This window comes from Mastomys coucha, unplaced genomic scaffold (assembly GCF_008632895.1).
Source record: "Mastomys coucha isolate ucsf_1 unplaced genomic scaffold, UCSF_Mcou_1 pScaffold8, whole genome shotgun sequence".
Taxonomy (NCBI): Eukaryota; Metazoa; Chordata; class Mammalia; order Rodentia; family Muridae; genus Mastomys; species Mastomys coucha.
Window position 1 is genome coordinate 31,583,264 of NW_022196914.1, and position 72,089 is coordinate 31,655,352.

At 42.4% G+C, this 72,089-nt stretch overlaps 3 long non-coding RNA genes across 3 annotated transcripts in view; 1 reads left to right on the forward strand and 2 right to left on the reverse strand.

Annotated features, from left to right (window-relative positions):
* LOC116083633 overlaps nucleotides 1-6,949 on the reverse strand; it is an 8,493-nt gene extending 1,544 nt beyond the window's left edge. The window contains exons 1-2 of the long non-coding RNA XR_004115820.1: nucleotides 6,872-6,949; nucleotides 798-933 (exon numbers count right to left, since the gene is read on the reverse strand). This is a non-coding gene — a long non-coding RNA (uncharacterized LOC116083633). The remainder of the gene's footprint in view (nucleotides 1-797; nucleotides 934-6,871) is intronic.
* A 111-nt stretch (nucleotides 6,950-7,060) lies between these two features.
* LOC116083537 lies at nucleotides 7,061-11,955 on the forward strand. The gene is made up of 2 exons (XR_004115765.1): nucleotides 7,061-7,188; nucleotides 11,720-11,955. It is a non-coding gene; the product is annotated as an uncharacterized LOC116083537 (long non-coding RNA).
* A 29,785-nt stretch (nucleotides 11,956-41,740) lies between these two features.
* LOC116083478 lies at nucleotides 41,741-48,686 on the reverse strand. The gene is made up of 3 exons (XR_004115738.1): nucleotides 48,585-48,686; nucleotides 42,227-42,399; nucleotides 41,741-41,998 (listed from the first exon to the last, which is right to left on the reverse strand). It is a non-coding gene; the product is annotated as an uncharacterized LOC116083478 (long non-coding RNA).
* Between the last annotated feature and the right edge of the window lie 23,403 nt (nucleotides 48,687-72,089).

A 72,089-nucleotide genomic window follows, 5' to 3' on the forward strand; every position in this document is an offset into this window, starting at 1 on the left:
TATTAGCAGCGGCTTGGTTTTAGGAGAAAGGATGCTTCAAATGTCTTTATCTGGGCTGGGAAGATGGTCATGGTCAATAGAGTCTGCTGCTCTTAGGGAAGATCTGAAACTTCAGTTCAGTTTGCAAGACTCACAGGCTCACACAGCCACCTGTAACTTAAACTTAGGAAATCTAACCCCTTCTTTTGGCCTCTGTGAGTAACAATGTTTACATGTGCATTCTGATACACGTGGTAAAAAATAAATTCCTTTATCTAGTTGTTTACCCCAAGAATTAAAGTTATAAAAAATATCAGTTATCACAAATATTAACATTTTAACAGAAAATGAGGCTAAAGTCATCTTTTAGGAAGAAAAAATAGGAAAAAATGTTTTTCTGGAAAAAAATGCCATTTTTATCTATAATAGTTTCTACTTTTAAAACTCCAAGAATAAGGAAAATGTGGCCTCTGTAATATGGAATCACAGTTTCATGGGTTTGGCACAATTAATAGTAATTGATTACACTGCTACTTGGGAAGTGTACCTCTTTGGATATTTGATATTTAATATAAGGTAAGTGTGTATGTGAATTAAGAGTTACATATCAGTGAGGACACAGGCAGGAAATAGTTTCCTCATCTGTTTACATAGTGACTCCAAAGGACATGGGGCACAGGAAGGGTAAGAGAGCAAGTCAGAAGTGGCAAGAGCTGGAGGTTTGCAATTTCTGCAGCCTTATTGGTTTGAGGAGACAGTAATCCTGGCAGAGGGCCTTCTTCCCAGCATAGCAGGGGTCAGGAGGATGCCCTGCCTACCTGTGACCAGTACCTTAGCACTGGCTCATGCGTGAGAGGACAGGAGCATGGCAATCTCCCTCTTCACACCAGCTACACTTCGCATTGTGTGACTTCAATCCAGGATGCATGGTAGATGTTTGTCTGTTGGGTAGTCCTGGAGAGGAGCAGAAACGGACAAAAGGCCACTCACTGGAGGCCAAGGAGGCCATCAGTGAAAAGCCAGTACCCAGGCTTGTACATTTGCTCTTTTGCGCTAGGCTCCATATTTCTTTCTAAACATGGCTACCCTAATGCGTCTGGACTAGAGGGTAAGCCTATAGTTGTTCTATATTTCGTTCCTCCTTCACTGCCCGTTACTGCTGTTGATACAACCTAAACTAAAGAATGACAGAGGCTCCTAGCATTTTATTTTGTTGTTCAAACTTGCAGGTGTTCCAGTTAAACTTCTAGATTGTCATCAAATAGTTGAAGACACTCTATCTGGAGCATGACAAGGCATCACATATGGTGCAGTGTATGATGTCCGGATGAGCTGCCAGCTGATTCAGTGATCTATACAAATGTTAACAACTACATCATTTGAAGCACTGTGTCTGTCAGGTCTATCTCTTCTCTATCCCTACAGAGAACTTACAGACTGAAACTTATAGATGCTGAACTAAGCAGGAGCTAAGAGTCATAGTTTAAGGACTACCCCTCTGTGCAGGGACCCCAGCTGACTGGTAGAAATAGATTGGTGTAATAGTTACCCTTAAGTTTTTCCATGTACAAGACCTACTGTGCTATATTATAGGAAAGAACATCCCCAGAAAAGTGCATTTGGACTGTGTTGTCATCCCAACCACATCCCGGCTCCCTGGCTTACAGTCATCAGATAATTGATCTGTTTGCCAAGATACAGCAGTTGGAAAAGTATGGCAAGAATCATCTTGGTTCACTCTCCTGTTTTGATTGGCACGGGGTCATGGTTTACTCTGACATTTCCTAACTCTGGCCACTGTTGTGTTTCTTCATTAAATTTTCTTTAGTCATTGTTTGAACAATCATTTACTGGTTGTTCTAATAATGATGAATGCTTTATAAGAGTTAACTTTCTCTGATTATGAAGTAATATTCTGCATGGGAGTGAAAGTCAGGGTGGAAGGCAAAAATGGGAAATTCTTGAGTTTTAAATATTTTAAGCTTTATATTTTATGTGTTTGAGTGTTTGCCCGCCTGATGTATGTACACCATGTATGGATGGACCCTGTTGCCTGGAAAGGTCAGAAGAGGTGGTAAGATCACTTGGAACTGGAGTTATGGGTGGTTGTGTGCCAACATATAGGTACTAGAGACAAACTCAGGTCCTCTGCAAGAGCAAAAGTTGCTCTAGATAAATGAGCCACCCCTACAATACCAAACTCTTGATGTTTAATGGAACTTAAATATTGAGATTTGATGAGATTGCCTAAGAAAAAGCTTCATGGGTAGAAGAGAGGTTTGAAGGAAAGAAATCTGAAGACCCTCTGCTTTGAGAGATGAGAAACTGTGGTTCAAGAAGCCTCTGGAGGATGGAAAGGGATTCTGGGTGTCTAGCCTTCTAGTCTGGTGCAGTGACAGTTAATAAAAACAAAAGAGGTCATGAATTTGAAAGAGAGCTATGAGGGGTTTGGGTTTGGAGGGAGAAAGGAGAAGGGATTATTTTTTAATTACCAAGTTATTTTTTGATACCAAAATTTTTTAAAAGTTAGAGCTGGCCGGGCAGTGGTGGCACATGCCTTTAATCCCAGCACTTGAGAGGCAGAGGCAGGCGGATTTCTGAGTTTGAGGCCAGCCTGGTCTACAGAGTGAGTTCCAGGACAGCCAAGGCTACACAGAGAAACCCTGTCTTGAAAAAACAAAAACAAACAAACAAAAAGTTAGAACTGACTATTATGTGTTTGCATGAAAGGTTCACTCACATTTTATTAAATAAGTCCAGGAGGGCATCACTGCACTGTTCCATAAGTCACCTCTGTACTCATTCGTGGAAATACATGTGACACACACACTCAGGCATGTATGTATAGAAATAAGATGGTAAGAACACATTCATGCATCTCTCCACCTGCAGTCCTGTATGTGTGGTAGCACATGATTCTAAGCTAGGGTTGCCAAAGCTGCCCACCCAGTTTGCTTTGATAAATTTAACATTTCAATTATATGAAAGCTCACTGGCTATTTCACCACTGAATATATTGACAAGGTCTTTCATCCTATATTCTCATTGAAATTCCAGGAACCAACTGTTCAACCATAATTATATCAAATGGGAAGGAAAAAAAAATGAGTAAGTGGGCAACTCGCCGGCTGAGGACTGAACATGAGCCCCGTGTTTCTGAGCTCTGCATAGCAGATTGTCCACTAGTTAGATGCTTATGGCTGCTTATTTTTAGTGGCCAAGGATCTGGATATACTTAGTCAGTACCTCAAGCTCCAAGGTCTCTGAAAAGGATATGCCCAATGTTTCTTAGAGGCAGATCTGCCCCAGACTAACTCATGTGGCTCTGGGTGGCTCCTAATCCTCACTGGCTGCTGCCAAGACATCAGGTCCTTGCACCTGGGCCTCTGCAGGGGACAGCTCCCAACCTGGCATCTGGCTTCCACTAGCTAGAGAGTGAGAAAATATTCAAGATGGGAGCCAGCATTTTGTATCCCAGAGGTGTCTTCCCATCACTTTTGTCCACAGTTCGTTATGCAAATTGTATTAGATTCTTTAGAAGGTAGGCATTAAATCCAGGCAATTCATACTCTTCTGGGGGAAGGGCCACAGGAGTCTGCATAGTACAAAGGGGAAAACTAGGGCCTCTCTGAGAGGCTTCCTCCTACAGGTAAACTGAGGAACTGCATTTCTTATACAAAAATCCGTGGTTATCTGACTTGGGATTTGATTGGGTTTCTGATGTTCCATAACTGCTTCTGGCTACAAACTTAGAGGCTCTGCCTGCGCACATCTGGAACCTGGCATGCAATGGGGAAACAGTTACAATGGATTCCCCACTGTGGTGATCTTTCCCTACATCTCGGCTCCACACAACACATTTCAACTGAGCAGCAGCCCCCTAGCAGGGAACAGTAACTTGGCAGTGCAGGTTATTTTAATGAACACTTTAAACTAAGTCTCCACCATCTGTTCTGCTTCCTAATTACAAACCTACACTCATTTGCAGTCGCATCATTAAAAGAGAGATGCTGGCAAAGTGTGCTAAGCACTTGTCTAGCAGGTCCTCCTGCTTCTCATCTTGTGATACCCTGAAGTCCAAGGCACCTCGATTTGGGTGAAGACACAAATACACACACACAGACACACAGACACACAGACACACAGATACACACACACACACACACACACACACACACACACACACACACACACACACTGGCTGTACAGCATTTATCTATGAGGTTTCAGTCTTTCTTCTTGTCTTGTTCTTTATCTCTTTGACTCTCTCCCTGTAAAAAGGAATTCTCTTTAAGAAGGATTTTACATTTCGAATTCCTCAAGTGTCTTTGGTAACTTTAGCTTGCTTTTGGGATAAAGGAAGGATTTCAGTAGAAAAAACCCTTTAGTAGGAATTAAGTTGATTTGCTTAACGTAAATTTATATATCTTCCCTGTGAGTGAAGTGAGATGTTTTGGAAAATTTAACCCTTCTTATGCTGGATTGCTTCTTAGGTGAACTTTAAGCCAAATTAACAGATCTCAAGGAAGATGTAGCTTCCACAGTAATCTGCCCAGATTAACAAGATTGTAGCCAGCTCTGCCTCTGTGAGGAGTTAACAATAGAGAAGGCACAGAGGTTCATCAGGTGAGAGGACACCGGGAATTGCAGATTATCATTGCAGGGCTTCAACAGAAGGCCACCCGAAGGCCAGCAGCTTTCAGAGCTCTGTGAACAGCGGCCCATGTTACCAGAACATAGTAAAGAATTACACAGCCCACATCTGTCCACCAGGGTACCCAGAGAGCAACCCACATGATTGCATGCTTCTTTTAAGTCAGCAGAGAGATCCATGACATCTACTTAGTAGCTCTAGGCTGTTCCTTTAGATCTGTTTGTCCCCCAAATCTGTAGGGGAACAAACAACCCTGAAAATTGATTCTGTATGGTTAGAATTATACCTACATCCATACCACGGACAAACAATATGACAAGAAGCTTGCAAGGAGCCACGAGAGAGAAAACAAGCCTCGGGGTTGTTAGAATCCCAAAGCTCTAGAAAACAAAACAAGCAAAACAAGCAAACAATGAAACAAAAACTAAAATCAGGGTCTTTTCTTTTGCTCTCAGTTTAGTATTCAAGATCCTTTCTTAACGTCCCACTTACACTTTTACACTGGCCTAAGGATGAGCAGTGCCCCTGCTAGGCAAGGTCACCTCACTGGCAGTTTCTCACAACACCTCAAAATTCTTTTTAGAGGGGATCATGTGTTTAGGTACTTTTAGTTCTATAATAAACAGTTAAGAAACAGTTTCACAAAACCTGCTTCTGATGGGCAACTATATCCTCCTCTGTCATTCATGGGCTTGTAAAATACCGAGTTTCAAGGATAACTGGAACATGGGGGTTTTATAGCTGTGAGCCCAAGAAGGACCGATATCACAGCAAGGATGTGAACTCAGGGCAGGACGCTCTTGCCTCAGTGTGAAGCTGTGAGATGCTCAACTCCCTGCATAGTGACTGTTCTACATTGTGGGTGGCGGGAGAGTCTTCTCCTAGGCACTCCATTTCTCACCACAGAAACTCGGTCTTCATACCCGTCTCTTATGAGAATGGTGCTCTTGACCATGGCTGGAGAAGAACTTGTGATTAGGGAAGAGATTCAGAACAGAGAGGAGCAGGACAACTCATTCCAAGGTGGAGATGACAAGGGTAAGCAGCTGGGCAAGTGTAGGAAATAAGACACGTTTTGGTGTTGCTGTCACCAGTGATGGCAAACTGTGATGCTAATGAGTTCCTCAAGAGTGACTTCTCTTTTGAGCGAAGTGCATCCTTCAGACATGGCTGCTTTTTTTTCTCCCTAAGTGACTCTTTGATCAACTAATTTCACCTTGAAAGCTTCATGAAGCTTAGGGTCCCCAGAAAGTGTTCCAAGCCTAGATGTAAAGCATTGAAGTGGAACCCAAAAGGCCTACAACTACTCATGCAGCATCCCCTAGCCCGCACCTCCACAAGCGGGCTGCCCACAGACCTATTTTTACTATGTACTCCCAAGATGCCATCTTAATGCCCAGATGTAGAGGGTGAGCTCCACATCTGAGCTAGGAGCATCACTGAGCCGGTAGAGTGTTCTTATTACCTATACTCTGATCTCTGGCACCTTCATAAAAAATCCTGAAGCTGAAGAAATGACTTAACATGGTCATAAGTGCTTGCTGCCCTTCCAAAGGAGCCTGAATTTGATTCCTAGCACCTCTGTGGTGACTCATAACCATCTGTAAGTCCAGTTCTCAGGGGTCCTGATGTCTTCTCTGGCCTCCAAGAACACCAGGCACACACATGGTTCATTACATCTAGGCAAAACACTCATATACATAAAATAAAAATAAATAGGAAAGAAATCCTGTTGAATTAATTACCTCCATAGTTGTAAGATATACAGAACTTATAATCCACAGAGTTGAGAGAAAAGATTTAGGTGCTAATGAAAAAATCTGTGAGTCTTCTCACATTTAAATGGCAAAATAAAATAGCCCTCACTTCCCTAGTGTATGCAACTGTCCTGTTCTTAGTAGTAAACATTTAGTCATCAATGCATGTGAGGCCCACACAGGAAACTCCACTAGTGGTCAACAGCGTGCACCGTGCGGCTGTAATACAATTTGGCTTTCCCTTCTTCTTAGTGTAGAAAATACACACAAATATTGACAAACTCACTTGTGCAAGCCATCATAACAGATTTTTAAAAGTTGGGCCAGCAATACAGGGCCAGAAATACAAGATTGGGGTGTGTTCAGAGAGGTTTTTGGAATTTGATTTCTTTAACAGGGAATTGCAAATCATTATTTCTAAGTAAAGGAGATAAGATGGATGGGAAGAAGGTTTCGAAAACATTGTCACTGTCAGTTTTACCTAGACAATGGATGGTCTGTCCTTGGTGCTCATTCCTGTTTCTGTGGACAGCCTGAGGAGTGGCTGGGAGATACTGACTAGGGAGTCAGCCTTCACATCAAGCAGCATGATGCAAGATGAGATCATTTTTATGACGTCACAAGGGAAGAGGTAAAGACGTGGCAGGTGATGTGATGAGTATCATCAGGGGTTAGAGTGGGGTGTCTCTCAGTCTCCAGAACAATAATGAGTCACTGCAGATGACTACTGAATGAAGCTTCTTGCCAGCATTGCCACTCGGAGATGGTTGGAGTGAATGCAGGGATTGCGCAGCACTGGTATTTATTTATCTTTTGTTGTGAAATATTAAAACAGGGATTTAGGAATGGAGGTCAGAGGCAACAGGACCTTGGCAGAGGTGCTGCTGCCACAGCGGGGGGTGGGGGGGGTTGGAGACGGGCAAGTGTCTGACAGAGAGAAGCAGCCTGTCTCCTCTCTGTTTACATTTTTCTTAACAGGATACTGGTGGAGCTAGCTCATTCCACACTCCCTTTTCATCCTTTGAAAACGAGGATAGAGAGGCTTTGTAAAGCCCTATTAGCTAAGCAAATGAGCAGCCCATGTGGAAAGGCAATTATAATTTTACTTTTTGCCACAGAACTCACACAGGATACTTCTCATGGCCACATGCAAAGGTCGAATATATTTTTATAGGTAAGGAAGGACGCAATATGTCAAAACAGTTCTTGGTAAGAAAGGTAAATTATTAATCTTAAGGTTGCTGTTAACGTTAAGCAACACCAGGCTTCAGCAGTGACCTTGAGAGTAGGAGGAGGGAGTAAGATTATCTTAACAGGAGTTCCCTCATTTCGCAGCTTCTGTGGGCATTTACAGTACTATTCAATATGGACTTTTAATCTTAAATGCCTAAGAAGTCACCTTGTCTTTAGCATACCCACAACAATTTAAGGAACTATTAAACAACACTCTTATGGAGCTTGTGTGAAGCTGTTGTGTGAAGCTGAGTAGTTAAAAGTATCTGTAATTTTAATTATGGGCAACCCATTCTGCTATTTAGCATGAAGCTGAAAGACATTTTTACTCTTATTAACTGCTCCAGGTGTTTTATTGCATTCATTTCTGGCTACAATGTTAAAACTGCTAGCTGGGCTTATCCCGCTATTAGCTCAGCCATGACAAATCCCCGAGATGTCACTGCTAATTGCATGCTCGAGGCCACACACAATGGGGGAATGTGATCATTTCTTCTTAGCTATCTATTTAGAGATTGTTCCTGTTGGTTGAGTAAAAATCATTTCTAAAACTGTCAGCTTATCGGATTAAACTTCTGCATTTTCATAGATGTGGTCCAGAGGCCTCCTCGGAGTCTGCTCTTGTCTCTGTGTTGAGCTAACCGCTGGCACTTACCCTGCAGAGGAACTATTGATAGAATGTTCACTTTGAGAGGAATCCATCAGTATTTGTGAGAGTTTCCCAGGGCCTTCTCACCTGAGTGAGAAGTCTTGACCACTGTATGGAATTGTGGGGAAGAGAAAGCATCCCTTTCGTGCTTGGTACAATCATAGCTCCTAGAACACTTGAAAACGTTCAGGTGGCTGCCTGTCCAGAGCCTTTTGCACCCTCTGTAGATCTGTAGGTTTGTGTTATGAAAGATTTCCACAGGCACAAATACTTTTGAATCACAGACAAATTACCCAGATCCTGCCAAATATTTGTGCCAAAATTATGGTAATTATATGTCCCCCAAGTATTAATTCCTGCCAACATTTGAGATGATCTTCATAATCCTTGAATATTCTAAGATGAAAACAGAGACAAGAAGAAAATAATGAGCTGGGGCTCAATTGGTAAAAAAATAATTTTTGACTGTTGAAAAAAGGCTCAAGGTATCCCATAAAACCATGAAAAGTGAACTTTCTATCTTTATAGTGGAGTCAAAGATGATAAAAATGAAGAAATCAATAATGTCTGTCCATCAACAATGCATGTGCCTGTCTACTGACCACCACTCTGTGGGACACAGCATTCTGTAGCGTGTGTGTGTGTGTGTGTGTGTGTGTGTGTGTGTGTGTGTGTGAGCTAGATGAACCTAGAGCTCATCATACCAGCTAGAATGGCTGAGAGGGGGGAGTCTATCAGTAATTGGAAAAGTTTGGCTGGGCATTCTCTCCCAGCTACAAAACCTTTATCCGTTTGTCTACTCTGCACCCCTTAGTGCTTGGGTTACATGTGTATAGCTCAATACCTGGTTTGTATGTGGATACTGGGGATCTAAGCTAGGGTTTTTATGCTTGTGTGGAGAACCTTGCCTGCAGAGACATCTTCCCAATCCTTACATGGCACACTTTGTATTCCTGTGGCCACCTTGGATGGGACTTCATTCCTGGGAAATAACTTGAAATCTTCCTCAGTAATTCTTGCTAAGAAAATTAGGCTAAAGCAAAAAAAAAAAAAAAAAATCTTTCTCTTAGACAGAAAGTGATACCTAATTTGTCTTAATTCCCTTGAAGGTAAAATAATTATAAAAGCAAAATGGTCAAGTTAAAGTGAATTTCAGGTCAACCGGGCCACAAAGCCCTGAGAAACTGGACAAGGCCTTTATTCTGTCCGAAACTTCTCCTTCATGGAGGCCAAAGCAGCAATAGTAGGTATCCTGACATTGGAGAGGGTCTCTTATCTCCATGAATCTATGGGTATGCTGAGAGGCAAATGGATTTTCTGAAAAAGAACACTGCAAAAAGAATTCTTATATAGCCTATAGAATATACACTGTCTATATTCTTATTATATATCCATTTATGCATAATTTCAAATTAAAACTTAATGGATATTTGAGTAGACAGGTGGATGGCTAGCTAGCTAGATGGATAGATATCACATAGCTATCATGCACAGTGCAAACAGAGCACAGTACCTAATTTAAGGAACACAAGGATGGAAGGATAAAACTAATCCAGTCCACCATCTGGCCAATAATGTTCAGAAACAGGAAACAAGTTCAATGCCTTTATGGCAAGGCCTATGTTTGATATTAGAGACTCTAAGTTAAAAGAAAGGAATATTATTATACATTTTTACAGCTGCCTTACCACATATCTTTGGGTAGACCTACCTTCTTTTATAAAAAGAAAACATTTTTCATACATTTTTATAGTAAAGAAAATCTTTTGTCAATTTATAGCTCTGTCCAATTATGTATTAATTATTTCAGAATTATAAAATCTGAGTCTCAAAGAAGAATTATGTCTGTTTACCCAACTATAGCCAAGGCTTATACAAACCAACTGATAAATTTGGCATTCTGCCAAATCACTCTCTTTTGGTCCAAGTATTTAATTTTTTTCTAATTACTGGTATTGCAATGTTACACGCAACAGGACACATTTTACTGAGATTGTCACAGTGCCACAGGCAGCACACAAGGGTGGCAGGACAGCTCGCTTATCATAGGTAGTGCTAACGAGAAGGGCTCACTCATGGTTCTCCAAGGCCAGACAGCGACTATCACAGAGTACTCTACAGTGGGAGAAAAGCCACTGTGAGTGTGTGCAGCTCTGATCCTTTGTCGTCACCATTGCTGTAATTTAGCATGTCTTCATGTTCTCATACTGACAGCAGTCACATCCCGTCGGCTCATGCTGTGTGTTATAAATGTGACCCAAGACTGCAAACATAAGATGGCACATCTAAAAATTCCTGTAAGTCCCAGAATCTGCTAGAACAGAAGACTGACTGGAGTTTCAGCAACCCTAGTGATGATGGGAATGATCCCCCCGCCTCACTTGTTTACTGGTTTGTGGGTCCATTCTGTGTTATTTATGGAATCTTGAGATTCATTGGATTTCTAAGATCCTGGTCTTTGATGACTTCTGAATCATAATTTGACATAACTTCTTTCTTTTAGATGAGGCACAGGAGATGAACATTCTAGAAAAACTGTAGTTTGGGTTTGAACTTAGGTCTTCTCCAGAGCAAGTTGTACACATTACAATTTCTTCTTGTAGCAGCACAGCAGTGGCTTCAAACTCTAGCTGTAGGCAACCCGGTGCCACGGGGGAGACCACGAAGCTCGCCTATGCTGTTGTTCTGTTGGAGCGGATTTTCTTTTCTTGCTCTCTTCTTGGCTTTCCCAAAGTTTGCTTGTTTCTCATTTGACCTTTGGCCTCATTTTCCAGTTCCCCTCCATCCATGAATATGTATTTCCCCAACAGTCACTTTAGAAGTTAAGGGTCAGTGCATCCTGTGAGACTGTTTTACTATGGACAGACTCAGTTTACAATAGAGATGTGGCATAAGGTCCTGCATGATATCTGTGTATTGTCTAGCGATTGGTCCAGGCCGGAGAGCTGAGTATGGATCCAGGATATTATTGGTCTCTCTAGTTCCTGGACAGACACAGCTTGTACATACCCTAGCCTTCAGCAATTCCAGTGAGTCCATGAGTTCTGACATCTTTGGGGGAAATCCTTTTAGCTAAACTTATGAGGGGTTGTTATGCTACTTATAGTAAGGATCCTACTGGATTTGTTTTCCAAGCAGTATTTTAATTACATATATGGGGAAAAGTAGGATGCTGTGTCATGACCAAGGGGCTTGGTCCTAGCCTGGTGAGCACATCAGCAAAGGCTTCTTGGAAGACCTTTGTGGGTATTTTGTTGAGAATCATTGCATCTATGCTTATTAGGAAATTTCTATGGTTTTATTGTTGTTAAGTCCTTATCTGGTTTTGGAACAAGGGTAATACTGGTTTCATAGAAGTGGTTTGACAGAGCAGTGTACTAGTTACCTTTCTGATGCTATTAAACATTACAAATACCTTAAGTAATGAAAAGTTTATTTGGACTTCAGATTTCAGAGTGAAGACAGCCACCACACTGGGCATGCATGGCAGCAGGAATCGGAAAGATCACATCCTCAATAGCAGACATGCAGCTGAGCATGTGAGCTGGAACTACAGTGAGGTTAAACACTCACAAAGGCCTTCTCTCATAAAAGCTTCCCCAAACAGCACCAGCAACAGAGGGTCACATGTTCAAATACCAGAGCCAAGGGGTGTCACTTTCTATTAAAACCACCATGAGCCATTTGTTTCTTTCTCCCTATTTTATGAAATAGTTTGAAGAGTATTGGTGCTAGGTCCTCCTAAAAATACACTAAGATTCAACAATGAGTCTGTCCCATTAGGACTTTTCTTTCTGAAGATGTTTTAGTTACAGCTTCAGGTTTGTTGCTTGTATATGCATATTTAGGTGAAAGGTCTACTTAAAGACGAGAATAAGGTAGCATTAAAGATAGTCATAATCATTGAATCACCCTGTTTGTCTTACGAAAGTGAGAGCACCAATGTTTGGTTCATCAATACTTAGAAGTTTCGTATTATCATGATGAATTGTTCCCTTTATTAAAACACTGGCCTTCTTTGTTTCTGATGATGATATTTTGACAATATTTTGTCTCAAGTCTACTTGACCAGAAATGAAAACAGCTTTTATAGCATGTCTGTTTGCACACTAGATTGAGTTCTATATATTCAGTTTTTGAATGTCTTGGCAAGAGAGGTATGTTTCTTAGACAAAGACAGTTGGATCTTATTTTTAATAAGTTTTATTCATAAGTTATCAGAATTAATAGTGTGAAAAATAACTACATTACTGAAAACACTTAAAGATTCAATACATTTCCTATTAAAATTTCCATGACATTCTTCACAGGACTAGGAAAAAAAATTTACGATTTTATACAAACATAAAATATCCAGAATAATCAATTCAGAAAGAAACAATGACAGATATCACTGTATCTGAACTCAAAACTATGCTGTAGATCCTTAGTGACAGCGAGAGAGTGGGTGCTGACACAGATCAAGATGTAGATGAATGTAGTCTAATACAGAGCCACCAAATAAGGCTGCACAGCTATAGCCACAGAAGTTGTGGCAATGGTGTCAATATATATTGAAAAAAGGAAAATATGGATGTGAATATGTAAATACAGAATAATGAGATTATACCCAGAGCTCTCATGTACCACAAAAATCAATTTGAAACAGATCAATACCTTAATATGAAGTGTGAAAGGCTAAAAGTTCCTGAGGAAAGCATAGGGCAGTATCATAAATACAGACTGAGAGGACCCCAACAGCACAGTGTTCTGATGTCTGCAGGGCTAGAGGCCATGGCATAAGCAGATGCTGCCAAGCAGGAGCAGAGGTGAGCCAGGGAAAAGCATTTCCTGGGCTGCAACAAGAAGGTGCTGCCTGCTCTCAGGGAGCATTCTCTCTAGAACTGCCCTCACAGGCACATCCAGAAGTGCATCCCTAGGTTGGTCCCAGATCCCATCAAGTTGCTAGTCATGGTTGACCATCACACACAGGTTGAGTATACTGGCTGGCTTTTTCCTGTTAGCAAGTCATTAATCTGTAGCACCTGGCATTCAACACATGTTTATCTTGTCTAATTTCCAAATAGGAACACATTTCAGAGCTGGGAAAGTGAAGCTCTGCCTAGGGAAGTTTCTAGAGTTTCAATATCAGCATATTGCTCAGAGAAGAAACTTGGTTTAGCTTGATAACCAAGGAGAAGTTTAAGATCTTGATTTTCTCCTCTTCCACTCTTTTCTCTCTTTTTCCTTTTTCCATTTTTAATTACAATAAAGCAGACTGTCAGGGATTGTTTATGAACAAGATTCAGAATGGAGTCTTGCCCAATATGTTCTACCAGGAGATTTCTATGGAAATGCTCTATCCTGGTTAATGGTCCCCAGTAACTAGGTTGTCTCTCAAAAGAAGACAGTGAAGTGATTACAAGAAAATAAACATGTTCCCAAATCCTTGGGTACAAATGGCAGAGATTTGTTCAAGCATTGTCCCTTTGAGAGGCTGGCGTCTGTTCTTATATACAATCCCCAGAAAGAAAGACATGAAACATCTCAGCTCTCTGGTAGCACTTAAATCTGATGGCACAGAACGGATCGCCTCCTAAAGAGGTTCCCATGGTAGAAATTAATTAAGGTGTAGGGAGTTGGAACACAGAACACCCGTCTCTGGAGAAACAATACTAACATAAGCAAGTGTTGCAGAGTAAGTCTGCAATTACTAGCAGGAGGGGTGCAGTCGGGGAAGCTACTGTCTCTCCTTGGCTTTGAGAAAGTTCCACTAGCAACCTTCTGGAAAGGTAGGGTATGAGGTGTGTTACTTTAAAGACATTGAAGAGATTCTGGATGCATTTTTTTTTTCATTACCAGATTGATTTTTTTTCTTAGTTGCAAAAAAGAGAAGGCAGATGTGTCAGTGTGGAGTCTGGTAGATAACAGAGATACACTGTGAGATTACAAGGGAGACAGGGTCATGACAAGCCCTGGTACTGCTGCAAGGCTCCTTACTAATTGTTCACTGGTTCAAATTACCAAGAGAACCTCAGAATGGGAAGATGTGGCTCAGGTCTTTGTAGTGGCTTACTCTTGAGAACTGGCTTAAGAATTCTGGACTCCAAGCACTCCAAGATTTTTAGAGAGCACTATTGTTTTTCCCTGAGTATTTCAAGTATGTCATCCTCTGTTTCTGACAAAAGTGTCAATAACATTATATTAGTTTTAAAAATGACCCCTAATTAGCAGTAATTCTGGAGAAGCCAACTAAAGACATGTCTATTTGACTATTTTCCTCCTAGGGTCAGGTGGAGAAGATTCCTTGAACTCAGAATGAACAGGGCCTTCTGTTTTTAGAATGAGTTTAGAAATGACTTTTCTATACAGGCTTTGCCTGTATAAAAAAAATAAAAATAAAACACTGATCACTTGAGTTAGGCTGAAAGTGATAGTTCTGCTCTTCTTTCCACAAACTCAGGATGAGCCTCCATGCCATGATGTTTAAAAAGAAGGAGGATAAAGTTGCCTTAGTAGGTTAAATCCTCATGACCCAGGTTAGATTCCCAGAACCCACAAAAAGGCAGAAGTGAGAATCGATTCCATGAAGTTGTTTTCTAAGTTCCATGCATGTACCATTCATACCCACACATATCCTACACACAGACATCATGCATTCTCATACATATGATGATAATGGTGGTGGTGGTGATGGTGATGATTTTGAAATAAGGAGGACGTGTATCTTGATGACGTCAGTGGTACTGCATGAGATGAGGTTAAGAAGAGATGTGACAATGTTGCAAAGCACCTGGAAGGAAACACAGGACAGGATAATATTCCTGACCCTGCTACAGTTAGGATTTAAGTACCCAGCACACACTGTCAGTTTTCTAATTGGATGCATATCTCATCTCACAAAACTCTTCCATATGTCACTGATCCATTTTCTATGGAAGCACTCCTTCTGTCCCTTCTTCCCATCACATGCCCCCACATTTCAGACATTTATTAAATACCTTCTTTTTTGAGCTCTGTGATACGTTACAGTGAGGTTTTCCCCTCTAACTTCCACAGAGAAGCTCAGACCATAAGTAGACTGAAGAAAAAGAAAAGATTCAGAGTAAGGGCAATACTCTAATAGTCTAATGACAACCAAGAAGGGTCAAGGGACACTGTACTCCTGGATGATGCTGAAGCCACTGATGTAGAAAGAGTTAATCTGTACTGGAAAAAGAGTGCACCAATATGTTTTAGAAAAATAAAATTTAATAACTTTCCTCAAGTCCTCATGACACACTAGGTAGAGTCCTTAGGTATTTGTGACCAGAATAAAATGATTTGTTTGTTTGTTTGTATGAAAGTAAAATACTAATCTTACAATATGATTTTTATTGCTAAATTCATATTTCCTTACGGAACACAATGAATTAAAAGAGGCTCACATGTGTTTCCCTAGAACCTGTGGATATGTTACAATGTTTTAAGATGGTGTCTTGGGTATCCCAGGTTGGCCTCAGATTCTGCTGTGAGTAACACTAAACTTCTGGTACTCCTGCCTGTACCTCTCCAGTTCTGGGATTACAAAGGAGTTCCAGCATGCCTGGTCTATGTGATGCTGGGAATCAAACCCAAACCAATGATTTCATGCATGCTAGTCAAGCATTCTTCCAACTGAAGCACACCCCAGTCAGAAATGAGATCCCTTAAAATCTTCTGAGAGAATGAAACCCAATCCCATAAGCCCTAAGAAACAGAAGTCAGAGCACCATGATGGAGATGTGGCTGACTCAGTGAGATTTTCAGAAAGTTGACCATCAGTTGAAGAATGGGTCTGACTCCCCTCAATACCCCTCAACAGACACATGGTATACCCCTGCACCCACCAGAAACTAAATTCTGCTGACTATAATCCTCCAATGATGGAACAACCAGTCTCAAGAAAGGACCAAGAGTAGAGTAGATTTCCCTTTGGAGCATCCAGAGGGGGAGCAAGGAGCCTGGCAGCCCTAGATTTTAGCACAATGAGACTCACATCGGTTTGACCCTTAGAAGTGAGCTAAGTGAGCTTTGAGCTGTTCTAGTCCACTGCATCTGTGGTAATTCTACTACCATTATGATAACCAAGTGTGATTTTCTGTATGGTGAACTATAGAGGCTCAGAAATACAATCTGTTTGTCAAATAAAATGGTCTTTCTGATGCAAATACTGAGAACTATGTGTCTGTTTTCTCCTCAGTGAGGAATGCCACATTCAGATTTGTGAAGAACTCCCAGATCCAAATGGATCGGCTTCATCATAGAATGTGCCCAACAAATAAAGGTATATGAATGAGCTTCCACCTGCAAAAATTTTAAACTCAGCTCCATACACTATTTACCTACAGAAGTCAAAACAGAGCTGAGTACTCCTAGCTTCCCCAGGAGCTTTTCGTGCAGCCACCTTCTTTCTATCCTCTAGGAAAGAGATCAATTCGCTGATGAATATTCATTTTAGCTCAGTGATTTTTCTGCTCTGGTCATAGACTAATTAGAGTAAGTGTGATGGTGGTTCACGTATGCATAGGAATAAGTCAAATAGAAGAAGAAAAATGTCCACCTGTCTTTAGGAAGGACCCTCTTTGCCCCCCAGCAGGTGAGTGGGGTCTCCTGGAGCCAGGTGGGCCTGGATGGTGTGGATGCTGAGTCATGCCTAAAGCTATTGTTTAATGAATCGGGAGACTTTCTAAACTCAGAGTTTGTGTTATGGACCAGCAAAGCTTCATTTCCTTCTTTGTATTTAGCGGTAAGTTCTTTGGGCATGTGTCTTGGGTGCAGCCTTCCCAGTGCTGACCCAGAAGTCTTGCTATTTTTGGTGCTTGTGAGAGAGTGGAAGAGAGTCTTCTCATGGAAGGACACAGACTCAAAGGCAGAGCAGAGAGTTGACTTCAAGTTGTGTCCAGCCTTACCAGATCACCTAGTGGAAAACACGAAGTTATGTTTTCAGAACAATAAAAGTTCTACATTTGATTTTAAAAATTTGATTGAAGAAACTGAGTTGAAGAAAACAAGCTTTGGCTTTGATAAAAGGGTGGAATTTACCTTATTCTTACTTACTAAGAGACCTGGAACCTAGTTAATTTCGTTCAATTAGTTCTTTGAGAATGTCATACAATGTGCTTTGATCATATATTAACCTTTCTCCCAACTCATATTGAATCCATCCCCATAACCTCTAGCCCTCTGACTTTGGGCCATTATTTAAAAAGGAATCCATTCACACCATCCACTCCTTCCAAGGCTCATTGTAAACAGGGGTCAGAAAGATTTTAAAAGCCAGATGTGGTGGAAGACTACAAGGAAACTGTCTTCCAACTACAGCAAGGCAGCTGCACACGTGAACAAATGCACAGCAGGACAACTGCACGTCAGCACACAGTGGGACAGCTACATGTGTGAGCACACGGTGGGACAGCTGCACACGTGAACACACGGCGGAACAGCTGCACATGTGGTGAATGTTCAGATCTAACAGCATGCATAAGACCTGTGCCATCTCAAACTAGTCTAAATCCCAGCACAACATGAAGCCACATTCCTTTTATTTTTTTAAATAACAACTTTATTGATTCTTTGTGAATTGCACATGATGCTCCCCAAATCCTACTCATGTCCTGGTCCCTCTATATCTGCCCTCTGCCTTTGCATGCTCTTCTGCTAAAGAAAACAAGCCAAAACCAAAACCAAAGTCAATGAAGCACAAGTGTCCACAAGCATTAAGTCAGGTTGTCTGTCTATTACTGAACTGGTTAAGCACCAAGCTCCTTGATTCACCTGGATGTAGCTCAGTGGTGGTGGCATGAAGTTTTCCCAGATCTGAGGCTGTGCACGTAATGTGAGGGCCCTTGTCCAGGTGAGTGCTCTCCTACACAAACCAGAGTCTGAGATGGAGCCCAAGATGCAATCAGTATGAAATACATGTCATGGCTAAAACCCTATTGCTCTACACTTAAGCATTTTGTTGTTGGTGGTGTTGTTTTGTATAACAGTGAAGATGTGTGCGTGTGTGTGTGTGTGTGTGTGTGTGTGTGTGTGTAAGGAGAGCATCCTCACTGAAGGCTCCCATTCTCTCCCTGCTCATACATCCACTTTTGAGCTCTCCTTCTCTGGCAGGTGTGAATGTGGGGCTTTATTGACTGGGTGTGTTAGAGTAACTGAGAAGGTAATTGTGGATAATACTCATCATAGAGGTATGGCTGACACACAGATGGTCTTTTCAAGCCAAAGCTGCTCATTTTTTCTTAATAATTAATTAATTATTAATTATTCCTATTCCTGGCCTGTGCTCCTACAGCCACCTGCATCTTCCTCAGTGAGTGAGGTAAGGAGGAATATAAACTTCTTTTCTAACCCAGGCATTCTGTTTTCAGTAATTGAATTCCTAGAGCATCACTTTCCCACTCTTCCTCAGCCTTAGAGAGGATGAGTATACATGCTCACACCTTAGAATCACTGCAGCTTGAACCAACGAGCTGTCACTTGCTAGATTCCATTATACTTAATTATGTAAATCATCAAATCTCATTAGTAGGTTTGGTAACCCTTCCTCACTTCACTGTTCATGCCTAATTCAAGCAAATCAAGTAATTATAATTTTAATGTAACTTCAGTGATTTTAATTGCAATGAAATTATAATTTCAATTGTATTCCCAATTAAAACAATTGGGCTCATTGCCAATTCTACTCAGTTTACAAAGGTCCTAAATCTTAGCTAAATATTTCAGGATGACAAATAGAACACATCCTCTCCTGTGTCCACACAGAGTTGGGATTATTCTGAAAGGAAGGTTGGTAAGAAGATGAGACTGGAGACTATAATTCCAAGAGTTCCAGTGGCTCAGGCCACTCCTGTAGGGTGTGGCTGAGGCAGGCTTGAAGTCCATCTGTTTGATGCTCTCTGCATCTGCTTGTTGTGGCTGAGTGGATGAGACAAGAGGTGTTCCAGGCAGATATACAGAGCATGAAAAATATTTATTCATTTGTTGGACCATGAAAGGCAGTCTGTGTTCTGGTTGAGCGAGGCTTACTCCAGAGACCCAGTAGAAAATTCTACAAGGGACAGCACAGTGAGCTACACCCCCAGACATTAGGCGCCTGACACCACAAGGCCTCCATTATCCTGTGGCTAGACAATGCCCCAAGTTCCCAGTATTATGGATGGACTCCACCCCCACAGTCCCCTGACTACAGCCAGGTATGCCCCGCTCCACAGTTACCTGGCACCATCAAGGTAGCCCATGCCACTACAAAAGGGGCTGCTTGCCTTCTCCTCTTTATCTCAAATTCTTGCTCTTTTTCTTGTCTTTACTCTCACCTCTTGCTTCTTCTCTCTCCCTCCCTTCCCCCTTTCTCCATGTGTCCATAGCCTGTCTCTAATTTTCTACCTTCTCTCTTCCTCTCTTCTTCTCTCTCTCTCTCTCTCTCTCTCTCTCTCTCTCTCTCTCTCTCTCTCTCTCTGCTCTCTCTGTTTTCTACAATAAAGTCAAAAACTATGGCCTGCCTCCTTTCATCTAGGCTCAACGTGCTGGAACAACGGCTTAGGCCTTCCCCTAAAGAGACAAATTTAATGTACAAGAAAGCCTCCTAGCTTTTCCAGCTGCCAGACCAGACCAAGGACTTTCACCCTGCAAAAGAACCACCCAGTGCCTCCTCCCTACCCTCCTTTTGTCCTTTCAGGCCCGGGCCACTGCCACCCCGAAGCCCCCAACCATTCTCAGCTCTTCTGTGGTGTCCAGCGATGTCCTGTGGTGCCCAAGAACTAGAACCTCTTGTCCTTGGCCTCCGTGAGGCCCAGGGACCCTGGAATGCTCCCTCCCACCTGCCTCTGACTAGAGTTATGTGGTTTCCCACAGCCAGATGTCCACTCGGCTGTGTGGAGATTGAGCAGAAGTCTCCTACATCTGCCTATCTAGGGTCTCCAAGCTCTGGCATGACTCGGGTCTCTCCTACCCCTTTACTTCCCCACCATCCAGCACCCTAAAATTAATTTAGTGTGTGTGTGTGTGTGTGTGTGTGTGTGTGTGTGTGTGTGTGCGTGTGCACATGTGTACCATGGCACAAGTTTGGAAACACAACTCGTGAAGGTCATTTCTCCCTTACTGCTGTGTAGGATCTTGGGACCCAATGCAGGTCATCATGTTTAATGGTAAGTGCCTTTGTTCCTGAGCCCCTGCCAACCCTACATTTGCCCATTTTGTCCATCAGCTATTAGCTAAACTGGCTAAAGCTGATTCTTAAAAACACAGCCAAGGGAACAGAGAGACGGCCCATTGGCTAAGAGCACTACTGACTCTTGCAGAGGACCAGGGTTTGGTCCAGCAACCACATGGTATTTAACCATCTGTAAAATCCAGTTCCAGGGATCTTGTTTTATCTTCTGGCTTCTGTGTGTACCAGTCATATATATGACACACAGACATAGGTGCATCAAATGTTATTCCACAAACAAAAAAAATAAGTAAATGAGACTTTTTAAAAATGTATGTAAGACCAGACCCAAGCAGACACTTTGGGTAGGTGGTTCTCTATTTCTGTGTTATGCCAATAGAAAGAAATGGCTCAGAAGTCATGACTAGGTAGGAAGCTACAAATCTATGGCCTGTGTGCAGACTCCAGGTGGATGTGGACACGCTAGCTTTTGGACTGAAGAACTATGTGTCACCAGATCCCCTTTTCTTTCTGACATGAAAGCAGGGGTTTGTGAACTTCCATTTGAATCTTTTCATCACTAAGGACATCAGGACTCCATGCTAACCAGTGCTCTATCCACATTCCTGCTGTCCCTTTGATGGCCACATGATATGTAGATTCAGTAAATGTCCATCTTTGCATTTATTTATCATACAGTACTGAGATGCAACCTAGAGCCTCTTGCATGCCAGGCAAGTACTTTCACACTGAGTTACATTCCTAGTCACATAATCACAATTTCTAAAGTATTTTTCCTTGTCTAGAAATGCCTTCACTCTAATAACTGCAGAATTGCTACTGACATTTTTGAATTATCCTCTTTAAGTTGCACTATGTTGCACATACCTAATTTTCTATGGCTTTTTAGGATTCAGGTGTTCTTCTCAATCCAGGAAGGCTCAGCATTCAATTTATGAACATATTGAAACATGGGAGTAAGATTAGTCTGTAGTGGGATGTCCAGCTCTAGCAAGAGCTCCTGGGACATTCTACACTCCAACCCCACTCTAACTAGGGCTCTTCAACTGGAACCACACACCATCCTACATAAACCCAGACAAGATGACTTAGACATCCCAGGACTGACAGCCTTTAGTGTAGAAAACCCACAACAGCATTTATTTGAAGCATGGATATATATTCCCTTCCTACCTTTTTATCTTCTCTTATCTTCAATCATTATTCCTCAGGTTATCTTCTACACATCTCCACCAGTCTTTTGTGTAAGTGTGCATTTTCATATGTGTGTGGGTATGCTTAACTGCATGATCACATGGGTAGGGAGGACCGAGGTTGATTTTAGGCATCCTCAACCACTCTCCACCTTTCACACTGACTTGTGATTTCTCTCTTTAACCCAGAGTTAACCAGTTCAACAAGTCTGCCTAGCTAGCTTGCTCTCTAAGGATCCCCAGATCTCTCTCCCATGTGTTAGGATTACAGTTGTACTACCACATGCAATTATGTGGCCTTTGAGAACTTGAACTCCAACAATTCTCACCTTACTGTTTCCTGGTATTTGACTTACCCCTAAGCTACAGCTCCCCACTCCCATGCCATTAAGCCACACCCTCCCCACACCCCACTAAGCCACATCCCTCTCCCATTAAGCCACACCCCTCTCCCCACCACTAAGCCACACTCACACAATTCTGTCTCATTTTTCATCCCACTTTTTACTGTACCTGTATCTATTTTTGTCTACTTGCTTGGTTTATGTTTGCAGACCATATGCTTCTATGCCGGTGCTCCACTGGTTGAGTCTCCTTGGAGCACCTAGCTTTTGTCTCTGCACAAACTGTAGGGACACATGATGAGTCACCTACTCCTAAATACTGGGATATCACATTTCCTCTCTCAGTTTCTATTGGCTTGTAGAAATAGGGTTGAGACATGCAAGGTAGATTCAGTAGAGGAAAAAATAACTAGATCAGTATTAGCCTAATAAAATGGAAGTCATTGATCTAATAAAATTAATCAATTTTTCTAATATAAGAGGGAATAGAAAGAGAACTCCTTGGGGGAACTTAGCTATTCCTTAATAGTCTTTCAATGACTCAGAGTCATGCACTCACTCAGAGGGTCACCAAATGGTTATTTATTTACTCATTCACTGTATATTTATTCTTGAGTACACACACAAAAAAAATGAACCAAAGCTTGGTGTTGTCATCTCTTCTGACTTGTATAATTTCTGGGAGCTTTGTTGGGACAATTCAATAAGAGAGTGTTCAGATGATGCAATATGGAGCCATGAGTATGTTGCTTGGAATATTTTACAGTGCAGACCATGTGAGTCATCTCTGAGTCACTGAGTCCACAAGCATACCTGAGGGAGACATGCAATGCTATGAAAATGATACTTTGTTGTTCCCTGATCTACCCAAGCAGACCCTAAGGTAGCTGTGTGCTCTGAGGAAGGAGAGCAAAGAGCAAACTGTGTGTTCCACATAAGCAGAGCAATGAGCTAACTGTCCATCTGCAGAAGGAGAGCAATGAGCTAACTGTCCATATGCAGAAGGAGAGCAATGAGCTAACTGTCCATCTGCAAAAGGAGAGCAATGAGCTAACTGTCCATCTGCAGAAGGAGAGCAATGAGCTAACTGTCCATCTGCAGAAGGATGCTCCACACAAGGAGAGCAATGAGCTAACTCTGTACTCTGCAGAAGGAGAGCAATGAGCAAATTGTCCACCTGACTTTTTTGAGACAGTGGTTGAGCCCTTCACCTGAGGCTTGCTTGCATCAGAGATTCTGGAACAGCCTCTAGAAGATGGATGTCTCTCCTCTTACCTTTCTGCTTCCTACTATACACACTGCTGACTCTTTTAGCCTAAACTCACATGTAAATCCCTTCTCATGTATATACCCCACTGCCACCACTACACACACAAATACAGTCAAGGCAAACTCTGACCATCTTCTCTCCTCACACTCTAAAACCATAGATTGCACAAATGAATTCTCAACAGTATTTTCTAAAGTTGGTTGGTCTTCCTGGCTAGGATATTACTTGGTGGGCTGGAAAATGTATTCACTCCTGTGAAACTCAATTGGATAGACTTTGACCTGCAAGAGTTCTGAACTTGGTTTGAATGGATAGGGATAATAGATCAGGCTGAGCACCTGACAAGCATGCATGAAGCCCAGAGTTCAATAAACAGTATCTTAAGAGAAAAAAGGTATCACTTATTTAACACAGACATGGTGGCTCATGCTGTGATTCCAGCATGTGGGCGAGGCAGGGATCAGAAGCTCAGAGCCAACCTGGGCTTTTTGGACTCCCTTGTCTTCAGAACAAACAAGAAAAGAACTGCCTTGTTGAGTTTCCATACTACTTCTTTGTGAGAAGTGCCTGTGACCCCATCTCTGAGCTACCCAGCCTGATGGCCCAGCTTATTTCTGGCCTACCAGTGTGGAAAGGAAACCAGCAAGCATCCTCAGCATGGTTATTCTCAAATTATCTTCCCCCTGTAATTTCTAGTTCACATGCCTTTTGTCTGAACATAGAAGGGACGTTGATTTCTACCAGGCAGCCCTCACCTTCAAAGGGAATGTGCTGGGTGGAAACAGCCTATTCACATCAAAGGTAAATCATTTGCAGACAAGGGGTCTGAGCCCCAATTGCACGAGGCTTTTATAGCCTGGATGATACCTGAACATGATTCCCAAGCTAGAATGGAGCCATGCTACACTGCAAATGAGAACAGGCAATTCATCGCAATTAAGCATGGTCCATGAAGCCTACCTGAACTTATGCAAGGCTGCCCATTTGTAGGCCACACACCACTCAGCAGATGCTGCACAGGTGAGACAGACAGTAGGAAGAACATGTACTAGGAGCAGAGAATGTGAACTGCCTATGTGTAAATGCTCAGACCAGGGGATTTTCTGGCAGCACACGTGACTACAATGAAAACAGTGCTGGTTTGCTTGATCCAAGGCTCCACTCAGCCCTACTTTGCTGTAGTTTATGGACTTGATGGATAGAATGGGGCTCACTCATAGCTCATTTCACTGAAGCATGCCAGTACGTGCCAGTAATGCTTTGTGTAAGAATGCAGTTTATTGATCCCTGGGACAGCCCAATGGCTGCTCAAATTGGCAAACAATATGACTTTCCAGGCCCAAGATGACATTCCAGGCCAGAATGGCTTATTTAGGCTTTGCGTGGAGATCTGCTGAAGCTGGATATATTTGTGTACCTGCAGCCTGGTTTCCAGACAATTAAAACACATCTGTTACAGTGAAAACCTGGCAGTGAAATGGTAGAAAGCAGGCCAATGACTCATATATACATATGCACATATGTACTCATCCCCCTTTTCATACACACACACACATACATACACAACACATACATGAACTCACTCACATACACACACACTCATATAATTCACTCACACACACTCAGCTGTGTACACACATACCCACCCCTCCAGCACAGAATCACCAGGAAGATAAAGAATCATTATTGTATATGGTTGTGTCCCTTCAGTTGATCACTCAACAATGATCTATAAAGACTGACTCGACTCACAGGAGAAGGCTGACCAATCTCCAGGCTTTGAGGAGTAGATATCCCAGTGGCTTGTGACAGTTCTGTCCTGCTTCATCTGGCCATTAAACCAATCAGAGAAAAAGATAATCGTGAAGGAACAACTCTCATCTTCGTTAACACTCAGAGATCTCTGAAGGAGGTGGTATGTGAAGATGCTTCTCCATTCACAAAGAATTGTGCCTTGTGAAATCATGATAGACTGAAGATAACAAGGTTATATTGAACACCATGCTCAGCTGACCTGTCTTGACATCTTTGGCATACTTATGTTAGTGTGTTGTTGGACCACCACCTCTCAGGATGCTGCATGACATAGCAATGCTTCAATGCCAGTATTTGAGACTCCTGGCAACACAGTCTACTGCTTGAGTCCCTGGCAGTCCCATGGCTTCTCTGTACCCTGAGGAAACCATACCTTGTACTGTGAACTTGGAAACGTTCAACTTTCAAAATGTGAAGTATGCTTTCTCTAGAAAAATGTGCATCATGCTCTGTTGCCATGGTAAAATATAAGAGAAAAATCATGTGGCTTATACATAAGAAGCGTCTGCACACGAGGATGCTTGCATCCTAGGTACTTTCCAATATTTTCAGCATATTCCATTTCTGAACCCACAATGTCTATAGCTTTTCCCTTTGAAAGAAGAGAGGATAGTGGTCTGGGATTTTTCTAGGCTCAAACATTGTATTTGATAGTTTTCTTGTTCTATGGCTAAGCATCTGACATGAAACAACATAAGGAAGGGGTTATTAGGCATCATGAGATGAAGGGCAATTCATCCCAGCAGGCAAGGAATGGCAGCCAGAGCTTGAGGCAGCTGGTCACATCTCTGGGAACCAGGAAACACAAAATCAAACAGGCTGGCCATTGCATGAGAGATCCCCGTTCTTCCAGTTTAGATCTCACCTCCAAAGTTTCCTCCAAGATACCAGTAGCAGCTGGGGAGCAAGTATTTAAACATGTGATTCTGTGGGGAGCATTTTACATACATGATGAAAGTAAATAAGGGGCAGACAACCCTTGGGAGTCCCAAACAGACAAGCCTTAGGGATGCAAAGCACAAAGGAACAAGGGCATGTTGTGCAATGCATTTTTGTCATGCATAGGGTTAATCTGTGTGGCGAATTCTGGTTTCATCCACTCACAGTTCCCAGACCTACAAACAGTTGTCCTGGCAAGAGATCTTACGGCTCTCTATGGCAACTTCCCCCAAACTACATTTGATCCAACTGCATCTGCAGTACAAAAGGAAGAGCTGTTCTTTCCCAAGGAAAGTCGATGGCAGGTGGACGCGGGCCAGGGGTCAGAGGTGGAGAAGTGAGCATTGCCCAATGCCACACTGAAGATCAGGGATGACCTAAAACTTAGTATTCTAGACATGTTCTTGTAATAAAATTAATCTTAGTTTAAAGGGGAAATGCAGTGGTGGGTTGAGGGGTGTTATGGTAAATTACCATGGAACTGGGAACTGAGAACTAATCAGGAATAATGAAGAAAGTGAGCACAGGGCATGGATGAAGAGAGGAGAATTGACCCAAATTACATGGCTACAGAATTTGCAATATGGGAACCTGGGGGCATGGCTGTGGCTTCTTCTAACTTTAAGAGTATCTAAATCTATGGCTGTTTGGATTTTTCTAAATGACAGGAGGCAATATCCTGCCTTGTGGAGACTCTGTGGACCCTTCAGTTAATATGCTGGAAGACTTAATATTCTGCGGATGAAAGGCTTTGGATGAACATGAGATGTTATCAAAGCTATACATATTTTAAAGCCCCAGGATTCCAATTGGGTTTGCCCTTTTCAGATGCCCACTGAATAGTTTAAATGCTTCCAACGTGACTTTGAAGTTCTATTAAGGACAACTGGAAGATTAAAAGCACAAATCCAGGGCCATGGAGACGTCATAGAGGAGAGTAGGCTCTATCAGCCGTCATGACAAGCATTGGAAAGCCTTTCACACCACTGAATTTTCAAAATTAAAAATAGAGATATCTGCACAAATCAGACCATTCTTATGACACCAAAAATTAACAGTTAGCATTTGTGTGCTCTCTGGTGACATTTTAAATGTATAAATATCAGAAACATACCTATAATCTGTGTCAGCTATCAGCAATGTCCATACTAGCAGATATGTTATATCAGGAAAATAAAACAAAAATGCTTTGTTCTGTATTTGATAATTTACACATACAATGTGTCATTTGTAGTGTCCATAGCTTCCATGTAGATGTTGCATGGTGTTAGGAACCCGATGTGTGTGTGTGTGTGTGTGTGTGTGTGTGTATGTGTGTGTGTGTGTGTGTGTGTGTGTGTGTGTATACTAGTGAGGGTGGCTCTACAGTTTTTGGTGTCTGCTTTTGATTCTACATTTTCATTTTGTTTGGGGGTGTACCTGTAGTAATGTAGAGGGTAAACACAGGCACAGAATGTGGTATTATGATGCTCTTTGCCATCTGGTCTGTGCCTCTGGAAAGGAATAGACATTTGTCTGCCTTCAACTTTTCTGTGTTATAAAGGAATGTGGATGGCACATTCCAATCCCTTCCTCCTGCTGTGCACACACAATAGTTTGCCCAGGTTACATAGTTGTGAGTGGGATTCTGGCTCCTAGAGCTGCACATTTTCAGCTTCCCAAGGTGCTGACTCCAGATTCGCTGCAGCATATGGACCCCCACAGGCAGGACGGAGAAGCCCCCTGTCACAGCCTTCCAGCCAGCACATGACTTCCTCATGGCCTGTTCTCCTCCTTGCAGTGGCTGTTTCCATCCGGCTCACTGGACATTTTTGTATTCACGGTATAGGTAATGTTTGGAAGTGTGATAGATATTTGTGTCTCCACTCTGAGTTGCCTTTCTGTGGGTCATGCTTGCTGATTTTAAAAGCTCTCTGCTCATGATCCATACTCCTCCGTCCTAATATGTGAACTACACTAACAAATCCTGCAGCCTGTCGTTTGTGTTATACATTAATGGTGCCGCTTGCAATATGAGAGTTTTATATCTTTGAGATGAGCAGATTCACTCGCATGTTCACTGCTTGAGAAGATGTCTGCGTAGCTCACATTTTAAAAACAAATTGCTGAAGAATGACTTTGTAACCTCTAGGATTGGGGAGTGGGGGTGAGTGTTCCTTTTCAACAATCAGTTTCTTATCCACCTGGAATTCATGTTTCTGTGCTGTGGAAATTTTAAATCTTGTTTTACTTTTCCAAATGGGCAGCCAGTGGTCTGGGTTCTGTTTTTATTTATTTATTTATTTACTTTTGAAATACTCTGATTTTCTGATTCTCTGTTTACTCTTTAACCAATAGCATAGGCCTTAAACTTGTGATTTGAAAGCATGTGGGTTCCTGTGCATTCATCTGACAGAAAAATTCGATTTGCTGGGCTATTTTGATATAGGAATATGGCACAGAGTGAGGAAAGCAGTCTCCCATATCCAGCCTTCCTTATCCAGCCTCACTTACCCAGCCTCCCCTCCTTATCCGTCCTTCACCACTCTTTCTCATGTATCCTTCCCCACCCGTCACTCACATTGATGGTTTTCAGTTTCCACAGGAGAGATAACACGTGTCTCTGTTTATGGCTTATTTGTCTTAATGATGATTGTGGAGAATAAGAGGAAGGTCATCATATTATCCAGCTAGGTTCTGGGCAACCAAAGGGAATGGAGGCAGAAACCAAAGGGATGGAAGTTTACACAATGACTCGGAGTAAGCCCAGGTGTCTGTCAGTAGAGGAGTGTGAGCTCTGATGCATGTATAGAATGGAATATTCTTCACCCACTAAGAAGATGAGACTCCTATCTTCACAGCAAAATGAATCAATTGACAAACTATGTCCTCTAATAACAAGTCTTCTTGTCTTTGGTGACATCTCATCTCCACCATCAGTTCTGATTCTTCAAAAGAACCCTATCTCAGACAGGTGTGAGGGCACAGGCAACCCAGGTCAATAGGTGGAGGAGTTCGAGGCCAACTTTGACTAGGTAGTCTTCCATCTATTTGTGCACTATATGATACGTTTTCATCATGCTTCATTATGTATGCATGACTTTGACTTAAATTTACAATGGATTTGGAGGAAACCATTTCTGATTGAGAGCATTGTTCACCAGTTTGGTTTCCTCTCTTCTGTTCACCTGAACTTTTTTTATATAATTATTAATTTTAATCTCATGATGCACTTTATCATTTTGGTCTCTCCTGCATTGAACTTGTCTTTTTGAGATCATTCATCCCTGGTATAAGTACTAATATTTAAGTGTTAGTTAATAAACATTGCTCTTAGGCTACTTGAATTGTTTCCAGCAGGTTAAACATGGAGTTTTTGTTCCTATTTTCCTGTGTAGACAGCCACATTATACTTATAGTAGAACAGTGTCTTCTCTCTTTCTTTCATTGATTTAATTTTTTTCTGTTGTTTTGTGGTATCACTTCTCTGAAAAGGGTAATAGAATAGAAGCACTGATTCATAGTAAAAATCTTGTTTTTAGCTTTGAGTAAGTAACACCTCAAAAGCTGGTAGAAGACCAGCTGCAGCACAGCCATGTCTCTGGTATAACACTGTTCCCAGGGTTTGTCTAGGGACTGTGATGAGCCATGTTTCTGGTACAACATTGTTCCTAAGGTTTGCCTAGGGATTGTGATGTCTGATGTAGGTTTTCAGTAGAGACTTTCTAACTGCCCCTTATATGTGAAGATTTATTTATTTTATGATGGATGCAACCAAATTTGAAGATAGGCTTTCCTGTGTCTATAGGAATGAAAGGGTGTGTTTTCCCTTTAACCTCTCAGTGCCACAATGTCTTTGAAATCTTATCTGTTTATGTCCAGGCAAATTATTTCTATTTTTTAAAACCCATAAAGGAAGTGTGCATGTTTCAGAAACACAACAGTCAAAACCAGAAGTGAGGATCCCATAACAGTAACAGCCAGTAGCAGTGCCCAGCACTTCTGGAGCACTCCTGGTCTTCTTGCAGAACAAACCATCTTTTAGGTGTGCTTGCTTTCAGCCCGGCTCATGATGAATGGGAACGATGACAGCCGCTGCTTCATTTCCTGGAGGAAGCATCAGACCCACCGTGGCCACAGCAGAGTTCTCCGTTTTAAAATTAAAACTTGATCAATGTTGATGACTATCATGCAAATAGTATACCTTATTTGCATATTCTATTTCTATTTGGTGAAAGTCCATCTGCCTTGGGAGGAACTCAGCCACCAGAGATAAATGTTCTCAGTAGGTTTATAGTTTTGAATTGGTGATAATTTATTTTTTATTCTTTTTCTTTTGGAGTTAGGTATGAGTTCTATTTTAATAATGTAGTTCTTAAGCACAAATTGTAAGCACTTCAACAACATAATTTAATTCATCCTCTCCAAAGCTCTGTGAATTGGTAGAAAGTTTTTAATGACTTATTTTAACCATATTAAAAATTGTAGCAATCTCACTGTTAAACTTTTGCATATAAAAGCAATAAAGAAAACAATTAAAATTCCTTTCCTTTGTTCCAGAGATAATTAACTGTAATAATTTGCTGTATAATTTTATTTTTAATATATGCTTACACTTTTATTACATTATAAGCAGGCTGTCCTTTGCATTCTACTGTGCTCACTTTCTGTTATACAATTAGCATTTACCACATTCATGATTCTTACATTGATATTTAAGTTATAGGTTAAATGACAGCAGGCTGCTTCATCGCAGAAGCAGAGAAAATTTGATGTTAGTATTCTCCACATGAGTGTTTGCCTTATATTTAAGCAATCAATATAATGTGTACATTCATGCTTTCTGTTTAGTTATTTATTAATTTTAATCTGAGTATATCTTGGGACACAATCTCAGAGAGGAAATTACTCTAAGATCTCACAATGATGCTTTGCCTCTGTTCTCACCTTGAATCACCTAAATTTTCCAATCTACAGCAAGCTCACAGAACACCTTCATGATGAATGAACAAACACATATGGGAAAGGTGGGAGCCAGTAGAAAAATGCCAATCCATATTTGAGACTCCCAAAACTTATTTAAATATTCCCAAAGCATCTGAAGAAAGGTATGTCTGGGTAAATTGTTCCTAAGGAGCTGCTGACCAGGGTGACAAGCTCACATTAAGGTAACAAACACTGCTGCTTGGTGTAGCACACAGAAGGTTTGCTCTTATCCACACTACAAACGTATGGGAGGTGGCAGCTCCTCTGGTCTTCAAGGTCATCAGGAATCTGAGGAGAAGGCAGTTGTACTGTGCTTTCCTTTGTGATGGGGGAAGGTGCTATGCCCGGAAGGCACTGTGTCTCTAGGTGTTACCCAATGGGACACAAGACATCTCTGACCACAGAAGACCTAAAGGGAACCACTCTGCCAGTCACCTCCAAGGGCAAGAGTGAGCTGAGAGTTGACACATGGGAAACACACTTGCTTTCAGGTTTGCAGCATAGCCCTACTTCCTGCCTCCTTTGATCAGCAGCTTAACACCCTTGCTTCCACACTTGAAGTATAGGATAAAATGCATTGGTCCTCCCTTCAGCTGCTTCTTGAAAGCTGCGTCCTAACACAGTCACAGGTTCCTTGTGCTTATTAGAGGAAATGACTGAAGGAGATTGTTATCCGTTACTTAACCGGCTTTTCTTTGCACTGTTTTTTAAAGGAGAAAGGCGAGACTCAGGAAGTGTGGGGTCATCTGCCTGTATTGTTACTTTAAACAGTAACAGTGTCTCAAATCCAGGGAGGCTTGGGCATTTTCTAGCAAAGCATGGCCACATGCCCAGTTGCATCACCACGGAGTAAGAGCCTGTGATAGCATTAGCTTTTATTTTAAAATGCAAAACACTTTTTATTATTTTAATCATTTTTCTCTCTGCTCCATGGACAAAAAATGTACTCATTAAGAATTAAGGGTCACTTATTATAAATAAATTGAACATTTTTTTAGGCGATTCACTATTATTTAAATCTATGACTCTCCTCGATTTTGTATTTTTCACCCATATTTAACAATAATGATATTAACCACTGTCACCACATAACAATGAAGAACAAATATTGCTATAGAGCATATTCAATGCTGGTCTCTGTTCCCCAGATGTGTCAGTACCTTTTGATCAGTGTGTATGAGTTTTTCCATATTTAAAGCATAGACTCTTTGTAGAGCTTTTTGCAAATATTTACCCAGAAAGCCTTGTTTCTTTACCTTTGACCTGTTCATTGGCATAACACCATGCCCAATCAAACCAATCACTTTTCATTGCTGAATTTCTGTTGTTATTATAACACTGACAAATTTCCTCCACACACAGATCAAACATAAATACTCCTAAAATACATTGACATGGGTTTTTTTCATTCACAAATAAACTCACATGTAAACCAGAATTTACACTTTGAATGTACTGAATTATATTGAATATACACTGTGGGGTATACATTGTAAGCATATGCTTGTATACATATGTATAGAAATAAAATATGCAATATAAAGAGAAGCATCAACAAGTAGGTCTCTTCTCCATGATTGGTGCTGAGTCATTCATGCTAACTGTAGCCTCCAGAGCACTGAGATCCCCTCCTCACACACCACCCTGTTGCACGGGCTGCAACTTCAGGTTCACAGTGAGTCAGAGGCAATGAGCAGGACCTTGCATGGAAGCATCTACACTATGCTAGACTGAGTTTTTACCATCTCTATGGTAACGGCAATCACAAATGGAAAGGGTTCATTTGTCTTCCCCACCTTCCCCTAAAACCTCCTTTTCCTCCCTCGGTTCATGAGCCCCTTTTCATGTCTTCTATCGACTTCTATTCCTACCAAGAGTAAATATTTACACATATTAACAATTCAAAGCTGTTTCTCACTGATGATCCCTTGATGCCAATAAAATGTTGTATACATGGTACTCAGGTGGTATGTACAGTTAGAAAAGATAGGTTTAGAAATTAAACATTTACTAAGAAAAAAATCAGGAAATTTATTTTAAAATAATCCTTTGTTGTACATAAAATTTTACCATTTATTGAAGAGAAAATAAAATTTACAAAGAAGAGGAATTTGCTTGTTTATTTTATGTAAACAATTAAGTCTTGGACTAATCTTTGTTATGCCGGATATAGATCATGTTTCATGCCTTTTCTGAGTTTGTTGGTACTTTGATTTATAATAGCCATTAATGCTGAAAATACTAATTTGCATAAATATATGTAGAAAATGACAGAAATGTATGTAAGGCCATGTCTTAGTTACTTTCCTATGATATGATGAGGCACTATGAGAAAGACGACTTATAGAAGAATTTATTTTCGTTTTAAAGGTTTAGAGGGTTAGAGATCATGATTGTCATAGTGGCAAGCATGGCAGTGGGTGGGCAGGTGTGGTACTAGAGCAGTAGCTAAGAGCTTACATCTTGATTGATAGGCAGGAGGCGGGGGAGAGAGAGGGGAGAGATGAGGAGAGAGAGAGAGACAGGGGTGGGGAGAGAGAATGTGAATGGGGTGAGTCGGTGGAAATCTCAGAGCCTACCCCAGTGACACATCTTCTCCAACAAGGTCACGCCTCCTAATACTCTCCAAAGAGTTCCACTAACTAGGGACCAAGCATTTAGATCTATGAGCCTGTGGGAACCATTCTCATTCAAACCACCATGGAACATTTCAGAAATTGTTAGAATTCTGTCCTCGTCCCCAGCCAAAAATGTATTTAATGATGCTGCATGATACCCAAGTCAGGAACCAAAAAGCAACCTTTAAAATCAGACATCCTAACACAATGGAAAGATAAGATCTACTAATTTGACACTTGCATGAGAATTGATGGCATAAAATTATTAAGTCTTTGATTTTTGTAATTAAATTTAGGTTTTTAGGAGAAGAAAATGTCTCATATGCAATATCAAATCTGGGCTGAGGAGTCTCAGGCACCACCTGCTGCTGTTGTGTGGACCAGTGCCAAGTGCTCCTACTCCTGTGTTCAGAACCAGGCTCAGGTGAAGCCACGTGATTCAAGCTTTGTCAGAAAGACCTTGGATTCTTTGTCTGTTTGGTTTTTACTTAGTTTTGATCATTGAGTGTTTAGAAACCTTTAAGGGGTGTTTTTTTCAGAAGCTCCACATATATTGGAACCACAGTTTATGAAGCAGAGGCTTAGAACATGAGAAAGCATTTGGCAGAATGGAAACACCAGTGGAAACTCTTCTAATCAGAGGGTGGCTGGGGCTTGTGTCGTGGGCATATCTCATTCTCAAACACAACACAACATAACACACACACAAGGTATTCATACAAAGAAGAAGATGGTTGGTTATATGATTGACAGATCCTTGTGGGAGGGGCATGCATGTGATTGGTATCAGGTTTATGAACATAAATCTTCTCCCTGACCTCATGTTTCTGTCAAGGCTCAGCTAATACACGGCATCCTTTCCACTAGCATACAGGAACATTTAATGAGATTCCGCATTGTCCAGGCTGAATTGACTTTGTAACAGTTTTACATCAGATTTTGAGTGAGAAAGCTAGGTCATGTTAACATTCTGAGCAATAGTCTGTTTAAAGGACAAATAAGTAATATAGGAAGAAAGGGAACTTGGCAGGAGAAATCGTTACACAGTTACTTTGTTTCTGAGGTGAGAGGTTGTGGACAAAAGAGAAGACCCAGCTGTAGAGAAGGGATAGGTGCGTATTTCAGATCCAGAGGGAAAATACACACCATGTCTGGTTATCTGTTTTCCCTGGAAGGGGACAGAGGCGCAGCAGCTCTGATCAGGGGAGTAGCTACAGGTAGGGTGATTTTGATGCTCACAGTGGGAGCTTTCATCCCACTGTGAAGGAGTCCGTTGCATTGCATAGCATAGGTCAGACCCAACATGGGTGGCATTGTTAGGATAGGGAAATCAGATGTGATTTAAGAAACAGAGATGGTTTGATTTGGGATCGATGGGGATGGTAATGCCAAGGGAGGCACTCAGATTGGTCCTTGGGTAGTTGGAAGGGGCTGGTGATGATATTACTGAAGCTTGAAGAGAAAAAATAAGAAAAACGGTAGAAGCTGCAGAGGAGTAGAGGTGTCTGCCTCTTTCTCCATTCACACTGGAGGAAGAATGTTGGCAGCTGGAGGGATGGCACAATCTCTACAAAACTGGTGAAATTGCAGAAAATCTGCATTTGCCTCTGTTAAGGGAGACATTTTAAAAATTAATAGACAATTTTAAAATTAATGGAAAGAGAAGGGGTAGAGCAGAGTTCAAAGTGTTCCCAGCCGGCCACACCTATTCCAGTACCCCAAAGCCATAAGCTTTTTACTCAGAGTCTGAGGAAAACCCAGCCACAACCAACACCATGTCACCTGGTGCCTATGCCAACCACCCTGGGATGCTTTCAGAATAGACAAGCTGCCCCTGGAGGAGAGCCACTTAAGTCAGCTACTGCAGAGTGCCCAAGTGAAGGGAACACACCGAGATAAGATAGAAGCATTCGATAACTGCAACAGAGCAAAATGTCCACTTTTCTTCCTCTGGGCTTCCAGTGTGCATCAGTAACACTTCCATGACCCTATGTACATGGAGGCAAATGCCTGCAGCATTTGGTTGAAGCCGTTCAAATAGAAGCCCAGCCCACAAGACTGCCAAGAGGGTCTGACAGCAGCACTACTCATTCATGTGTGTGACAGGATTTTCCCTGTCCAATCACACCAAAATATTAGTGCAGCAGGAGGCCTGTGATTGGACAGAGGAAAGGGAGACAGAGTTAAGCGTTACAGAGATAGAGCACACCTCAGGAGAAAAAAAAAATCAAGATGAGGCAGATGAACAGGAAGAAGGACCTGAACCAGTGTGGCTTTAAATAGTCACAGGTAGTTATGATATCATAAAGGTTAGAATACTTGGGATAATTTGTCTAATCTAGGTGGGCACCTTTTATTATTATCAATTAGTTCTGAAATTATTGTATTGGCATCTTATGAATTGAGAATTTATTGATATATAAATCTGACTTGTTAATTATAAGCTTTTAGAGTTTTGTTTCTACCGGGTGCTGGGTATTGTGGCAACTGACCACAGGGTGAACGGTTGTTGCATGGGACTGGTGTGGCAGCAAAGGGAACTCAGGAGCTCCAGCCCCACTGGAGAGTTGGCAGGCTGAGAGTAGCCTGGTGGGACCATGCTGGGGCAGAGAGTGGCCGCTGGTAGTGAGGGAAGCCTGCCAGTCATTTTTAATGTTTCCTGCAACCCATGTGGAAGCACAGCTGCTCTTAGGGGAGCTGTGTAGTTTGGGAGGCCAATACCTGCCCCGTGATTGAGGAGGCAAGGAATAAGTGTCACAAGAGAAATGACCTCAAAGGAAAGGGGTTACCAGAACCAGATGTGCTCAACAGAGAAGGCAGTGGAGGAGAGAGCCAGGTTGAACATCTTCAGCAGCCCGCCAGGATCTCAACAACAACTCAGAGAGCGAAAGTAAGATGGCTGGAGGCCTCAGTCATCTCAGAGCCCAGGGAATGGGCACAGAAAGAGATCATAATATAAGAATTCCTCAATGCTCATCATCACAGGGTAACTCTGTCATAAAGAACATAAAGCTGGAGGGACAAAGGGAGCAAGGACCTCAACACTCATCACCCTGTGGACTAAACAAGGCAGTGCTTTCTCAGGACAGTGTGTCACCCACTGCTGCTCAGTGTAGCAGGGGTCTTGGCCACTCCCTGAAGCCACTTGGAATACTACAGCACCAGAGCAGGAGCAGCTTGCATTACCATTCTGTTTCCTAGGGGCTGTTAGCATCTGTGCCAAGACTGAACATTTGTCACGTTGATGTGCTGTCAAGAGCAGAAAAGAGATGTTCTCTTTAGAGATAGTGAAGCTACTGCTTACACTCCTGAACATAACGAAAGGCCCAACTGAGCGAGGCAAGGAGATGTGTTCATGAGGTCTGAGCTGGGAGGTGGCCATACTCTGCTCAGCTAGGAGCCTCTTATATCTCTTTCTGACATCCTTGGAAGTGACAGCAAACTGGCCATGGCCCATGTCCCAGGTCTTTCTTTGACACCTCTTCCTTACTGCATGGAATGTGTGTCTTTTGTAGATTTCCTTGGGTCTCAGTGTTGGCTGAGAGCTATGTACAGCCTGCTTATCTGTGAGTGCATGAACATGCATCCACACTCACAGTCATACACATACACACAAGTACACACACACATGCATATATCATGTACTTATACATACATGTACACACACATGCATGCATATGCACACTCATACACACACATGCACATATATACACTTAGACTTATACATATATATGTACACACATATGCAGGCATGCACTCATGTACACATCTATGCATGCATGTACCCTGCCACTCATACATATATACATACATGCACAAATTCATATTCATGCATGCATGCACCCATGCACACACATGCATACATGCATGCACAAACACTTGTACTCATACACATACAGGTAAACACACACACATGCACACATACTTGGACTCATACATATATATGTGCACATACATGCATGCACTCATATATACACACATGCATGCATGCACCCATGCACACACATACATGCTTGCATGCACAAATACACTCATACACACACAGGTAAACACACATATGCAAGCATGCATATGCTCAGGTGCACACACACCTTCATGTACTCACTAATAGACACCCACACACATGGATGCATGCACACACTCATGCACATTGAGAAGCATCTCAATATCTCTCATTTGGTTGTATCACTCTCAAGACCCATGAAGCAAATGTCATTCGTAGTGGGATAACATAGTTTGTGTCTGTTGCTCTGTTCTCTCTCTGCCTCATTTCAGATCACACTCAAACAGTTTCTAGTGTCTTGTTTACCATCTTGAGCTTTCTAGCACAATCGGGTGAGTCTGTGTAGGTGAGGATGAATACAGCTCATGTGGAAGGGGACTGTGATGTGCAATAAGTTTGTTGAGATCTCAGGAGAAGAGGCTGACAGGCACACACCTTCTCAGCATCCACCGTATCACCAGCCGATGATGAGGTGCAATGCTCTCATCTTAGTGTCTTTCCCTTTCAAGGAGAATTGTAATTAAAAAAAGAAAGTTAAGCATCAAACACACACATGTAGATCAAAATATCCTCTCCTCAAGGTAAGAGTGTACCAACAGGAGGAGGGGGCTGAGTATGCGTCTTAGTCCTTGAGGTACATTTCAACACATCTGTGGCTTTCCACCTAACTGTGAAGGCCAACACATATTTTAGTATGTGATATTTAATCCTGATTTCCCACTTGATTGAATTAAGAAGTCCAGTGAAGGAATGAAGTCAAGACAGTGTGTATTCCTAGTGGGTCAGAACCATAGACTAATGAGGTGGCACTCCTAATGGAGCCTGGAAGACATGGATATGGCCTCTGGAATGAGGAATCTGGCTCACATCTTTAGTCAGCTGAATGCTGAGCATCTGGTCTGCCCAGTCAGGCTCACCTGAGAACAGAAAAGAAGATACCATGGATGTTCAGGGGAGCAATATGCTGAACCTGGAGGGGCAGGTGTCCAGGAATATGGTAAAATCCCAGTAATGTGGTGACAAGACCCATCTATTCAGTCTGGCTGTATATTTGACTTTTTGTCTCCCTCCATCTCCTGGTGGCAGAGGAATAGATTAAAGCCATCTGATTGGGGTATTTAAATGTTAAATGGGGTATTAGGTTATCATCATGAGGGGTCAGCCACTGCAAATTTAGTAAGGATTTAGTTTAATTAAAGTGTTTGATTTGTATTCACCAAATGTAGGATAAATTCCCACAGTCCTTAACATCAGAACCTAAGTGTTTAACTTGCTTATCGCTTAGAAGCCCCTTGGTCTGGGTCTGAATTTGACCTAAACTTCTAGTTAATTAGGGTCAGAGGAGCTAGGGAGAGTGAGAGAGGGGTCACAACACACAGGAAGAGCTCATAAGTAATTTAGGTGCTTGAGTTGTTATTTTGTGTCTTGTCTGTAATGGAAATAAGATTAGGAATATAGACTAGAGAAGTCATATGATACGTCACTTAAGTAGAAATCCTACTAACAGGGGCAAAGAAGAGTTGCTGGGATGGTTCAGACTGTTAAAGGTAATTTATTTTATCGACAGGATAGTGGTAATGTATTTATATTTAAATTAACATAAACAGTTGAGAATGTTGGCTAATGGCATATGAGCTAGGGGATCCAGTAATATTACGAATAGACAATAATAGCTGTTATTCATTCTACCTGGACAATCGATTATTACGCTAAGGTTTCCCATACTTAATTTTGGTTTAGTCCACCCCATGCTCCTGCTAGAATACATGAGATATCAGAAATAAAACTGAAGGTGGGGATATTTCAGGGGTCAATTTGAAACACATTATAAACATTAGGGAAATGCCTTGAGTTATTCCTGAAATTCAAAGTGAAGTGAGTTGGAGTTAAGGTTTAATGTCTCCCCCTTTCATTGTTTGAGTGTCATGTCATGCCTGCATATAACGTGCTTCAAGAAAACCAACCCACCATTCCCTCCTCTCAAATGACTTCTTCCTATCTCCCTCCACAACTTCATATGTTCTGTTTTTAAACCCACTAATCCACTCAGTACTGCCTCTATGTGCACACATGTAGGACCATCTGCTGGAGTATGGATAACTTCTAAGTGGCCCATCAACAGAGAGAACTCATGTTCTCTTCCCCGGCAGCAATCAATAATAGCTCCTTGGCTAGAGGTACCTAGTTTTATAACAGGATTGCATTATACACTAATTTATAACTGTAGTCACTACCCCACATTAAGGATCTAATAGTGGTTTGCCCATGCAACTTAAGCAGTTGCATTAAAAAAATTCATTTCTTGCTTCCAGAAATCATGGTTTGTTAATAAAAATTAAGACACTTGCTTGTGTGCTTATTTCCAATCTGCAGATGTAAATAGTAAGTGTGGACTGAATACAATGATGAGTGAGCTTGATGTAATGGCTGTTAAGCTAACAGCACAGATTACAAGATAATTAATATAGGGACACTGTATCAGATGCTCAGGGGTTTGTGTCCAATGTTGCATCTCACGACCTTATTATAGAATAAAGCACACTAGGTATGAGAGAGTTTTGACTTCTAAAGACTGGGTTCAATTCCTATAAGTCTAGAAATACAATGGAGTAAACATCTATTGCTTACTGTATCACTCTAACCTTTAGGCATGTTCTATGCATAAAGGAAAGTTGAAATACAAATAGGAATGAAAATTGGTCCTACATAGAAAGTTAGTTATTTCATAATAAATGTACTACTTGGTTATGCCAAAATTAAGGGCAAGTTTATAAGACTGTAGTGGTGATAAACAAAGTTCTAACTATAAAGTTGCAAAAATTCCCTCTGGAGGGAAGGTATCATGCCATGCTCCTAGGGGTAGTGTGGGTGTTAGGGCATTGACTACAATAATTGATGTGCTTCACCATAAAGATAGAATAAATGGTCCTGCAGTATATCCAATGTAGGATGGTGTTAACTCTGTTAGATCAAACGGTGCCCTGTTGGTGTCTGCTAGTGGAGGGATAAATCACATTCTGGGGTCATCTTGTTAGAAGTAATAATACGTGCACTTGGGTATAAAACAGTGTCTGTGGGATAAGCAGTCCATTTATTAGTTGACCTGATAGAATGACGGCCAGTATTACTCCAGTGAACCTGAGCTACAGTCATAAAGCCAAGTAGACTGGCAAGCTGAAAATATCTAGAGCAAAATTGCATGGTTTATGCTTATTAGAGACTGAGCTGTAAAAGGTAGAATCCATATAGTGCTGGGGTTGGGGCAATTAAAAAAAAATTAAGTGGAGGAAGTTAATTGTCACCGATTTCTTTTATTGCATTGGTGATAGATTGAGGAGGGCCACAGGGAACAGGGACAGTAGGCACCTATATGTACCCCAATACTTTTATTTGACTAAAGTGAAGGGTGTTGTAGAAAGAAATTTTAAATGATTGATCATTTCATTACATTATGAAACAGCCCTCAGATATGTTCTTTCTTCCTGTCCAGGCCTCAGAGACTAGATCATGCCTTTGCAATATTCACTGGGCTAGCCAGGCATTTCCAGAAAACACAAATCCTAAATTTAAAGGATCCGTGAGTCTCATGAGGTCTTGCTTAGGGTCTGTGGTGAGTAGGAGCTTTAAACATTTGAACAATGATCTCAATTCCATTTTGAGTAGTTAAGTGGTACTAGAAAGAATAAAGTACAATAAGAGAGGGACACACACACATAGGTAGAGGGGAGGAGAGAGTGACAGAGACAGACAGAGACAGAGATTGGACCTCGAGGAGAGAATACTTAGCAGCCATTTTAACAGATGGGTACAGACAGGTGAGAATGTATGGGGACTCTCTCCTTTCATGACACAGTAGCCCCATCTTTCCTGCCCACCGTCTCTTTCTAGTCTGGGGATTGATGAGAATTAACTTGGGATCATCTGTAAGCTCAGAGGTAACACACAGAGGGGGAGGGGTTGGATTTTTAAATCCCAGGAAGCTCATAGGCCAGAGGAGCAAGCTACAGACCCATGCTGAGAGAGAGCCCTGCCACTTATTCTGTCCCCATCATTTGGGGGAGTGCATGTCCTTGCAGAGTCCACAGGGATGTGTGTACTCAGATGACTGTCCTAGTTAGGAAGTTAAGAATGAAACTGTGGACTTCAGACAAGCAAGGTTACAGATGAAATTAATTTAGGAACATTTGGCCCTCATGGCTTGCTAGAGATGTGTCATTCTCAAGAACCTTTCAGAGTTCTCTGTGGAGAAAGCAGAAGCGACATTTCACAAAAGATCTCAATCACAGGAGCAGCTGATGCATGCTGGATACCACAGAGCAAGGACGTCCTCCTCCAAAGTTCTCAACACACCACACACTACTGTTTGTGTGTCCTGACTGTCTTCTTCCAGAATCAAATGGCTACGGTGCACTGTAAGGAGAAAGGTAATAAAGAAAGGAATTTTAGCATGAAAAATGACTTCTTGCACTAATGATTCCACTATTACCTCATGAATCACAGTTAAAAGCTAATGTGGGGCTGCATAACTGTCTATAGTTCAGAGGGAAAAATATAAGAAATTCCCCAGAATATTTCTTCCTGCTGCCATTTTGTCAGATTTAAAGAAGAAAAAAAAAATGTCCTTGCATTTTGCTTTACCTCAAGGAACAAGAGACAAGTTCTGGCTGTCCTGTGTGTCTTTGTCCTTCCTGACAGGCCAATTTGCTCCTGGTGACACACTTATTGCTAAGAACAGCTAGAAAGGTCGTGAGTCTGGGCAGGGATAGAATCTGCTTGAGTCCTCAATCACAAGTCAATGTCAGGATTCGATTCTAGGGATCAGAAAATCGGGAATGAAACAAAAGCAAGGCAGGGACCCGATGAGGGATAGGAGGTTCTGTCAGGACACTGGCTGTGTGCCCACCGTACCACAGTGACCCTTTAGACTCCAATTTTCTGTAGTTTCCGGTGCCCAGCAGGGAGCTGTCAGGCTGAATGCATTGGGACTCTTTTCAAGCATCCTCAGGCCTGGCTCTCCCAGGCAGTCGGGGTTTGACCAGGCCTGCAGATGCACCCTGGGCAGATCTGGGACTCCATGGTGACCCCACCCAAACATCATTAGGACTGGGTTTCCTAATCAGGTGGGGGTTTGACCAGATCTGTGGATGTAGCCTGGACAAGTCCAGGACTCCCTGGGAAGTTGAGCTGGGCAGAGGAAAGGCAGGCCTGCCATTTGTACGCTAATTAGTGCTTCTTACTAGGAACGATCTGGGCTGACTCGGGTCCAGGGAAGGTGCCCACGGCGCAGCACTGATTGGCACCGGCTGAAGCCAGTTCTGACGGTAAACGGCTGGCAGATGCCACCAGCGCCATGACACACACAGTGTGACACACACAGCCAGAGCCTCTGCAGATCTCTGCGCTCTCCCTCTACTGGTTGGAACCGGCACTGCGCTCGGTGCCTGAGGGACCCACAGGATTCCTGAAGAGAGCCTGAACGCTGCTGGGCAAATGCCTGGGGAGGTGGTGCTTAGTTAGATGTCTTTGCATTCTGCCCATTCTGCCCATTGCTGCCACGAGCAATCCTGGAGGACTTCTGAAAATACCGAGAAGTTGATAACATGAGGCGGAGCGGGAGCCGGAATAGAAGGGACTCTCCATTACCACATTACTCTATGCTGCAGATTCAATACAAGCTCCAGGTGTAGAGCAGGGATGAAAAAGGAACGCCATCGGATGATTCCAAGCCAGATTCACTACCCTGTGACTCGAGAGACCTCTTCAAACAACTTAAATGTGTTCCTGATTCCGTCTCCAGAGCTACCTCTCTGTACAGGGTCCTCAGGTAACCCTCCCTTGGGCCTCTCCCTATGTGTCCACTGAAGCAGCTCTGTAAGATGTCCGTCAGCTGCTACCTCTTGGGTCTGTTAACCCATAGGCAGGACTGAGACTCCACTCTGCAGCAGTGAGTGAGGACATGTATAGAGAGTGTCAGGTAACACTGGGAGAAGGGATTTGTCTTACACATAAATGCCTCCAGGGTTGGACAAACTTCAAAATGGAGCTTGCCTGCATTGTAGGCTGGATTGCTTAGGGTAAGTGTGTGTGTGTGTGTGTGTGTGTGTGTGTGTGTTCAGGACAGGGATTATTCCACTCAAACAACTAAGTTTTAAAGATCTTTCTTCTAAAGACACCAGAATCCTCACCAGACAATTGTGCATTCCTACCAAGCAGCAAGGAAAAAATTACAATGAGAACCTGGTAAACAGAGGCACAACCTAGTCTCTTGTGGCTCCTACAGTTTGGCTGTCCCTTTGGAAGCCACTCGATGGGTGAGAGCCATGTAGAAAGGAGCTCATGCATAAGAACTCCTACGCAGAAACCTTACATTTTAAGGACTTCTTTGCCAAGGCCATAGCAGATGCTGATGGTGGCTGAGCTTAGGTGTCATGGCTGCCAGGAAAGCCAAGGGAGTGGGTGAAGGATTAACGTGTACAGGGAGTGGGAAGCCATAGACAAGTCACTGATACCCACAGATCCTCAGACTCCTGCCTGGAGACCACAGACCACCAAGGCTGTATACATGGTGCTTCCATTCCTGAGATTGGCACCTCCAGTCCAGTAGAAAGCAGAATACCACTTCCCTGTGCCCAGGGTGAGATCTTGCATAATGGGACTCTTTGCTCCAGCAACCTCCTCAGACCCAGTCTGCAGATGTTCAGAGCCGTGCAAGGTCTATCCTGCTGCCTGCCTGGACTTGTTCCCTCAGTTGAAAAAACTCACTCTTTGATGGGGGAGTGGGATGCTGCTAGCTATGGAATAGGCTCTTCTACAGTGCTCATCGGCCTCTGAGCTGGGCCATTCCTTGGATTTTATCTTTATCTATAGCTGGGAAACCTGGAACACAGAACCCATAGTTAGACCCATAGTTTATGATCCTGTAAACGAATAATCAGTTTAGATAACCTTCCTGGGGGAGCCAGTGTTGGCTTTTCCTACTACAGGATACTAGACTCTTTGCTGACTATAAATCTGGACTTGAACGAGTGTCAGAAGCAATGTGAGGGGTGCCATGTAGACTAGGATAGTGAAGTGAGAAGAAGGTGAGGAAGGCAGACACCGACTCTCCAGACGTCCCCAAGTGTGGGGAAAGCACAACGACAGCCATGTGGACACAGAAAAGCATGGAACTGACCACTTCATGCTCCAGAATGGGAAAACAATGCTTCCTTGGGGTTCGAGGGAAGGCCAGTGTCTTAATCAATATTCTATTGCTGTGAGAGATGTGATGACCATGGTAACTCTTATAAAAGAAATCATTTAGTTGGAGGATGGCTGACAGTTTCAGAGGTTTAGTCCATGATCAGCATGGTGGGGAGCATGGCAGCATGCAGGCAGACATGGTGCTGGAGAAGGAGCTGAAGGTTACATCGGAAGTCAGGGAGAGAGAACTTATGTGAGCCTTACAAGGCTCTTTGCAGCCTCAACACCTAAGTCCAGTGAAATACTTCCTCCAAAAAGCCATACCTTGTAATCCTTTCAAACAGATCCTCTCCCTGATGACTAAGCATTAAAATATATGAGGCCATGCGGCCATTCTTATTTAAACAATCACATTCAGTGAGTATAGACCCTGAGGAAAGGCTGGCCCGAACTCTGAGCCACATCTGAGATTACCTGGGATACAGCAGGGGCAGCAGCTCCCACTCATATCTGCTTGCTCAGAATGGGATCCGGAGTCACATCAGCCTGTGGCCATAAGCAATCATCCAGCAGGTGGAGAGACTGGTATTTACCCATCTGCCTCCTGTTTCCACTTAGTGTCCAGAATCAAAGGGCACTTGTCCATCCCTGTTAGCCCTGCACAGATCAGAGTTTGGGTAACCAGGGGAGCCTCTATTGACACAGCTGGGCACACCTGGGCCAGCAGGACTACATGTGGGGCAGGCAGCAGCTGCAGAGTACATCATCCCTAGCAGTATGGTGTCCTTGTGGTCATCCCCACATGTTTTTATAAGACCATACACTTCAAATGGCAGGTACTGCACAGTTTGAAAATGTCATTCTATCATCATGGTTAAGGGAGAAGGGCAAAGTCTAGATAATAAGAAAAAAATCAAGGCAGAATGTATTATTGATTCCACATCCAATTTCAACTTAGACCCATCTGACAATTAATTATCACCAAATGAGAAGGAAAATCAAGCCAAGGGAAGGTGATCTGACATATTGACTCAGGATCCTCTGGGGACCTTTGCAAGAGAGGAAGTTAGCATTCTCCCTCCATTTTAGATCTCTGTCAGTCCTGACTGTCTCTGGTGATGTTCTCTGTCCCTTCATAACCCCATAGGTCAGTTTCCAGGAGGGTGTGCTGTCTCTGGGGAAACTCACCTGTAATTCCTTGTATCAGTCTTGATTGTGGAAAAAAAAAAAGACAAAGTTATCATGTCTTGAACTAACTGATACAGTTGATACTGATATAGTTTTGTGTTATACAATGGAGCAAATCTCTGGGGTGTGAAGACAGAGCCAAGGTTGACGTGGTGAGTGAATGTTGGAGAGGAGTTAACTATTCACAAATGCTCTGCTAGAAGGCAACCCATGGGAAGTCATGGTTTATTTGACTTAAAATTCTAACCTCCCATCATTCATTTAGGGGAAGTTAAGCAGAAACTCAAGTAACTAGTCATATCATATCCATAATCAAGAACAAAGATAATAAATGTATCCTTGCTTGTGACTTTCTTAACTCTTACACAGTTGAAGGCTTAAGTTTAAAATTAGCATCACTCTTACTGGTCTGGGTCTTCCCTTCTCAACTAACAATCAAGACAATTCCCCACAGACATGCCCACAGGCTAACCTGGTCTAGAGAATTCTTCACTGAGACTCTCTTCCCTGGTAATGTTGGGTCGTGTCAAGTTGGCAGTTAAAACCACCCAGCACAGAACTCTTGGACCACTTTCTCTCTGTCTTGTAGTAATTATTTTCTATTCCTGTCACTGTGGACTTCCTGTCTTCATAAATAAAACACACTGGAAATATAACATCCAATCCAATTACAACTTCCCCAATTCAATACCTGTATACCTTTTTCAGTATGCAGGGTGATGGCTACAGAAACCAGTGCTGCTTCTGTGAGCTGCTAAGCCTGTCAGTTACTCCTCAGCTCCCTAGCACAATCATGTTCCTGATGCTGTAGCTCACCTACAGCACAGATGGGGATATATTAGATGAGCCAAGTCCAACCTTGAAATTGGCTTACAAGACTCATCAGAGGGTGACCATGTTTCCCTTGCTGGTCCTGTGGGGCATCTCAGGAGTGTCTGGCCCAGTGCTCCACTCGTATGAGCCTCATGCCTTGGTTGCAGGCTGAGTACGACTCAGCCTTCTTGGTGTACAGAGTTGGGTGTGCAGGAGGGGTGGGAAATTGAATCACAATGACAGAGAGTATGAAATTCCTGTGCTATATAACCCATACCTCAGTGTCTTCTGTGGACTGGTAAATATGCATTGATTAACAGAGTAAATGAATAGATGAGTGACTACATGAAGACAGCTAAGCCCAAGGAGTATTTGGGTTTCACAGTGATAAACATAGTAATCAATGCATCCCCTATTTTATTTGCAAACTGTTACAAAGCTATGCCTGATGATATTCAAAAAAGAATTTATAATGTGACTGCTACAACCATGACTCCCCCACCATTGGTAAATGCCCTCAGATATGTTGATGCGCAAAGTTTTTTTTCCCCATTACAAGAAAACTGTTAGACAATTCTTGTTTCATAAAATATTTTATCTCAACATTTTGAAAGACACTAGTCTTTATAGACTCAAGATTGATGTTTTTCTTGCAAAAATCCATGTCTTTTTAATAAAGACTTCAAGTAAAAAGGGATATATTTTCTTTTCCTTTCCTATTTATATATTAACTTTTTGTGTTACACACACACACAACATACATACCTTATCAATTAAATAGATCAATGTGAAACTATTTCAACATTTTCCATTGTACTATAAATCACAAGCTTTTCCGTGGTGTTTAAAGCAAATTTTAATCCATCATAGTGTGAGGTTGATCTTGTCAATTCTGTTTGGGTATTTAAAATACAATTTCTATCTTCTTTTTTTTTTTTTTGGTTTTTCGAGACAGGGTTTCTCTGTGTTGCCCTGGCTGTCCTGGAACTCACTCTGTAGACCAGGCTGGCCTCGAACTCAGAAATCCGCCTGCCTCTGCCTCCCAAGTGCTGGGATTAAAGGCGTGCGCCACCACCGCCCGGCTTTCTTCTTTTTTATTATGTCAATCCATGTGTGTCAAGAAGTTTTGTAGGCCTTGGGCATTACTTAAATCAAACTACAATGTGCTCATAAAAAAGAAACTGAGGATAAAAAAGAAACCAATGATAAATGAGAGAAATGAGACACACTGTGATTTAAGTGCTATGTCTTAGGAGAAATATCCTAGAGAAAGCCAGGCAGAGTGGGCTGGACATCGCAGTTGCTGTTACTGGTCAAGGAAGGACTGGAGAAGTTAACATTTGAGTACGAGTCAGGGAGCTATAGGAACACATTTTCATGAGTGTTCCAGCTAGGTATCCCTGATGTGGCCTAGTTCCACCCCACTGGACCTCTTTCATGCCCTTCCTCCCCACCCATCACTCACAGCTTCATGCCCCTCCTCCTCTGCCCATCATTGACAGCTTCATGCCCCTCCTCCTATGCCCATCACTCACAGCTTCATGCCCCTCCTCCTCTGCCCATCACTCACAGCTTCATGCCCCTTCTCCTCTGCCCATCACTCACAGTTTCATGTTCCTCCTCCTCTGCCCATCATTGACAGCTTCATGCCCCTCCTCTTTTGCCCATCACTGACAGCTTCATGCCCCTCCTTCCCACACATCACTCACAGCTTCATGCCCCTCCTCCTCTGCCCATCACTCACAGTTTCATGCTCCTCCTCCCTTGCCTATCACTGACAGCTTCATGCCCCTCCTTCCCACCCATCACTCACAGCTTCCATTTATGGATCCTTGGCTTGCTGTCCTGTCCCAGTCAAGATGATGTGTGTGAACCACCGGGTGTCCCAGGACTTCCCTGAGTACAGGGACTTTGCTAGTCAGATTTATGGTCCAGTTGGGTTCTCTTACAATGCCATCATCTCTGATGACACAATGGTCAGCTCCCACTGGTTCCAAGTGAGAGACCAGAAGCCTTGGCCAGATGGATGCTCCCATCCATGTGCAGCCAACTCATAGGTGTTATTTAATCTCCTGAATGAGACAGCTTCTGCAAGGCTCGGTATAACCCATCATTTAAATCACACGAACATTTTAAATGAAGCAAACTTCAGTTCACTCTGAGATGTGAGTGGGAAGGATACCAAGTGAAGCGTACCAAGTCACCTCCTTGTCACCTGGCTCATCTATTCAAAATGTATTCCCACTCCAGGAGAAGAAATCAAACCTCTAATTCCATTGTCAAAGCTCTTTTACAAAAGAGGAAGAAGGTAGATGCCAGTGCTATTTAATGCCAATCGTTTACATTTAAGTTTTAAATAACTGTTGGATTAAATGCTAAACCTTCATGCTCTAAGACCACTCTTTGAGCCTCTCCCCCCTCTCTGCATATGCTCTACAACATACACTTCCATAAGAGCGATCCCTCTGTGCTTGCTCTGCTAATAACCTGCACCGAGAAGCCACAGCCTGCTTCATGGAAGCTGGTGGTCACCCTTCTTGTTTGAGACAGGATCTGACTATGTAGCCTGACTCACAATCCTTCTGAGTGCTGGCACTGAATGTGTGCACCCTTACATCCAGAGTATACTCTACTCTTCTACACTTGCTGTGAGGCTTGGGCCCCTACTAAAGCAGAAACCCTGTGGGGTCCCAGAATACTTAGGTTAAAGCAGGGCCACCACCTCCAGTGCTGATGTTAGAACATCTGCAATGGTGTCAGGCCTTAGCCCTCATCACGGAGTGACCCTCACTGTCTCCCGAGACCCCTAAGAATCAGATAATTTCCTGCCCATGGAGCCACAAGACTCATCTGTTGGCAGCCTTCAGAACTTCACTCTGTAGGATTTGAATCCCCTGTCTGCCTTTCCATGGATTTTCCAGCTCCTTCTGAGACTCTCAAGAACTGGATGAACAGAAGTACAATGAAAAACAAGAGTCTGTTTCTACCTTACGTTCTTAATGCTGAGTGGGGTCTGAGCTTCCTTTATGTATGCAATAGTTATCACACATAGGTTCTGCCAAGGGCACAGCCTCCTGTGAAGTATGGTGTCACTTAGCTACCATGTCTTATGTAAGCACAGTAAAGCAGCTTCAACTCTGATACCCAGTCACCTCTTCTGTGTTAAATGAAGGAAAGAGTGAGTGAGCCATCACTGAGCCTTCAGTGACCTGGTCAAGCACAAGCTGTGTAAAGCTAGGACAGTGCTCAGGATTTGGCTGTGTGTCCCAGCACTCATGGTACACACAGGGATCTAAATGGAGGATAGATCACTATTGCTATCTAAAATACAACTTATAGGTTTGTAAACTGAGTCCTGCCTGAAGAAGTGAGGTCGTCAGAGTCAGAGTCAAAATCATGTTTGCCGAATGAGACAGATGACAGATGGATGGGTAAGGTCGTAACTATATCATGAATTATAGAAAATTCATAATGGGGACAAGTCATGGTGATAAAAACACAGCCAGGGTGCTGTGTAAATATTAAGTATCTCTAGACTGAAGTGATATTGCTGGGTAAGGGAGGAAGCAGGAAATGAAAGAAGAATCAGTGGCTGATAGTTTACCTCAGGCAGCAGAGTCAGGCCTGATGAGAGAGGACTTGGGCCCCATCCAACAGCACCATACTGTCACATACAGTCACATACAGTATATAGTAGGCTCCTATAACCCACACATTGGCCTACATCACAGTTCAGACTTCCAACTAAGGGTGAAGAAAGTAGCTGGCAGAGAGGAGTCCTGCAGTACTTGCCTTCTCTTAAGACTCAGGGTAAGAATCAGAAGTTACATCAAATAGGCAGACATAATCAATGTCAGAGCATGCACAGGAAGAAATAGTCATGGCCAATCACCAGCTGCCTCTTAAAACATGTTCCCCCATCATGAAGAGCCACAGATCAGTGACCACTTTCGTGGAGCATTAAAAGCAGGAGCCTTAGCCTGGTGTTTTCCTCACTCATTCCTGACAGTGTCACACTCAATCTTGGATTTCGAGAAAGGAAAGGGAGACTTAAACAAATGGAGGTCACAAGAGGAAATGTAGAACTAGGAATTGCTTGTGATCATCACGCCCCAGGACTTTTCCAGTCAGCTGGGGACACAGACATGTGCAGAGCTCATTTCATTCAACATCCATGGAACTAAATAACTTCATCCCTGAAGGAAAAGCAGTCATCTACATGGAGCTGAAATGGTCAGAGAGAACCTGTTTTATGAGACTCATTCTGGAGTACAAAGTACACCCTTTGGTATCTTTGGTCACACATGAATGAATCCTAAAGGTTAGCCTCAGGACAAAGTCAGTTCTAAATGAGCACAGCTCAAAGCAAGAAGACATGAGTGGTCCTTGCATTCTGGGAAGGTCACAAGTCTCTAATGTCAAAGGTGTGACAGATGTCAGCATCAGAAATGACAAACACATCTTTGAAGGCTGAACTGAGATCCAATTTGTCACCGATGGGCAACAAATATCCTTCACACTGCTTAAGATAAGAGTGGGTAATTCAGGCTCTCAGGGAAAAAAAAAGTAGACAGTGTTAGTTCCCTCTACTTCATGGTTCAAGTGCATTTTGCATCAAATAATATTATTTTGTGTGACTGCTGGGTTTCTGTCTAAGTTATCACAGAAAGAAAGCACATTAAGTCCAAAATCTAAAAAAAAACTTCTGTTAATACATCCAGTTTTATGCTTTATAGATCAGTTGAAACAAAAAGATGTCCACGAGGAAGGTGGTAGAATGCTAGGGGCTGGACCTGCAGAGCTGAGGAGACAAAGGCCCTGACAGGCCATGAGCCTTTCTTCCATTTCCTCACACCTTACCCCACCATGGGAAGCCCAAAGAACAGTCTTCTCCTTTTCTCCAAGGAAGAGAATTTGCAGTTATCCAACTATATATTCTTCATTCAGTGACTCTTTAGTTTATTTACTTAGCCTGAGTTGGAGTTACACACTCTTGGGAACTATTCTGACTAGGGGAAACGTATTGCCAGAGAGACAATACTGACTGGTTTCTGCCACCTTCCAAATGCAGTCTTAATTTCCAAAACAAGCATATGACTAAATGCGTTTTGCAGAAAGCTACTTCATGTGGTTGAATGAAAAGTGTCTCTCACATGAACTAAATAAAAAGGAGGCATTTATACAAAAGGATGGTATCAATATGTTAAGACGAATGGTGAGTGACAGAAAAAGCCACACACAGAACATGAAGGGCTCAGAGACCAACTCAAGACTTATCCTCTAATGAAATATTAATGTCCCAACCTGTCAGGAGCGTGGACGTCTTAAGACAATTCCATTCTCTATGGGGCAGCTGTTTTGACCACAGGGTACCAACAGTCTTGAGCCCAAGCATATTGCTATAGGTTACTGCCAGAAATGTGGAAGATCCCTGAGGAATTGCCAATTAATGGCACAGTAGCTGTATCAATCTGAAGTGTAACAGCAGGCCCCTGTACCATGCAGCTCTCAGGCTTCTCTGTTGTTGTGACATGTCATTATGAAAGAAATGCTTAGGGAATGTCTTCACTACTCATTATGAATTCCTATAAAGCCAGATTGAGTTAAGCATCTGTCAGCAAATGAGTTAGATTCATCTAAAACCAGCCTCTACATCAACTATATATTTAGAGTTTTACAGTATACTGAAAATTCAGGGGTAAATTATACATAAATATGTACAGAATCCCAACACTGATTTAGGATTATGGTTCTCAAAAATCTATATAATATGAATTGTGGCATATATTTGTGCTGTTTCCTCCTCTAATGTACATATCCATATCAACACTCTTGTGCCATTCTGAATTCAAGAGTGAATATAAAGGAGTTTATGATGGAGTAATGGGAACCTACTTTCAGACACCTACAACATTAAAAAGACGCTAGTGTTTAGATGTCAAAGTTGCTTTGCAAAATGGAATGTGGGAAGAGATTCACAAAGGAAAGATTATAAATCAGAAAATATCCTATGTCTCCTAAAGGAAAGTGTGAACTGGTGTTTCAGTCATATCGATTAATGGGTGAGCCTTAAGACAAAAAAAAATTTAACTCATTGATTCAATGACAATAGAATAAATATAAGGACACTTGACCTTACCAGCAAGCAGTAACACTGGAAAATATTTTTTTATTTCTCTTTGAAGCCACAGAAGAGATAGCAAGGTGATGGGCACCAGGAAGAAGAGTAAGGATTCAGAATTAAATACCCCAAATTAGCCCCACATTTCTGCCTTTCTTCCCTCTGGGGAAAAACTGCTGGTGTATGTGTGTGGGGGAGACTAAGGATCATAGCAGTAGCTTAGGCATCCTTGTAGGTTCAGGCCATGCTTCCAGGGGGAGGGAATTCCATCTTCTAAGGTGGGAACCTGAAGAGCTAACAGTGGAGAATCCCTTGAAGCCATTCCAGTTTATACAGAGGGAAACCCAGTTTTAGGTAATCATAGTCCCTGGATAAAATCTTGAATTACTGTCTCTTCAGGCTATTTGCCAGAAGCAGTTGGAGATACTCTTTGAAAGATGACATTCACTTAGTGATCAAATTATTTCTGGGTTATTTACTATCAATTTCCAGCACTCAATCATAGGCAACCATGCAGAGAAGGGTAAAACAACACATTGTAAAAGTGACAGGCAATGGAATCAGACTCAGGGGACTGGGGTAACAGAACTGTGTGGCTTGGAAGTGAGAGTAAACATGCTCAGCATGTTTAGAAATGAAAGGGTAAGGCTGGTTGCTTTGGTTAAAAAAAAATGAGACTTAAAACAGTCATAAAGGAATTCTGATCTGCAAAACAATGAAAGTGGAAGCCAAATAGGTGTGTTTTATTGAAAGAGACAAAGATGGATTAAAAAATATAAACTGGAAAGCAGAAGTGAAGAAATGTCCAGGAACATGATTAGAAATGTTGGCAAACACGGGGTGCAGGGTAGATGTTACTATTGGGATGGAAAATGCCTTGCACAGGCTCACATGATTGGATATTTGGTCCCTAGATTCTATGCTGTTTTGAGAGACTGCAGAATCACCGGGAAGCAGAGGTTAGGTGGAGCAAATTAATGACCCAGGTAGTACTGGGTTTGAAGGTATAAAGGGGTTATGGAGAGCAGCTAAGACCTGGCACTGTGATAAGCCAGGAAAGGCCATTGGTGAAGATGCAGCCTCAGTTACAGTTGATGTCCTAGGACTGAAGGGGTCATGCAAAGAAGTTGAGGCTTGGCACCATGAAGAGAGCCTATGAGAGGCTATTGGTGAAGCCTAGTTGCAGCAGAAGACCTTAGTATGGTGGAGATGCCAGTACATGGGATGATCACCAAGAACAGCAGAAGCAGTGGAGTGGAGTCAACCAGAGCTTAGAGTGCTACAGATGGCAAAGCTGGAGACGGGCCTTTTAGAGGAGCCTAGAAGATCATGTGTGGGCCCCAGACATTGATACAAAAAGCTGTAAAGATGAAGTTGCCTTGGAGATCCCAAAATGTTTGAGATGCCAGAGATGTGGACTATCTACTGAGGAAATCTGCTAACAGGAAGTGGAGCCAGCCCAGGATAAAGAAGTTTGTTGCAGTCAATAAAGATCTGAAGACTGCTCTGACATTAGACATGGAGATGCAAAGTTTGGAGTTTGCCCAGCTGGTTTCCTGTCTTGCTTTGGGGATTACAGTTAAGTGACTGGATAAATCTCAGAGGAGACTTTGAACTTTGGATTTTTAACATTATTGAGACTATGGGAACTTTGGAAGTTGGACTAAATGTGTTTTGCATTATACTATGTTTAGGTGTGGCCCCGATAACTCATTTGTTTAAACAAGCCTATGGAGGGCCAGGGTGTGAAGTATGATGGTTTGTATATGCTCAGCCCAGGAAATGGTACTGTTAGAAGGTGTGGCCCTGTTGGAGTAAGTATGGCCCTGTTGGAGTAGGTGTGGCCCTGTTGGAGTAAGTGTGGCCCTGATGGAGTAGGTGTGTCACTGTGGGTGTGGGTTTTAAGATCCTCATCCTAGCTACCTGGAAGCAAGTATTCTGCTAGCAGTCTTCAGATGAAGATGTAGAGCTCTCAGCTCCCCCTGTACCATGCCTGCCTGGATGCTGTCATGTTCCCACCTTGATGATACTAGACTGAACCTCTGAACCTGTAAACCAGCCCAATTAAATGTTGTCCTTATAAGTTGCCTTGGTCATGGTATCTATTCACAGCAGTAAAACCCTAACCAAGAGAGTTTGTTATTCCTTTACCACCTTTGACTCACATGACTGACAACTCTACCTTGGACAACTGGCTCATCTGCCTTTCCCCTACTGCTCATCTGGTTCATCCTGGGCTCTGGAGGACTTTTCACCAGAACTGTTTTTGGCACATTTTAGCTTGTCTTCTGTACTTGAATGTTGCTTAAATGGTGCCAGCTTTCTTCAGCTTAGTAAGGGAATTCATTCCTATCCCTCCAGATGTAGAAATTGTTAGAGCATGTCCAGCTTTTTTAATTCCTGTAAATGTTACAAGTAGAAATCTGTGCAGGCAAATGCCTGGGTTAACTACTCCTATTACAGAAAGCTGAACACAAGTCTCAGTATATTTTAGAAACTAGACTCTATACATAACAACTACTGAAGGCATATTCCAGCCACTGAGAGTTGAGATGTCTGCATGGTCATCCACTACAAAGCAAGTGTCCCTATGAAGAAGGCTTGTGTCTTGGACCTGAGGTAAATTTAACTATTTTTATTGGTTGGAGATGAGGAAGGACTGACACAGAGGAGATACGTTTCCCTGCATGTTGGCAAGCTTTGAAGGTCCCTGTTTCATCAGCCACACTGTGCCCATTCTCTGTGAGATCTGTACCCAGTGGGCTAGAAGGCTGTCTTAGGGTTCCAATTGCTGTGAAGAGACACCACTATGAAGGCAACTCTTTAAAGGACAATATTTATTTGAGACTGGCTTACAGGTTCAGAGATTCAGTCCAGTATCATCAAGGCAGGAGGATGGCAGCATCCAGGCAGGCATGGTGCAGAAGCTGAGAGTTCTACAACTTCATCTGAAGACTACTAGGAGACTAGTTTCCAGGTAGCTAAGATGAGAGTCTTAATGCCCACATCCACAATGACACACTTCCTCCAACAAGGCCACACCTATTCCAACAAGTCCACACATACAAATAGCGCCACTTCCTTGGCCAAGCATATTCAAACTGCCACACAAAGATTCTGTCTGAGGAGGAAGTGTCAGTGAGCTCTGGTTCCAGCAATTAGGACTGCAGTGAAGGGAAACATAGAGGCCAACACCCATGTGCTCAGAAGTCTTCTTTCAGACAAAAGGATGCCTCTGGAAGCAGACCTCAAATATCCTATAGTATAAGAGGCTGGCCCTCCCGTGGCAACTGTGATCTCAGCTCTTCTGGCTCACTCTCACCACCGTGTGCTCTTTCATCATGTGTGCTCAAGATGTCTGTCTTGAGTCCCAGCATGGGTCTCCTCTCAAGGACAATATCCTGACTCAGCCAATGGGCCTGTGTCACTTTGAGTGATAATTAGTAGTTCATATGCAGAGTTAACCTTCTGGTCTTCTGGATTCATATCAAGGACTCAGCTGGGCTGGCTGTGACCTGGAGAAGATGCAGCATCTTGTTAGGTTTGTCAGAATGTAACGGTTGGATCCTGGGCTGACCTGAGAGGCACTACCAAGGTCATTCACACTGATGCTGAGCTCACTGCCCTAAGCCATTGGATGCTGAGCTTACTGCTCTAAACCATTTCCTTGAATGTGACCATGCTCTAACCACTATACTCTGAAAGTCAGTACTATCTTTGGCAAGGACAAGACTGAGAGCTGTTACTCTGGGCAAACTGTTAAGAGAACTGCTGAATAGTGGGCAGGAAAGAAAGTTTTTCCTCTTGCCCCTACTATAACAAAGTTGATAAAAAATTAAAACTATTTTTTAATACTTCTCCCCATATGCTTGGATTCCCCTGACACTTCTCCCATGAGGTTAGTGTCTAACCCAGGGCCTTTTGCATATTGACAAACCTTTACCACTGGGCTACATTTCTATCTCCAATGTTTTTCTTTTCTTTTCTTTTCTTTTCTTCTCTTTTCTTTTCTTTTCTTTTCTTCTCTTCTCTTCTCTTTTCCTTTCTTTACTTCTTCCCTTCTTTCTTTCCTTCTTTATTTCTAAGGTTATAATTCCATTGTTTTCCCCCTTCTTTTCCTTCCTATAAAACCTCCCACACACTCCTCCTTGCTCTCTCAAAATCATGTCCTCCATTTAATTAACTGTTATTACATACATATATGTCCATATATGAATAATCCTAAAAACAGAAATACCACCTGGTCAGTTTGTACAGTGCTACTTGGATGTATATTTTCAGGACTGATCACTTGGTATTGGACAGTCAGCTGGTATGCTCTTCTTGTGAGAATATATCTCTCCAATGCATTTCTTCATGTTGGGAGGAAACCAAGTGTGGGCCCATTCCATGAAGCAAAGAACAGAGAGTACAGAGTACCGAGAATGAGGTTGTCGCTGCTGTGAACTAGGTTGCACATGGTGGGGGAAGTAGTGGCATCTAAGATTCTATGATGTGTTTTATTTATGTGAAAAGAAGTCAACTGTGAAGAAAGTATTGCAAAAGTTCATTTGCTCAAAGCCCTGGCCTACACTCTGATTTCTCCCATGAGAATTCATACATAGGAATTTGTCTACATGGGATTTTCGACTTAGACTGCCTAACTATGGCTAAAGGAACATTGAATATCAAATGTGATGACTCCCTTCCAGTGAATTAAGCCTTTGTGTCTTGACAATGACCTTAAAAGGTCAGGGTGATGTTACAATCAGGGTTAACAAACTGAAATAACTAGTTAATTTTGTCCCTTATGTTGTTCTAACTAAGCAATTGTCTCTTCTGTCTTGACAAGCCAGTCAGTATTCCAGTAGAGGCTCAGCCTTCTTATCTCTTGAGTGGAGCTATAGGATGAAGAATGCTAAGTTTTAAGAAAGAGTTGGACTCTAAATGAGGTGGGGTTTAGTCTAATCTTTTCTAGGGTGAAGAAACAAAACATCTTGGAATGCCTGCAGAAGCTGCCCTGGAAACAATCGGTGTTTGTGTTAAGTAAGGGATTGTCAGTATTCTTTCTCTTGTATCTGCCTCTTGGTTTTCAAGTTACATCCTGAAAAGTGTTTGCAAATCAATACCATCAGTAATCTGTTCATTCAGTGTCCTGTGCAGGATATATTTTCTCAATCATAGACTCTACAATAGCCAGAGCTACCTCTCTGTCCTGACTGTCTGAACCCATCTCAACAGACAGCAATGCTCAAAACTGCCCTCAAGGCAACGGCTTTAATATGGAAACATCAGTACAGCTTCCTATCACATGTAAACTGTCACTTAAGCTGAGAGACAGAGTTAAATGTGGGATATTTTACAATAAACATTTATTACCACTCATCTTCAAGCAATACCAAAATCAACAGAAACCAGTCCAGTAGGGAAGATAACTAAAATGAGTAGCAGACTACTGGAAGTTTGAAGCTTTTGATTTGATTGCCTTATTAGAGCTGAGGAAATACAGACTTAGATAAACTTAGAGGCCCTTGCAGCTGTCACCCAAGGGATGCTTACTGCTGTTGTTCACCAGGTGACAGAAGGTGGAGTCTCCCAAGTGGTGCAAGAGATGCAGAGGGAAGGGTTATGGTGTCATGGAGTCTTTCAGCAGGATTCTAGAGAAATGCTTGTAAAGTCAGACAACTCAGTTCCTTACAGAAAGCTCCTAACAGTGTTATACCTAAGACTGTGAGGGTAGAAGTTGAAGTCAGTCACCCAGGATACTGGGGATGCAGAGATATGAGGAATCTTCTGAGACAAGCTGGAGACACCAAGGAGAATCATACCAGGGGAAGAAAGCCATGTGCACAGATTTGCAAGGGCAGAGTTGCTCAAGCTACTGAGGTTCCCATCATGTCTACATGTCTCAGTTTCAGTCTTGGTTTTGTCTCATTCATGTATTTTGGAGTGGGACTTAACAGTTAAGGGATTTCTTTGAGTTTCAGTGAAGACTTCAGACTTAGACTTTTGGTCAGTGCACAAGTAATAATTTGGAGATTCTTGTAGTTGGATTAAGTACATTTTGCATTATAGGATAACCATGAGCTTTTGGAGGTTAGGAGCAGAACTGGATAGTTGAATCTGCAATGCCCCATATAGGACCATGTTTTGAATGCTTTTTTCCCAACCCATTGGTATGAGAGGCTGTGTGGTCTTGAGGAGGTAAAGGTTATTAAAGGTGGGTCTTTGAAAGTTGTAATTGGTGCCTGACTCATGTCATGATCTTGTACTCCTGGCTTGCCACCATGTGAACAACTCCAACCACAATGATACTGTACTGTGATGGACTGAAATCCTGAGAAGCTTTGAATTGAAACTATGTCCCCCACTAAGGTGTTTCTGTTGGCTTTTGACACCACAGGATTTTAGAACTTGCTAAGGATATGAGTTCACTCCCATGTTTACCACAGTAACTGCAAAAGTGACCAACACTAAATGCACCATTGAGAATCTCAGTCCACCTTGTCCTGGTGTACCACACATTCTCTCTTGCTTTATGGTGCTGTGATATGATACTTTGACCAAAACCAGTCAGAAAGGAGACGCTTTACTCTGTGCCATACTTCCAGAGCACAGTCCATCTTTGTGAGAAGTCAAGGTAGAAACTCAAGCAGAGCAAGAACTCAAACAGTGTCTGAAGTTGAATAAAATCATTTGAGGAACACTGCTTGCTGGCCCACTCACTGTCCAACCTAATACTCCTCTTCCTTTCTTATACAGTTCAGGACTACTTGCCTAGGGATGGTGCCACCCACAATGGGCTGGGCCTTTCTATACTTGGTTGTTCCTATAATTAACAATCAGGACAGTTTCCCAAAGTCAGGACCATAGGCCAGTCTGATCAGTTGAAGCATAGCCTCTCAGATGACTCTAGGCTGCATAAAGTTGAAAATTAAGGTTAATTAGGGAAGCAGGTAAATTATAAAAAACACAAATTCAAATGCTTTCCATTCTAGGAGTTAGAAAGGCCAAGATGAAGGCACAGGAAACTTCTGTGTTAAGTAAGGATTACTTCCTGTTGGTTTGATTTGTGAGAGAAGAGGACTCTCACATCTCTATGTGGTGAAAAGCAGAAAGGCAAGTAAGCTAAACAGGGCAGCAATAAGCAGGTGCTCGGGTTGATAGTGACAGTGGATGCTTGTGGATTGACATGAGACCATGGACTGGGGAAGACAGGGGTATGGCTAACAGCTGAGAGAAAGCCTTCAGGACAGAGGAGATGCTGATAACACTTTAGTAAAGGGCGGGCCACTCAAGAAGGAAGGATGGAAGACTCACTCACGATCCAGGAGTGAACATTCACCCTTGTATCTCAGGGCCCCTGCAATTCTCATAGCACTCATTGTCTATTTTTAAAATGGGTTCTCTTTAATAATGTGTGTGTGTGTGTGTGTGTGTGTGTGTGTGTGTGTGTGTGTCACACTAGCAGGTGTCTTATAGGATGACAAGCAAAGCTTTGGCAGAGGGAAAAACTCCCTAGAACATCATTTTATAGTCTCCTCTCTACAGGTCTGAGAGGTCACATTAGCACATGCAGCCTCTGGCTGCCCCTTTCTACTGTTCTTTATGTTAATTCCTCTGCTCAGCACTGAGCTAAATGAAAGGCACAATTCTCAACCAAGGAAGGAGAGGTGGGAAGGTATACCCAAGGTCACCCTCCAATAATAGAATCAGAGCAGAGAGGGAATCATCTGATGCCCCTGTCTGTCATCTACACCCAGTTGGCACTTGTTCCATCTGAAGTGTTCCTCACATTTGCTGTCAGTATCCAGAGTGCCTGCTGCCAAGTTCTGGTTCCATAACTCTTGTTTCTCCCTTTGATCTCTTCTTCCATTCCCACAGCTATCACCTGGTGGGAGCTATGGTCAGCATGTGCACTATTTTATGCACTTCCAGTCTGGTTTCTCGCCTGGCTTTTTTTTTTTTCTTCTCCACTCTTAATATGATTGTTAGAGGCCTTGTAGAGTTCAGTTGGAGGCCCACAATCTGATATTGCTTGGGAGGGTTTTGTTGTTGTTGTTGTTTTTTGTTTTTGTTTTTGTAATATACTCAGGTCACACACTCCAATAGACTTTAATATTCTAGAAGGGAAAACTGTGGCTTGTAGCCATTTATATCCCAAGAATGTTTTACCAGTAACTTTCTCATGTTGTTTGTACAGGCTTTGTGTGCATGTATGGGAGCACATGTGTGTATATGTGTCTGTGCACATGAATGCTTATGCATGTGGAAGATAGAAGGTGACATTAAGAGTCTTCTTGAATGCTGTCTGCCTTAGTCATTGGGGCAGAGTCTGTCAACTAAACCTGGAGCTTGTCAGTATGGCTAGTTAGACTAGCCAGCTTGCTTTGTGAGCCTGATCTGTCTCTCAATGTTGGCATTGCAGGTGGGCTGCCACACCCATCAGTATTTATGTGCAGTCTAGGAATCTGACTTCCAATCCTCATGCTTGCACAGAACACTCTTTAACCACCGTACTGCCTCTCCAATATTTTAATGGTTTTTATTTACTTTTTAATCTTTTCAGAGCAGTACATAGTATATTTCTTAATTTTTATAAGTTCATTGTATAGTTATACAATAATTATTTCATGAACACTCTACTGATAAAAATTTGAACCGATAACATTTTTAATAAACTGTTTTTATTTGATGATGGAATTAAAGTAAAAACCTAAAGAAAATTTTTGCAGAAAGATCATATTTAGCCTAGTGGTTCCTGGTTCATGGTCTGAAAAAAGCCCCCACAAATCTGTGACCCATTAATTCTGTGACTGAACCATATATATGGCTCTCAAGAAACTATTTCTATATCCCAACATTCAGAGTCTGTGTGCACATTAATTTACTGGGGAAAGGGAATCAGGGGATCTTATCAGGTAACTAAGATTCTTGTGTTGTGATTATCCTGGGTAATCTAGATTTGTCCTAAGTATAAAAACAGCTGTTCATACAATAAAGACAGAAAAATATGGAAGAGAAGAGTATGGGATGGTTCATGGCCATGTGGCAGGGATAGAGTCATGGGCAACGAAAGTCTGAAGGAGAAAGAACTACATCTGGAGTATTAGAGGCAAGATGGCATAGTCAGCATGCTGATTAGAGACTTCTGGCCTTCAGAATCATGAGATATTAGGCATCTAGCTGATGGTACTTTGCTGTGACAGCACCAGGGTACTAAGACAGTGGCTGACCTCTCAGGTCATGCCACTTCATAACTATGGTGACTAAAGCTCAGAGAGATGCAATGAGACATTTGATGCTGAATGGCTTACATGTATCTGACACATAACAGTTATTTGATATAAGCCAGGACATTTGTCTTTGAAGTAGTTCTAGGAGGAGACATAAACAGTTTATAAGATGTTCACTAAAAATAAGTTCTTGCTAATGCATGAGAGACTCATCTGGGGTACTGGTTTCTACTGGGATAGTATAAATGCCTCTCGGGAGAATCAACTGTATTCATGGCTCATAAATGCATAAAATTACAGAATTGTCTGAACTTCCTCAGTACCTACCTGAGGATAGAGGAGTGGTTTTAGAACAAGGGACCCTTTGTGAAAGCAACCACAGAAGACACTGGCCTTTCAGCATCTGACAAAGGAGGGGAATTCTGAGTTAAATTAAACATTTTCTGTTTTTTTCTCCCAAACATCTACAAATGGTAGAAAGAATGGGCCGTGTTTGAACTGGGCAGCCTAGAGCACTGCCCATATCTACAGCTCATCTCTGCTGTGCCCATGGTGGGTTTTCCAATCATGTTCTTCTACATTCAATACAGTCAGTAGCAGTGTTTTACCTTGAGGGTGTGAGAAAGGGCACAGAGAGCCATGGACTCAAGTCCCTGAGAGCACAGCAGACTCTTCTGTATTTTCTTTTCCCGTAGTGATGCAATTGTCCCTGGATTTGAGAGGACACAATGAGCTGAGTCTTTTCCACCTGAACCCCAAGCAAGGAAACCATCATTAGATTCCTGCCTAAGACTCTTGGCTACTATAACAACACAGCGTAAACTGAGTGGTTGTAAGCATTAGGCATCTATTCCTCACAGTCCAGATCCTGGAAAGCCTAAGACCAAGTCTCCAGCATATCTGATGCCTGGTCATGGATTCTCCCTGGCATGTCTCACCTTATATCCACATGGGAAAGGAGTCACAGAGTTTTCCAAGCTTCACCCTTTTGACCCAGTAACATCTGAAAGGCCCTGCCTCAAAGTATCACCACACTAGGCAGTAGGTTCTAACTAATGAGTCAGTGAGACATACAAAGGTTTCTTCCATAGCAAAGCCACTTTCTAGATTATTTCTCGAGAGCAACACAGCTCCACTGCCCTGTGGGATTCATTTAAATGCATTTAAATCCCACTGAATGTGGGATTAATTTAAATTCCCCTTATCTGTCATGGATTCAATTTGTGAGTCTTCTACATGTATGACAACTGAAGGATGATCGTGTGCCCTCCCCCCTTCTTCTTTTAAGCAATGCTTAAAAATGCTTATAAATCAATGGCTCTCAGTCTTCTCGGATTCACTTTCACATTTTTCATGAAAATTAGCAAATTCTGTATGGATATCCTGTACAAGGATGATGAGAAATGCAGTGCTTGGTTGTGAGTGAGGTAATCTAGGGACCTATGACCCATATAAGTTTGTAGCATCAGCTCCCTCCCCAGTCACCATGGGCCACCTGAGAGGAGACTCTGAAAACAGCAGGGTCTCTTGTCTCCATGCTGCCCTCTCCAGTCCAGGGTTTTCCTGAGCTCTTGGTAAGCCACGGCCACCTTATAGTACCTACTGGGTAGAGAGATTGACACATAGATGGGGAACAATTGGCCTGATGAGAATAATAACGGATCTAAATTTACATTATTTTTCTATGTATTATGAAGTGTAATGCAATTTGTGGAAAGTATTGACATTGAAAATGAATTTTAGATAAATAGTCAGGAAAATACATAGGTTAATTTAAATCTACTTCACCCCCAGATGCATGAGGGACAGCACTGGTAGGTTTCCTGTTTGCCCAGTGGCCATTTTGACAGCTAGGGATGCAGATGTGATGCACAGGACCAATTTTTCTATGAGGAGACTTGGCATGCCAATTACATAACATATGGCATCATAAGAACTTTGTAAATCATAAAGAGTAAGATACAAACCACCTAATATCAAATATTTGAAGTAGGACAGAATTCTTGTCATGTGTGGTTTCAGGGTAATATATCTGAGGCCAATCATTTTAAGAGTGAGAACTTACAAATGGAGGGTGTGTGTAGAAAGTGTGGTCAAACAACCTTTACAAGGAACTTCCAGCATATTTTGAACGCCTGAACTATGTGGAACAACTTCCGGGGAAGAACTTGAACCCTCTATGACCTCTACTGAAGTTTTAAAGCTCCTGATTGCCCACTGACTATATATTTCATAGGACTGTCTCCACCCGCTCTTTTGGTAAAATAAACACTTTGTGTGGAAAAGGCTGTGGAGTAACCTGTTTCTGTGGTCAGGTCCTGAAGGACACCCACATCTCATTTGCTGAACTTGGAAGTGCCTGGAAGCTGGTGCTCTGCTGGGAGGCTCAAGTCAGCCAAACGGGTAGATGGCGCACACAACTGTGAAAGCAATGTGACTTTTGCTCCAGCAAACCCTAAGGACTTTGAGTCAAGGGTGCACTTTTCACCAAGCCTGGAGTGAGCATGGAACAACCTCCAAAGCAGCAAAAGAGAAGTTCTATGATGGACCCCAGAGACGGCAGGCACCTACCTTTCCACTGCTCTGTTCTCTTCTGTCGCCTCGTGGGTAGGCTGTTGCATGCATCTGGAACAAAGAAAGAAGTCATGTGTTCTGAGGTCTTAGTGTGGAGGCTTCCAGAAAGCAGGTCTTGCCTATCACCCTCTGCTCGAAACACTTCTCTTCCCGAATGACAAAATATCTGAGAATAGCTCCAGCAATCATATCCCACGAAGCTCCCGCTCCTGGTGCTCACCTTATAGCCTTAGAAGCCCAGGCTATAAGTTAAGATATGCAGAGCAAACAAATCTCAGAGTAAGATTTCCCAGTATAGGAGCCAGGACTGACACAGAAAAAAATTACACCATAGGTTATGTAGCATGACTGACAAGACAACACATGGAGGGATCTATGAAGTTAGAAAAGTAGATAGCATGCCCCCTGTTTTCATGTTCTCCTTCATGGCCAGTGATCATTGCAGGGGACCAGCAAGTGAAAACCCTCACACTGAATTGCCAGATTAATAATAATAATAATAAAATAACAATAATAATAATAATAATAATAATAATAATAATAATAATAATAATAATAATGGAAAAATGTATACTTTGCTCTTTTTGTTCCTTTCTACTAGCAGGCACAAATTTCCCCAAAACGTCAGATTGGGTACTCCCTGTTTAAAATATGAGATTTGTGTCACCCTAGAATTGTCAACAAGCAACATTTGATAATTTTCAGAAGTGGGGTTTAAAATGAACATTTTGATGTGGCCACTTTGACAGTCAAGATGGCAGCAGCCCAAAGAGCTACACGAGTTTTCTCATTTTAATGTCAATTGTCACTTCTTGAGAACAGGGTCATAATAATTAAACTGATAGTGATTGGAAATGTTTACATATAGTATTTATGTAACTTAAATATATACACAAATACATGTATATATGAATCATGTTTTTTATTTTTATTATTTTTTTTAGTTCAGGTTACTTCTAAATAATATTAATAACATGGAGAGGAAATGTAGCATTTAATTACATTTCCCCAATTGCTTTCCTCTCGTGGAAAGTGTAGTCAATAAAATTCAGTTCTTAGTGTTGCTGTGAGAACCGAGGCTTCCTTGCCTGCCAGTCATTCCGCCTCTCCCTTAGCAGAGCATATCTGCCATATGCATTATTTTCCTGCCTTGTTTGCATGTGTTCTTAATTTCTAACCTCCATGAAACTCAAAGAAAGCGTGATTGCCTGGCAAATGCTTCTGGCTGAAAGGCTGGGGGAGCCTTGATGGGTGTGCTTTATCAGAAGAGTTGCAAATCCTAAATGAAGATGTCAATTATTCATGAGTCTGAGGTCCTGAATGCCAACAATGAATTATTAATGAGCTGGTGTAAATATTTAAAAGCCCCAGTGAGGAACACATTCAGTGAAAGCATTTCTACAGTGGTGTGGATAAACAGCAATTTCTAAAGCAAAGGACGATGGTGACGTAATGAGGGTTATTCAAAACGAGGCACACTAGGGTCAAACACATGGTTCAAATGCTCCTTTCCCCTTGCCCTTATCATATGGGGACCCATATTTTAGCCGCCACAGCCACTAATCCAACATAGTTAACCTTAGCAGGAACCAAATCTATATTTGATTCTTTTTATCCATCCATCTTCTCTGCAATCTCCTTTAAATTTTGACTTGAATGCAACAGAACACTTGTGCATGTTACTCTGCTCAAGTCTGCACTCCATCCGGCAGTGTACTAGAAAGCAGTGGCACTAAATTTATTCTTTTTTATTGGTTATTTCATTTGTTTACATTGCAAATGTTATGCCCCTTCTTGATTTCCCCTCCAGAAACCCCTTATCCCATGCCCCCCCCCACCTCCCCTGCTTCTATGAGGGAGCTCTCCCACCCACCCACCCATTCGTGCCTCACCACCCTAGCATTCTCCTACATTGAGTCTTCAGAGGACCAAGGGCCTCCCCTCCCATTGATGCTCAACAAGGCCATCCTCAGCTACATAAGTAGCTGGAGTCATGGGTCCCTCCGTATATATTCTTTGGTTGGTGGTTTAGTCCCTGGGAGCTCTGGGGCAGTCTGGTTGGTTGATATTGCTATTCTTCCTATGGCTCCTTAAAGTGAGCTGGAGAAGCACATCTGCTCTACTGACAGCTGCATTTCCCAAGTACTTTTTTCTGTCCCCATAGTCTCCCCATCCCTCCCTCCCTATAAACACATCTGCTCTTCTCTGCTACTCAGATAATCCTATTTAGTCTTACATTTAAACTGCTTAGTTCTTCTCCCCATGAATCTTTCTCCACACACTTCCTACATTCACCAGCTTTCTGCAACTGTGGCAAAGCTCTAAATAAACCACTTATTAATTAATTGACCAATTAATTAATTAATTTAATTAACTTGTGAGAAGAAAGAACCGTGGGACTTTTGATCTCAGAGGCCTCACTAGTTTCTTGGCCTTGTGGATTTGAGCCTATTGGCAACAAGACACATTACAGTGATTATTTTTGTGGACTTGATTGGCATTAGACTCACCAGGGAAACATGTCTCCCCTCCTGCAAGAAGTACTCTGACCTACTGTCCCCATATTGCATGAAGCGAGAAAGGTAACTGGACTCAGACATCCTCTTCTCTCTGCTTCCTGATTAGGGATACCAAGTGACCGGCTGCCTCAAGATCCTGCCGCTATAACTTCTTCACCAGAATGGGCTGTGTCATCAAACAGGAAAAAAATTCCCTTCCTAGGAGGCCTCTAGTCAGGAATTTCAACACAGCAACAGGATATTGGCTGATACATATGGCAGGAACATGCAGCAATGTGGGCTGCTACTCCAAGGCAGACAGGAAGCAAACTGAGGAAGAGACCAGGATCCTGTAGCCTGTTGCAGGGACACTTCCAATGATTTGTTATTAGGTCCCATTTAATAAGGTTGCACTGCCTCCCAATGATATTACATTGGATGCTAAGCCTTTAGCACATTGCCTGTGGTAGTCACTCCAAATCTAAAGTCCTTCACTTTACCTCTGCTGTGTTTCAGATTTCTCAAACAAAAGGTCTATCCCATAAGGACTACGGCTTCCCTGCCATACCACTGCAATTTGTAGCACAAGCTCAATTCAGAATGAGGTTTGGATGGATTAATACATGCTGTAATTTGTAGAGAGTAGACTTTTTTTTTTTTATCTAAAGACATGTACGTATGATGAAGAGCCTTGACATAGAAATCAGAATTCATAGGTGTTGCTTGACTCTCATCCTGGGTTGTAAGGTTAGGAGAAGATAACGTGATAGAAAGATTCTACACTGGGCCTTGTCTACGTCTTGAGAACTTGAAATGCTAGGTGTTTACACAGTGTTATCTGATGCAGTTTTTTGAGAGCGCTTTTGTAGTTACCCTTTATAGCAAGAACATTGTTATAGTCCTCTCAGGAACATCTCCCATGGTAGAAGTGGTGAGATGGAGGTGCAGGTTTTCCAATCAAACCTGTTACAGGACAAAAGCACATATTGCTGCACTAACATTTTTCATGATTGCACCAGAAAGGCAAAGGTTAAACACAGCTTTGAAGAAGTTTAAAGGCATGCAGTGATGTGTAGCTATTTTTAAAAGCTGCAACAGCTCAAGCCCACTCCCCAGGGTTATCAGAATGGTAATGAATAGCCTGCGGATAAGAACCTGGCCATGCTGCCTGAAATCTGCTCAGAGAGTTCCAGGGATGCAGCCTTTGAGAGTTGCTACTCATGTGGGGGGGGGGTGCGGCTTTTGGGCAATGCCTTTAAGTTGCCCCTCTCCTGTCAATAACTCCTCGTCAATACTCCTATAAGCAGCACCAACAAATGAAGTGCCCTGGGTCATTAAGCTAGAATTCAACAGAACTATCTCTGATGTCTGTTGTTGATACCACATCTCAAGCAAATAGCCATTTTTCACTTCTTCAAAAGACGTATACAGCGCAATTGGTATGTAAACAGGGAACGAAAAACCAAAGAGGACTTGCAGGGAGCAGGGGTGTGGCTCATGAAATGAGTGATAAATGTGCAACTGAAGCTGATCTTTCTGAGGGTAGGGCATCCATATGGCCATCCTGATCTTCCTTCTGAGGTACAGGATAATATGTGTAGTGGGTAGGAAGGACATACTCCTTGCTGTGGGTGACTTGCAACAAGGGTTGAGTCATTGAAGAGTAGAGACTCCTTGGAATGGGTGTCAGGAGAGTCACCTTCCTCTATGTGGTATCAGGCAGCATGCTTCTTCAGTGAATAATATCACCTCTGGAATGGGGATATGCCCTTTAAGCTGCTGATAGATTAAACAATATATTGCATCCCCTGGAGGTAGCAATATGGGGCAGGTCTGTAAGTAGGCTGAGATGGTACTCCTGTGACCTTGGCTGTGTGTGACAATAGAGGCAAAGGAGGCCAGTCACACAGCCAGAAAGAACTTGATCACAGTGGGGGGAGAGAACACTGTAGATCCTCCACATTAGACCCATATTGGTAAATAATAGAATTAGGGAGGATGTGGTGGAGGTGTGTTGCCACTTTATACAGCTGATGGGAGGCGAGGGACAGAGATTACAAATTAGACTAGAGCTAAAAAGCCCTTCCCTAGGATGCCAAAACTTGGAAGTTAGTATAGAGAATAAGGGGGCAAGAGTGATAGGAGTTTCTCCTCAGGTCTGATCTTTATAGAAAAGAGTAAAATCCATGATTCAATGTGTGGACAGGAGCCTTAATAATGGCCTGGTGCAGGAAACTATGAGTATAAGGGAGTTCTCTCAATTGCTTAAATTGAGAGAGACACTTCATTAAGTCATAAAAGATCCTCTCATAGCCAGGAGGTTGAGACCATGGGAAACCGAGGTACACAGGATCTACATGGGGATGCACAGGATTTCTCTGCGTTATGGAAGTAGGGAAACTAATCTACCTGCAGATAGATAGAGCTCTTTCATCCCTTGTTCAGATGAGGCTGTGTAAGCAGAGGCAACATGAGGGAAATAGTCCTATTCACTGGGCCATATGAGCCATTAGAGGGACCTGGGTATCACCAGGTGACATCTCTCTGAGTGTCAATGTCTCAGAAATAAAGAAGTAAAGACAGATGTCAGTAGAGGAAATGATGACCCTTCAGTGGTGTTTGATGTCCTCCATCTGGATAAGAATATACTTTCAGGAGAATTAAAAAAGAATTCTCACCAGGAATCGAGAGATTGGTACAGGTTCTTATCAGCTTTTCTGAACCCCATAGTGGGGAGGCATGAATTTTAAGAGGTAGGAAAGGCTCTGGTGGCTCTGAAGAGAAGGTATTTGTAAAGTGCTACACCGATCGATAGAGGATGAGATAAAGAAAAATAAATCAAGGGGCCCATCCAGGACACTCAAACAGAAAGGATCAAGATTCTTGTGAGACCAGAGTTTGCAGGGAAAACAGACAGGCAAGAAGCAAATTCTGAGCTTGTAACCTTCTGCAGGCTTTAAAACCTGGCCAGTGGTTCATCTAGCCACTGAAAGAAGGGTGAAAGGGTAAAGCTGTCCTACTGGTATGTGTGAGACTCAAAGTATCAAAAGGGAAACAGTTTGTTTTACAACCTTAAAAATTCCAGCAGCAGCACCAGTTGGCAGGTATACTAGCTGAGACAGAGAACACCTTAATGTATGACCCCCTCATCCTTTTCCCCATCATCAGGGTAACAGGGAGGGACAATCTCACACATCTTCCCTGTCTAATCTTCCTTCTGTCACTTACATTTCCCTTTCTGCAACAAAACTGTTGAGGGTTCATTTCTACCTGTTACATCCTGTTTGTTTTTAAAGCTTATACATGCACGACCTTGCAGACGAGCCTGGCTATTAGTGCCTTTCTGCTCTAACTGTCTATTTGGGCAGGTAGCTTAGCAGGGGTTCTGTCAGGGGGAATAGCTAAATCAATGGGCATTAACAGGTCTCTCTATTCTTTCCTGTTCATTTTCAGCAGGACCTAAGCTAGCTCAAAGCACGTTTCAAAATGAGGCATCGGATTTCATTTCTAACAGTGAGCAATTCTCCTTCCATGATGTGCTGTGTAAATTTCTCCCCTGCAAGGAAACACTGAGAATGTACTTTCATGCAGCCCCAGAACCGTTCAACATCCAAGTGTGATGGAAATGTGATAGCCATCACACTGAGAGCCTGTCAGAACCAGAACCCTAGCCTGGGAGCCAGGCAAGGCTGGGGAGCCCTTGGCTCTGCTCTCCTTTGCCGTAACTTACTCTAAGTCCATCTACAGTAAGGAGATGTTTAGTGGTTCTTATAGAAGCACCGAGGAGCCAGATGTGGAGTAGTGCTTTCATCTATGCTGCTGTCCCTAACATGGCTCTCCTAAAAACACAATGATACCAGAATGGAACCTTTCATGCTGTTTGGACCTTGATAATATATCAGTTTAGTATGCTTTTAGCTACTGAATTCTAAAAGCAGTTGGAATGAACAGCAGTTGGCTTTCAGAGTCTCCACCTGCCATTCATAGAAAGGTTTGACTATATAATGCTAACCCTTGAGTGTCTTACCTATTTGGGTGAGAATCTGGGGGAAAATGGCAGAGGAGTTTGAGTAACTGAACCCTCAATGAGTGGATGAAGAAGGTAACTACAGGAGATCTAAGGTTGTTGGATGAAAATCCCTATGCCATAAGGTAGCTATCTCTCTGTAAGCCATTGCTCAGGAAGGACCCTGTGACTCCCCACAATCCATATAGGCCATTTGCCATGGCTGTTGGTTGTATGCCAGAGCTAGAGGGAGAGTCCCTACTGCTGAAGACACAGGGTACTTTGTCTCCAAGGCATGGAGAAATTATTCTCAGCTTGAAATGGAAGTTCTCTCTGTTACTTGGCCATCATAGTGCCAAGAGGTGCTATGAGGCTGCTGGTGGAGAATTGTCACCAACTTCTGATCATTTACAGAGACTGCTGATGTATGTTCAAAGGAAACCTAGTTAATGCAATGGTTCACTAAGCTACACTGGCTGAATTGGGTCTTTGATCACTGGTTGGTGCCTTATCTGGAGTAAATCATTACCTGCTCTCATCTGCACAAGGAAACATCATACATACAACAGGAAGAATGAGCCCAGGACATCCATTGAATCCAAATACACAGACCAGCCATACTTAACAAAGTTCTTTAACCATTTGGAGTTCTCATGGTAAGCACAGAGGCTGATTGTAGTCCTTGTGTTGTGTAGGTATTTGAAGGGTGAGCTGGGCAAAGTGATGGGGGACTGATGTTGGCATGTGGGATGTGTGGTTCAGGTGCTAGCTTTCTGGATGACCTCTGAGTCTCAGCTTTACCTAGGGACCATTTGTGAACCAAGTCATGTGACAATGTGAGCCCAAGCCTTCGGAATTTCCTCTGAATCTTTATCCAAATGCTACTGAAGCAGCTTGAAGGGCA